Here is a 72,089-nt window from a genome sequence, read left to right on the forward strand (position 1 = left end):
TAAATCAAAAATGGCTGCCAAAAACAACACTGATAACCAGTAACTAATAGTATATTTCCAATATGCTATAAAGTATACTTTAGTAAACTAAAAAGTGGACTAGAAGTATAAAACAAGTAAACTCAGTATATTTCCAGTATACTATGAAGTATGCTTTTGTAAACTAAAGAGTGGACTACAAGTATAGAACTAGTAAACTATTAGTATAGAAGTTTACTTATAGTATACTTGCAGTACAAAATAAAAATACTAGTTGTATACTCAAAGTTTACTTCTCTTAGACTTAAAGTATACTTTTTATAAACTAAAAGTGGGCCAGTTTAGTCCCAAGAAGTATTAGATTAGTTTACTTACAAGTATACTGTAAGTATATTGATATCAGTATACTTGGTATACAAAAGTATACTTAAGGAAATATACTTTAACTTTACTTCATAAAATGAACTTGAAGTATACTTCTTTTTGATAAAGGATGGTGAAATGCACTTTTGCAGTTTTCATGTGATGACATATTACTCACATAATCACAAGTGAAAAACAATTAGATTTTTCCATAAGGGTAAACTTTGACAAGAGTATTTATTTAGAGGAGTAATTGAACCTTTGGGCACTTTGGGGTACTTTTAGCACATCTGCGCAAAGCAGAATAGAGTCATAGTTAATAGTCAAAGTTAAAAATCAGCTAAGCTGAATCATCTCTGTGGTTGTAATCCAGGCTCGGTGAGAAGGAAAATGTGAAGAATCCTGGAGTTGGATCTGAGCAGTTCAGTATAAAACCCTCGTCATTGTGTAATAGCGTTACTGTTTGTTCAGTTTGCCAGAATCATCTTGGAACCATGCAGGCTGCTTTAGTGCTTGCAGTTGTCTTGAGTGCACTGCTCGGTGCCCTCACTCAGAAACCACACCACTGCAGTAAGTCCAGCATAATGACTCTTTGGTCTTACGTTTATTTTGAATGATTGCTGTCTGGTTTAAGTTTTAGTGTTAAGAAGCGTGCACTGTATTGATGTGACAGTCCAAACGGCTAACATCTTTTGGAGGGATTTCTACACATGAATGACGACACCAAAAGTCCAGCTTTTTTTTTTTTTAATCTCGATCTCTATCTGGATCTGTAGTGTATGATATCCATGACTAATCCTTTTGAACCATGTCCATGTTTTGAAAAAACAAATGAATAATTTGTAGACTTGAAACAAGTCTAAGGGCAGCTGTTGGGACACTTGAGAACTAAAAACGCAATAAATACAAGTATTTTACTGAAATATGTAAACATGAAATTCCTTGCTTACAAAGGTCTGGATGAGCGACTAACATAATTGAATGACAACAGCAGTTCCTCTTCATTGCTTAAACATAAATAATTAGTTTACTGCTATAAATAAGACAATTTCAAGTGATTGTTTCATTTTGTTGCAGTGATTTACATTAGTATTTTTAATCATCACCACAGACTCTCTCTCTCTCTCTCTCTGTTCATCTTTCAACATTCTGTTTTCCTTATCAGTTTGCTAAGCACACCAAATGTATTTTTTTAAATCTATGAAAAGAATCATCCTTTCTCAATGAGCTGCCTTCAGCTAAATAAGTGACATACACTCACTGGACACCTTATTAAAAACACCCATATATCCACCTGCTGTTTGATGCAGTTCTCTAATCAGCCAATCACTTGACAGCAGCGCAATGCATCAAATCATGCAGATACAAATCAAGAGCTTCAGTTAATGTTCACTCTAAACATCAGAATGGGAAAAAATTGTGATCTCAAAGTGTGACTTTCTTTCACTGTGGCATGGGTGTTGGTTTGAGCCAGATGGACTGGTTTGAGTATTTCAGAAACTGCTGGGGTATCTCCTCGTTTTTTCACACACAACAGTCTCTAGAGTTTACACAGAGAGAATGGTGCGAAAAACAAAAAACACTGTGAGTGACAGTTCTCAATGTGGGTGGAAATAAACACCTTGATAAGAGAGGGTCAGAGGAAAATGGCCAGATTGGTTCGAGCTGTCAGGAAGGATATAGTAACTCATAGCAACTCTTTACAACCGTGGTGAGCAGAAAAGCATCTCAGCATGCAACAGCAGGTCATCACATTGGGTTCCACTCCTGCAGCGAAGAACAGGAATCTTAGAATCAAGAACAAGTTCGTATTAAAGTGGCCGGTGAGTGTAAATGCATGTGATTGGCTGTAAAAAGCTACAGAAGTATGAAAAAAACCCAAGTACTGTAATTGAACTAAAACCAGGTTTTCGTTCATTGTTCAGCTCTGGTGCCGTACTGGTTCAACAGTAGACGATGTTATAACAGGGACGTAGCTAGGATTTTTCAAAGGGGGTGTCACACACTGACTGGCAACCTGAGTACATTATGTAGCAAAAAATAATTACCATTGCTAGTTTTAGGTAGCTTAGAAACTGGTGTTCTGATAAACTGTCCTACACGTCATTGCGTCCTACAAAGCCCCACTGCGCATGCGCAGAGCACAAAACGTCATTTCTTGGCATTTGAACAGATTTTTGTCCTACATCAGCTGTGCTATAAACAGTGCAGAATAAACGGTGCAGATTAACAGCGTGCATTCAATCTTTACTACTTAATCTAACATAATGCTGATTTCTAACCATTGAATACATTGAATGTATTGAGTCTTGCAATACATCTGAAATATCTCATTTATTCATTTACTAACGTAGAAGCATATTCTGACGGGGTCATATGAGTTGTGAGAACGTCCTGCGGCGTCATTTGAATTGTAATAACGTCCTACACTCATTTTAATAGAGCAAATGGTACTTGTGAATAGTGACAAAAAAACCTATTAATTCTACACTGACAGGGTCAATTGAAGAGTCAGAGCATCCTAGATTCATATGAATGTAAAAGCATATTCTGACAGAGTCGTTTGAATTGTCAGAACGTCCTACATTCATATGAATTCTGACAGGGTTGGTGGTATCAGTGTAGAAGCATGTTCTTTGCAGAGGGAAAAACCGCGAACTATGACTAAAAGTTAAAGTTGAATCACACTGTAGGATTTCCTGCAATGTAGGACTGCTCGACAGACATGTCTGACATCCCCTCCTACCGTAGGACGCTTCGCGGATGTAGGATCGTTTATCAGAACACCAGCTCTTCCATTATTGCTGTTTCTTCCACGTTTTCTTGATGTTGTGTTCTAGAAACGGCACACTAAAACGTAGCTTCAAAGCCACAAAATGCAACTTTGATGGAAAAAAATATATAATAAATTGTTTACCTCTCTTCACGTCGAAAGAAAGTTTCGCTTGTTTTGACATGGCGAATTATTAACACAAGAGGAAATACTCATAATTTGCAACTAAAAAGACTGTAGCTACACTGGCAGCTTGACCATGCTTTCTAGTTCAATCGTGCTGCGCTTGCGCACAACTTTGTCAGTTTTGCGCGCCTTGGCTCGTGCACCTTAAGGCACGCCTCCTGCGCGCACGCCTAACTAGCTCCGGCACATGCGCCGTTAACAAAGAACACCTGTCTTTAATTAATGAACTATGTTTGGGCTATTTAAGGACTGCGCCCATGCAAGGATGATGCAAAGTATTACGCCACGTCTAGTGTGCCTTACTGAGCCTTGTTTCCTGTCCCTGTTCTTGTTGACCTCCTGGTTTTTCGACTCCTGTTTCTCGTCCCTTGAGCTTGCATAGTTTTGCCGCTGATATTCTGTCCGTGCCTTGATTGACCTCCTGCCCGTTTCCTTGATTACGACTTTACCTGCTGTTTTGGACTGTTTGCCTGTTGTGTACATTTCACGCACTTTATGCTCATATCACTCTGTGTATTATTTAACATATCTGCACTTACATCTGCCTCTCCCGCATACACTCTGACAAACTGGGTTTTTGTGCCCAAACCACAGGAAGTCCATACAAGGTTATAGAAACCCTAATGAGGCTGAGGTGACAATCTAGTTTTAAAAAAAATGTTAGAAAAATTACAGTGGGTGCTTTTCTAATATTCTTATGCGGCTATTCCAAAAATGTATGGTCCGACAAGGGGGGAGGGGTCACGCCCCCCCCAGCTATGCCCCTGTATAATATTGATTGGGGGATTTCTTACTACACCTTACAGGAAGAAGTTACATTATATTCCAGGCATTTAGCAGACACTCTTATCCAGAGCGACGTACAACATACTGTACCCAGAGCAGCCTTGGGAGCAGTTGGAGGTTAGGTGCCTTGCTCAAGGATACTTCAGCTATTCCTACTGGTCCAGGGAATCAAACCGGTGACCTTTTGGTCCCAAAGCTGTTTCGCTAACCATTAGGTCATGGCTTCCCCTGAAGAAGTCCAGCTAAAAAAAACAAAAACAAAACACCTTTATCCACTGTAGCTTTTGCAAATGAATGTGAGAGCCAGTAATTGAAACATCTCTCTGTTTTGTGAAACAAATAGAAAACCTGTTTATTTAAAATACACTAATAATGGAAGTCTAAGGGCAGTTGTTGGGGCAGTTGATAATTTCCCCAACTCCTTTCTGTCCTTTTTCCAGTTCAGGGAAGTTCTTATTTGCAGTAATTACACACATTTTAAAACCTAAAAGTTCATCAAAGCCATTAGAACCCTTTCTTTTTTTAATCTATACATATTTTGGCTGAATTTTTAAAACAGAAATGTTTTAAATACTATTCCACCAACCCTTTGTTGTTCCTCTTCCCATTCTGCAGAGTCACCACCATACCTCCAGGGGAAGATAGCTGTAGTAAGTTTGACTAATGTGTATGAATTGTTTTATGAGCGGCATTCCAGGTTAATTCTGTGTCATCTCTGGGTGAGACGTTTTGTCCTGAACATCATGTCTTCCACAGTACTTTCCTGAGGGGAGGACAGAGGTGTATGAGCAGTTCTACTATGATGCTTTGGAAGAGAGGATTCGTGTTGTTGCAGCTGGGAAGGAAGGCAAACATGACTTGCACATGGATCGACTTATGCTTTACAGAGAAGTAAAAAAAAACCTTCTGTGGTCACAAAAAATATGAACTGCCAGTGTTATTATGGATAAATTTTATAATAAAAATGACTCAAAAGGAGCTGATAGACTATATGTTGGATGTTGTCAACTCTAACTCTTAATAGACTGGGATGTTTATCAAGGGGGCGGCACGGTGGTGTAGTGGTTAGCGCTGTCGCCTCACAGCAAGAAGGTCCGGGTTCGAGCCCCGTGGCCGGCGAGGGCCTTTCTGTGCGGAGTTTGCATGTTCTCCCCGTGTCCGTGTGGGTTTCCTCTGGGTGCTCCGGTTTCCCCCACAGTCCAAAGACATGCAGGTTAGGTTAACTGGTGACTCTAAATTGACCGTAGGTGTGAATGTGAGTGTGAATGGTTGTCTGTGTCTATGTGTCAGCCCTGTGATGACCTGGCGACTTGTCCAGGGTGTACCCCGCCTTTCGCCTGTAGTCAGCTGGGATAGGCTCCAGCTCGCCTGCAACCCTGTAGAACAGGATAAAGCGGCTAGAGATAATGAGATGAGATGAGATGTTTATCAAGGTGATACTCTAGAAATTCACTAGATAGTAGTCTATAGCATGACTCAGTGACTTTTGTCATGATGATTCATGAATTTTGTTGATAGATATATTAATGTTCTGCCTCACCAAAATCTGTCGTCACTGGCTGCTACTGCTGGCAATTACAAAATAAAGAAGTGTTGCCAGGCAAAACAAACCTCGCCCGGTAGCACTTATGATGATTATGAAGGAAGATATCGCGAAAAAAATTTTTGACCTTTTTGTTGACCTTGACCGGATGACCCTGAAAATGTTGGAGGTTCTATTTGAGACCAATGCCTTTCTATCCTGAAAGTTTCATGAAGATTGGTCCAGCCATTTTCCTGTAATATCATTAACAAACAAATAAACCCCACCAAAAACAATACCTCGCCTCCTGGTGGACTCCGTCCCGGGTGAGGTAAACATTTGATCCCGCTTTATAAATGTCGTCAAGTTTATTTCTATGGCACTTTTAACAGTAGACATTGTCGAAAAGCAGCTTAACAGAATTTGAATGACTTTAAACATGAGCTAATTTTATCCCTAGTCTATGCCCAATGAGCAAGCCTGTGGCGACGGTGGCAAGGAAAAATTCCCTCAGATGACATGGGGAAGAAACCTCGAGAGGAACCAGACTCAAAAGGGAACCCATCCTCATTTGGGTGATAACAGACAACGTGATTATAACATTAACAGTTTTAACATGAAGTCAGTTTCGGTGATGTTATAAACTCTTCATTGATGGAAAATTGAGTGCAAAACTGTTCATGACAACTGCAGTCCTAAAGTTAGCAAGTCAACTGCAGTCCTCAGCCATAAAAGCATTACTGTAAGTGTCCAGAGCATCTTCCAAGTGCGACTTTTGACTGTCCATATGGGGCCATCCCCCACAGGAGCGATGTGATGAGACTCCAGCCAGACATAGGGCATCAAGATGGATCAGGCAGGTCCAAAGAGCAGAAGAGGTCAGCAACTCGATCTCAGGATTGACATGTAACTCGGTTACATGTCAAGGTTGTTAGGTATGCCCAATGTCACCTGATGAGTAGGAACATTATACATTTTGCATTGAATGCAAGCAGGGACTCTGGCAAAACTAACTATGACAGCATAACTAAAAGGGGACAGCCAGAAGGTAATACAGGCATGAGGAAGCCCTGGGACATAAAGCAGCCAGCCACTACACCGTCAACAAACTTGAGTGAGCAAGCGAGTGGGGACTGACAGCATCCATACATCCCAGTTTACCAAGACACTATGTCTGAGGACCCTCCAGATCTACTCCTTTACCTCATAAACACTATTAACAAAAGGCTGAATGAAACTAGGATGTTTGAGATTTATATTTTCTAAACTATGGCAACTCCAAAACTCATACTCTCATGTTATACCCATTTCAGAAAGTTTACTATGACATCATTTACCACAACAAAAGCTGTACTAAGGTGTCTCTCGATGCTGCCTTCATTCCCATTGCGATTCCCCTTGATGCCAAGCACAGGGCCCAGATTGTCCTGGGAAGCCTGTCTGCTCCCGCACAGGGCCTGCTGGTCAACAACTGGGTGGGATCAGATGCTGAAATAAAAGGTAAATTATAACCCCTTATACTGAACATAACAGTCATTCAGGACTCAAATCATCAGCACTTCAATCATTCTTTTTTGTGTACCTGTTTTTCAGCAAACTACTCCCTGACCTTTACAGAGTTCGGCTGCATTCCCGTCGTCACCATGTACCACATCAATGACATGGGTCATTTTGTGTCAAGGTTGGGATTTTAAAACAGTCATATGAAAGTGGCACACAAAACACTGGTACTCACTGAACATACGAGTGCACACACAGATTCACAGATGCCAGCTAGTTTACTCCTGAAGATCTGGGATAAAAATCTAAGCAGTAAAAGTTGAGCACTGGCGAAAATACAGCCAGTACAGAAACACAAATGGGACGGATTTCCAACTTGATCTGAGAGCTTGATGTGACTGATGCACAAACACCACAAATTCACAAACACTCAGAGCTTCTGAGTTTAAGTAAATTTCCATACAGTATAAGGAGACTCCCTAATGTCAACGGATCAGAGTCCAATCATGTAACTGGTGAGGAGTTACTGCAAATTTATATACTGCAAAACATGGTCTTTAATGTGAAAGAAAGCAGGCCAAAAACAAATACATAAATGAAGACAAATAACATCAGCTATTCAACTAGGACAAAAGTAATGGCACACTACATATAAAGGGAGTAAAAATTAATGTTTATCTATGATAGTCAATGTTCTGTAATGGCTGACTTGGATTACCAGTATAGTTAGTGCACACTATTCCAAGGAAGCACTTTTTCACCACTTAGTCATTATGTTGTCATTTTTAGCTCTCTGGGCTTTGCCTTTTATGGTGTTTTGTGGGTGTCAGCCAATGATCATTTAATGGTGATTGGTCATTTATAGGTGATTGACATTTATCAACATGCACATGAGTATGAAGAAAATCATTGTTGTGGAAATGTTTGTAAATATGACAGGCATTTTTTGGTTTGGCCTGTGAAACCATTTACGGTACACACAAATTTACAAAAAGACTGATAAATAAGGTCCACTGTGTGAATGTAATCAACAGTCCCAGTCAAAATTGACTATAGGTATGAATGTGAGTGTAAGCTGGAGCCTATCCCAGCTGACTATGGGCGAGAGGTGGGGTACACCCTGGACAAGTCGGCAGGTCATCACAGGGCTGACACATATGGCCCTTTTCCACTACCCTTTTTCAGCTCACTTCAGCTCGCTTCAGCTCACTTCAGCCCGACACGGCTTGTGTTTCGACTACCTCAGAGCAGCACGACTTAGCTCGCTTCAGCCCTGCTTAGCACCCAAAACTCGCACGGTTTTGGAGTAGGACTGAAGCGAGCCAAACCAAGCCGAGTGGGGCTAGGGGCGTGAGGAGACACTCCCCTGTGCACTGATTGGTGAGGAGGAGTGTCCTCACACGCCCACACACGCCCCGCGAGCACGCTGGGATCTGTAAACACCGTAAACCCGGAAGAATTACGAATTACGAGAATTTCTGAAGCCTTATGCGCCTCACCTCATCTATACGCTCTTGCCAGTATCTGCTGGCGTTGTCGGTGACAACAAGCCACAGCACCAAGACCAACAACACTAACGACTCCATGTCCTCCATGTTTATTGTTTACTATCCGGGTCGTGAGACTACCGCTTAAAAGGTCACTGATGTCACTGTTTGCGCTGCCTAACGACATCACGTGACGTCCACCCACTTTCGCTAACTCCACCCAATGTGTCCACCCACTTCCAGCCAGCACGGTTCAGCGCGGTTGTAGTCGAAATGCAACTCCAACAGCCCCACTCAGCTCGACTCAGCACGGCACGGCTCAGCCCAACTCAGCCACGTTTGTAGTGGAAAAGTGGCAATAGACACAGACAACCATTCACACTCACATTCACACCTACGGTCAATTTAGAGTCACCAGTTAACCTAACCTGCATGTCTTTGGACTGTGGGGTAAACCGGAGCACCCGGAGGAAACCCACACGGACACGGGGAGAACATGCAAACTCCACACAGAAAGGCCCTCGCCAGGTCATCACAGGGCTGACACATAGAGACAAACAACCATTCACACTCATGGTCAATTTAGAGCCACCAATTAACCTAACCTGCATGTCTTTCAACTGTGGGGGAAACCCACGCAGACAACATGCAAACTCCACACAGAAAGGCCCCTGTCGGCCACTGGGCTCAAACCCAGGACCTTCTTGCTGTGAGGCGACAGTGCTAACCACTACACCACCGTGCCACCCTGGGTTTGGTTTATTAAAAGTATAAAGCTGATAGCGGGGTGGCACGGTGGTGTAGTGGTTAGCGCTGTCGCCTCACAGCAAGAAGGTCCTGGGTTCGAGCCCCGGGGCCGGCGAGGGCCTTTCTGTGTGGAGTTTGCATGTTCTCCCCGTGTCCGCGTGGGTTTCCTCCGGGTGCTCCGGTTTCCCCCACAGTCCAAAGACATGCAGGTTAGGTTAACTGGTGACTCTAAATTGACCGTAGGTGTGAATGTGAGTGTGAATGGTTGTCTGTGTCTATGTGTCAGCCCTGTGATGACCTGGCGACTTGTCCAGGGTGTACCCCGCCTTTCGCCCGTAGTCAGCTGGGATAGGCTCCAGCTTGCCTGCGACCCTGTAGAAGGATAAAGCGGCTAGAGATGATGAGATGAGATGAGATAAAGCTGATAGCATATAATGTTTGAGTACAAATCAATTCAAAATGTAAAGCAAATCAAAGAAATAAAATGTAGTTACAATGAGCAATTCTATCAAAAGTAAGCCCGTGCTATACTAAACAAAATCTACAACCCCGATTCCAAAAAAGCTGGGACAAAGAACAAATTGTAAATAAAAACGGAATGCAATAATTTACAAATCTCAAAAACTGATATTGTATTCACAATAGAACATAGACAACATATCAAATGTCGAAAGTGAGACATTTTGAAATTTCATGCCAAATATTGGCTCATTTGAAATTTCATGACAGCAACACATCTCAAAAAAGTTGGGACAGGGGCAATAAGAGGCTGGAAATGTTAAAGGTACAAAAAAGGAACAGCTGGAGGACCAAATTGCAACTCAATAGGTCAATTGGCAATAGGTCATTAACATGACTGGGTATAAAAAGAGCATCTTGGAGTGGCAGCGGCTCTCAGAAGTAAAGATGGGAAGAGGATCACCAATCCCCCTAATTCTGCGCCGACAAATAGTGGAGCAATATCAGAAAGGAGTTCGACAGTGTAAAATTGCAGAGAGTTTGAACATATCATCATCTACAGTGCATAATATCATCAAAAGATTCAGAGAATCTGGAAGAATCTCTGTGCATAAAGGTCAAGGCCGGAAAACCAAACTGGGTGCCCGTGATCTTCGGGTCCTTAGACGGCACTGCATCACATACAGGCATGCTTCTGTATTGGAAATCACAAAATGGGCTCAGGAATATTTCCAGAGAACATTATCTGTGAACACAATTCACCGTGCCATCCACCGTTGCCAGCTAAAACTCTATAGTTCAAAGAAGAAGCCGTATCTAAACATGATCCAGAAGCGCAGACGTCTTCTCTGGGCCAAGGCTCATTTAAAATGGACTGTGGCAAAGTGGAAAACTGTTCTGTGGTCAGACGAATCAAAATTTGAAGTTCTTTATGGAAATCAGGGACGCCGTGTCATTCGGACTAAAGAAGAGAAGGACAACCCAAGTTGTTATCAGCGCTCAGTTCAGAAGCCTGCATCTCTGATGGTATGGGGTTGCATTAGTGCATGTGGCATGGGCAGCTTACACATCTGGAAAGACACCATCAATGCGGAAAGGTATATCCAGGTTCTAGAGCAACATATGCTCCCATCTAGACGACGTCTCTTTCAGGGAAGACCTTGCATTTTCCAACATGACAAGGCCAAACCACATACTGCATCAATTACAGTATCATGGCTGCATAGAAGAAGGGTCCGAGTACTGAACTGGCCAGCCTGCAGTCCAGATCTTTCACCCATAGAAAACATTTGGCGCATCATAAAACGGAAGATATGACAAAAAAGACCTAAGACAGTTGAGCAACTAGAATCCTACATTAGACAAGAATGGGTTAACATTCCTATCCCTAAACTTGAGCAACTTGTCTCCTCAGTCCCCAGACGTTTACAGACTGTTGTAAAGAGAAAAGGGGATGTCTCACAGTGGTAAACATGGCCTTGTCCCAACTTTTTTGAGATGTGGTGTTGTCATGAAATTTAAACTCACCTAATTTTTCTCTTTAAATGATACATTTTCTCAGTTTAAACATTTGATATGTCATCTATGTTCTATTCTGAATAAAATATGGAATTCTGAAACTTCCACATCATTGCATTCCATTTTTATTTACAATTTGTACTTTGTCCCAACTTTTTTGGAATCAGGGTTGTACTGTATAAGAGCAACTAAATGTTTGAGAGATAAACTGTCAGCAAAAGGCTTCTATATAATGAGAACCTTGGTTCTCAGCATCCTAACCAACCACATACTTTGTGTATTTTATAGTTAAAAAGCCAAGCATGATTAAATCAGGGGTGGTGTAGTGGTTAGCACTGTTGCCTCACAGCAAGAAGGTTCTGAGTTTGAGCCCAGTGGCTGACGGGGGCCTTCTGTGTGGAGTTTGCATGTTCTCCCGGTGTCTGCATGGGCTTCTTCCAGGTGCTCCGGTTTCCCCTGCAGTCCAAGACATTCAGGTTAGGCTAACTGGTGGCTCTAAATTGACCGTAGGTGTGAATGGTTGGTTGTCTCATGTGTCAGCCCTGCGATGATCTGACAACTAAAGTGTAGACACTTTCTTCGAATCAACAGAAGTTGCAGGTGGAGGAGAATTTCCACCTCCTACACAAGTTTCCCTGTGACCCACAAAGTTCATTACTCGAAATCAGGAGGTCAGATCATCAATCTCTCTCTTTAGTCAATCTCAGGAGCTACTAGCGATGGGCTGGTATCTTCAGTTGTTTTCTAATCTCCATCATCTTCCTCTGGTTTTCTTCACAAATCTGTCTGAGAGCCCTTACTCTCCTGGTTTCTCCTTGTATCTGTCTTTTTACTTGCTTTTGGGTCTAAATGCACACAATCCATCAGCTTCCTGAGGTAGTCACCTGGAATGCTTTTCAACGAACAGGTGTGTCTCGTCAAAAGTTAATTAGCCGCCTTAATGTATTTAAGATCAAACAGTAAACAATAAAAATACAGTAAATAGCCCTATTCCACAACTGTAGTAATCTATATGATGTCAAGAACCGCTCAGCTAAGTCAAGAGAAACGACATCCATCATTACTTTCAGACACGAAGTGACTTTTAATCAAGAAAAATAAAGAAAAAACATTGAATTAGAAGGTGTGTCCAAAATTTTGACTGGGACTGTATGTAGTAAGTAGGTAGTTAGCAATTTCTGAAGTCTCTCTCGCCCAAAATCATAAATACGAAGTTCAATAACTGAATGGTAGCTGGATGCTGTGGTGTCTTCTCAGAGAATCAGAATCCCTTTTTTTCTGCAATTTGATATCAATCCTGACATTTTCCAACATTCCCTCTGGACCCTGCTGCCAAAGCTTTGGAGAAATTGTACCAGAAAGCTGTAAATTATGCAGAAAATAATATAATTCCAAAAAAGTTAAAAAAAAAAAAAAAGTCTTGTGCTAAAAAGATGTTTGGTTGATCAGAGGTTAAGGTGACCTGTGCACATGCAGTTTTGGTTGTTTTATTTCAAGTTGAGACATTCTGTTCTCAGAATGCTATGAATACAATTTTCTTTTATGTTTCCAAAGAACCATCAAATAATTAGTTGCAGCTTATCTGAATTTGATCTGGTTGTGCTCATTAAAAAAAATAAAAATAAAAAAAGCTTAATTGCTTGATTCAATTAGGCTAAATGTATGAGCTGGGTCATTGGAGGTGGTGTGGTAATAAATCGTTTTAACAATGGACTGAGTCATTCAAACACATTGTGAGGATCTGGGTTAAAAGTCTGACCAGTGCTGCACTTATTCACTTTCTATTTATCATATTAGTTTATCATCAGTAGATGACCTAGTTGGGTGGCATGGTGGTGTAGTGGTTAGCACTGTCGCCTCACAGCAAGAGGGTTCTGGGTTTGACCCCAGTGGCCGATGGAGGCTTTTCTGTGTGGAGTTTGCATGTTCTCCCCATGTATGCGTGGGTTTCCTCCACAGTCCAAAGACATGCAGGTTAGGTTAACTGGTAGCTCTAAATTGACCGTAGGTGTGAATGGTTGTTTATGTGTCAGCCCTGCGATGACCTGGCGACTTGTCCAGGGTGTACCCTGCCTCTCACCCATAGTCAGCTGGGATAGGTTCTAGTTTGCCTGCAACCCTGCACAGGATAAGCGGTTATGGATAATGGATGGATGACAGTTGTGGAAAATGGAGCCATGATGGTTCATTTGAATCTGATTTAATGTACATATAAACTTGTAATATATCATGTTTGAACCGTTATTGCAATATTGGTATTAGTAATGCTGTCAGTGCAGAAACCTTAATGAGCACCGTGACAAAAACTGCAATTGTGGCTTTAGGTCAACCCAAATTTGATTTCATTAATGGTTTTGTGTATTATTAGTATCACAATATATTCCAAATTAATATACGACTGGTGAAATAGTCACTTGTCTGTCAGTCACTCCACAGCAGTTCAGGAAGGAAAACTGGTCAGAATCTGATACCTGGCCAACCCAACCACATCATTTTACTGTGAACACAAAGCAATGGCATGCAGTCAAACAAAAATTTACAAAATATTTTAATAAAACTAAACTATACAGCGCATCTTTTTCCATTATGCAAAAATTTATTACTAGTGGCTGTGATGAAATCGGACACAGAATTAGCGGTGTCCCATCTGGACATGCATGCTAAAGCAATTACACAGACCACCCCTGGGTTCCCAACCCTGGTCCTGGAGTACCAGCTGTCCACCATCTTCCTGAGTTAAAGTGGGAATGTTGGGAATGCAGAAAAGACTAAAATATTTAGGTTACTCCAGGATAAAGCATCAAACTCCTGTACAGCCGATATCAGTCGTAACGGTCAGCTGAAAAACTCATGAGACTTCATTCCATAGGGGAAAAAAAAAAAAAAACAGTAAAGGAAGGCACTCTTGAACATTCCCACCGAAAGCTAAATTGAGAGGAATTTATATGTTTAGAGTGCTATCGCTTGGCTCTTAGAATAACCAAATGGGAAAATCCAATCCTTAGTAATGCTAAATCCACTGGCCACTGTAAATTTGAGGGAATTCTTTATGGACTAATGTGGGAATGGGTGTTGGGATGGAGTTTAATGTTGCCATACTTCACCCATTTAACCACCAGAGTTCCATTTTTGCCTAATATACCTTTTAATAGTATAACATTTTATTTGTGTCTATATTATGCTCAGACTAATGGGACGTCGTGTTAAATCTCATCTCATTATCTCTAGCCGCTTTATCCTTCTACAGGGTCGCAGGCAAACTGGAGCCTATCCCAGCTGACTACGGGCGAAAGGCGGGGTACACCCTGGACAAGTCGCCAGGTCATCACAGGGCTGACACATAGACACAGACAACCATTCACACCTACGGTCAATTTAGAGTCTCCAGTTAACCTAACCTGCATGTCTTTGGACTGTGGGGGAAACCGGAGCACCCGGAGGAAACCCACGCAGACACGGGGAGAACATGCAAACTCCGCACAGAAAGGCCCTCATCGGCCTCTGGGCTCGAACCCAGGACCTTCTTGCTGTGAGGCGACAGCGCTAACCACTACACCACCGTCGTGTTAAATATATGATGGTAATCATACAATATTTATATCTATAAAGACTCTGGCGCTAATATGCTTCTAGCATTCACGACTCCACTCTGATTTCTCTCTTCAGCTTCTTCGATACGGTCGTTGGCATCGAGGATCCCACAGTCTTCATTCCTCCAGCATTCTGTTCATCTGAAAACCTGGTGGAGCGGAAAGATGGCAAAGCAGAAAACTTCTTTACTGCTCTTCTGTAAGCAATTTGGCAAATCATACTCGTATGTGTGATTTCATTCACTTCCTTGACTAAGTGAATCTGCTGTCATTTTAATTCTTATTCAAATAAAATGAGAAAAAACAAAACAACGCCTATTGCAAAATGTTTATTCTCACACTCAAACACAAAGAACACAAGCTGTATAATAAAATACAGAGGTTTAACCAAAAAGAAAATACTCCAGCGATAAGCACGGGATATGTGAAGAAGAGTAGGGTTTGGGGTTATACAAAAAAAGGGAGCTGTACAATGTCCAGTGTCTGAAGTCACAGAAATCTGACTGTCTTTGGGGCGCTGAGAAAGAGATGGTGAGATTGAGCGCTGGACTCCTATACAGTGGTGCTTGAAAATTTGTGAACCCTTTAGAATTTTCTATATTTCTGCATAAAGATGATCTAAAACGTCATCAGATTTTCACACAAGTCCTAAAAGTAGATAAAGAGAACCCCGTTAAACAAATGAGATAAAAATATTATACTCGGTCATTTATTTATTGAGGAAAATGATCCAATATTACATATCTGTGAGTGGCAAAAGTATGTGAACCTCTAGGATTAGCACTTAATTTGAAGGTGAAATTAGAGTCAGGTGTTTTCAATCAATAGGATGACAATCAGGTGTGAGTGGGCACCCTGTTTTATTTAAAGAACAGGGATCTATCAAAGTCTGATCTTCACAACACATGTTTGTGGAAGTGGATCATGGCACGAACAAAGGAGATTTCTGAGGACCTCAGAAAAAGCATTGTTGATGCTCATCAGGCTGGAAAAGGTTACAAAACCATCTCTAAAGAGTTTGGACTCCACCAATCCACAGTCAGACAGGTTGTGTACAAATGGAGGAAATTCAAGACCATTGTTACCCTCCCCAGGAGTGGTTGACCAACAAATATAACTCCAAGAACAAGGCGTGTAATAGACGGCGAGGTCACAAAGGACCCCAGGGAAACTTCTAAGCAACTGAAGGCCTCTCTCACATTGGCTAATGTTAATGTTCATGAGTCCACCATCAGGAGAACACTGAACAACAATGGTGTGCATGGCAGGGTTGCAAGGAGAAAGCCACTGCTCTCCAAAAAGAACATTGCTGCTCATCTGCAATTTGCTAAAGATCACGTGGACAAGTCAGAAGGCTATTAGAAAAATGTTTTGTGGATGGATGAGACCAAAATAGAACTTTTTGGTTTAAATGAGAAGCGTTATGTTTGGAGAAAGGAAAACACTGCATTCCAGCATAAGAACCTTATCCCATCTGTGAAACATGGTGATGGTAGTATCATGGTTTGGGCCTGTTTTGCTGCATTTGGGCCAGGACGGCTTGCCATCATCAATGGAACAATGAATTCTGAATTATACCAGCGAATTCTAAAGGAAAATGTCAGGACATCTGTCCATGAACTGAATCTCAAGAGAAGGTGGGTCATGCAGCAAGGCAACGACCCTAAGCACACAAGTCGTTCTACCAAAGAATGGTTAAAGAAGAATAAAGTTAATGTTTTGGAATGGCCAAGTCAAAGTCCTGACCTTAATCCAATCGAAATGTTGTGGAAGGACCTGAAGCGAGCAGTTCATGTGAGGAAACCCACCAACATCCCAGAGTTGAAGCTGTTCTGTACGGAGGAATGGGCTAAAATTCCTCCAAGCCGGTGTGCAGGACTGATCAACAGTTACTGGAAATGTTTAGTTGCACTTATTGCTGCACAAGGGGGTCACACCAGATACTGAAAGCAAAGATTCACATACTTTTGCCACTCACAGATATGTAATATTGGATAATTTTTCTCAATAAATAAATGAGCAAGTATAATATTTTTGTCTCATTTGTTTAACTGGGTTCTCTTTATCTACTTTTAGGACTTGTGTGAAAATCTGATGATGTTTTCGGTCATATTTATGCAGAAATATAGAAAATTCTAAAGGGTTCACAAACTTTCAAGCACCACTGTATTCATGTTTCACAGCTTTGAAGTCGATGTTGGGAACTGCTCCTGAGCAGCTATTTGTACAATATGTCGTAGTGACCCGGCCTGTACAGGAGGAAGACTTTGGGTTCTCCATCCTCAGGGAAGATGTGGTGGTTCACTGTGCCTCCCTCCCCTCGGTCCATGTACTCCACCAAGATACACACGCTCAGGGCCTGCGCTAGAGCAATGATGTGGATGTGGTCACTCTCTTTGGACATGGGCTCCACCTCCTGGTCAACAGAAAGGAAAACACTTTGATTTGAATCCCAATGTAGCTTTCTCGAGATGGTTACAGATGTCGCATTTTGACGCAAACCAATACAATTCCAATTCTTGATCATATAAACAATTTTTACAAAACAAACCTCATTACTGACCTAAACAAAGCATAACTGTCGATTACTGATTCACATTACAAACAGTGGTTTGAAACCTGAAATATTTCAATATTTAAATCTTGAATTGTAAAAATTCTTGATGTGGCGGGTCTACAAGACAAAAGTGTACAGAATCAAATATACTTTTACCTCCATACAAATGAAAATGCCCCCAGTGATACACATCCCTCTAACTCTATGTTCCATGAGCTGCATTTACATTTTGGAACATAACTGGCTTTAATTTTCTAAGGAATAAAACATGTTATTCCATCCACATTCACTGGATATGAGCAATTGTGTGCTCTGATTGGCTACTCTACTACAAGGATATCCGCTTATATACCGTGAGTAGAGAAAAACAAAATGGCGGAGCGTTTTGCTGAACCAAGCGAGGACGAAATAAAAACTACTCGAAAACAAAGCTCCAAAAAAAAAAAATCAACAAAATATGGAATGAAGGTAGTTGATGGTAAGAACTTTTTTTTTTCAATAATTATCATCGTCGCAATTTTTCACAAATTGCTCCTGTCGTTTCGCTGGTTTGTTTCCATTCTAAGCGGAAATTATTTTGTCGGACGCTTTGCATAAAGTTATTATTTATTTATTTATTTACTGGATTTGCAAAAAATAAAAATTCTCCATTTCTCAAAATCCAGTGAAAGTGGATAGAATAAAACAGTTATTCCATTCAATCTCGTCGTACACGGCTTATAGCCCTATCAGCTCATGTATGACTCGATTTTGTGGAATAACTGTTAAATATATTTTCCATACAGCACATCTGGAAGCATTGTGACTCACTTATAACAGCAATTTCCTATTGCTAACAATTTTTCGTTTATTAAAGAACAGCATATCGTATGTCTTATCTCTTTATAGTTTCATTCAGTGTTGTGAAAGGCTCTTGTCCCTGTTAGCACTTATGTTATAGCAGCTGTAAACAGCTGCGTTACTGTTACAAAGCACTGACACTGGAGACTCCTTCCATAACGCAAAATATAAGTCTCAATCGAATTTTTCTGCTATACAAGTCGCTGTACGAGGTGTTACTATTGGATTTGATATAAACCTTGCAGCTGGAACTATTGTCAGAGCTGCTGTTATAGAAAATTAATCAACACCTTCTGACAAATCAGAATGGTTGTATAAGACACAATAAGACTTGCCTGTCAGGAATTCAACAGTAACTCAGCTATTTATAGTCCCAAAGCATTTAATAATCATAAATAAAAATAGGCCATCTTTCATTCGTTAAATCTGCAGGCAGATGATGATGATGATGATGTTAGCTCAGTCACCTGCTGGCAGAATTCTCGTACGGTGCGTCCGCCCTCTATAAAGTACTGGAAGAACTCGTTCTGTCTCTGCAGGTAGCCTGAAGTCACAAGGCGCAGATATACCACCAGGTAGTCAGACATGCTCTGCTCGTTGAAGGAGTTGAGCAGCTCTGCCACGGACGGCTGCTTATCGCACACCTCGATCAGGTCCATGAACTGGAAGCAGCAAAGGAGATTTATAAATAATAATAAAAAAAAAAAACCACATACACACTTTCTGTATGACACATGAGACAGTATCACATTCCAAATGATTTCCTCAGAGTATCAGGGAAACGACCCAGGATCGAAAACAAGCTGCCACGTGTGGTCTCTCCAGACCACGTCTGAACATGCTCTGAGAACATCAGTACTCATGATCAGCACGTAAGTTAAAACAAACCTGGAGTCAATTTACAGAGAATCATTAATACACATATTAAACAGCAAGACAGCTGAGCAGAAAAGCTCAACATGCCAAAGCTTGAGGCAGATGTCCTACAACAGCAGAAGACCACACCAGACTTCATTCCTTAAAGGAATTCGAAGCTACATTTGGCACAGAACTGAGGAGTTCAAGATCAAAAGCAAAAGATCATGCAATGTTTTTCCTTCGGGACTATCCAGTGTAGCCTCAGATTCCTGTTCTTGGCTGACAAGTGGAGAGCGGTGGACAAGTGGTCGGTGAGTGTACATATAACCCAAAACTCAAAGTAGTAATTATATACCATGTACAATACATCTGAATGGAAGTGTTTACTTGGTAACAGGCTACAAGACAGAGTTTTATTATTTATAAGGCTGCTGCTAGCCCGAAGCTAATGTATTAAATGAACCCTGTTTACGTTAACAACATTCATAATCATGTCTGAGACATTTATAAGCTGTGTTTATCCATCTGCTTTGAAGCATGTTTATGGATGTGTCTCACAACACAGAGAGGGGGTTTGTGGATAAGCGTGGGACACAGACAGGTACACCACAGGAAAACTGCTCATCCTTCAAGGTCTCTTTCAGCAAGTAATTATTTTATTAATATTATCCAACTATTCAAATATTAGGCTGGTTATTCCGACGTCCAATATCCAATTTAGATATTTATCTGTTTCTGAATTGTTGAGGTTTGTATTAAACCCATTCAAGTAACTTGTTAAACAGCCTATGACAACACAATAATAAATATAACGAGACCATCAATGACGGCGTAGCTCACTCCGGCCCTGTTTAATCCAGAAGGAACGATCTAAAGTGGGCCACCTTGCGCAATAAATGTTGAGCTATATACAAGCTATATACTGTACATCCTAGGAATACCGACCTATTTGCCAGAAAGAATCCAAAACGGCGAGGAATTGACGGAGAAGAAGTGATTTTTGTTGAACTGCTCATTAAAGCTTAATTAGTCCATAACTTCATTAGTAATTGTAATTAAGCAAATCTGAGTAGGTACCCCTACCTTCATGCCAGAAAGAATCAAAATCGGTGAAGATTTGAGGGAGAAGAAGCGGTTTGTGTGGAAACTGCTCGTTAGGGCTTAATTACTCCATATCTTCATTATTAATTGCGATTATGCAAGTTTGGGGAGAAGTCATATGCAGCCCAGGCAGACCTACCTTCCTGCCAAAAAAGAATAAAAATCGGTGAAGAATTGAAAGAGAAGAAGCGATTTTCATGAAATGTGGACGACGGCAGAAGGTTGATGGACAACACATGATGGCATAAACTCATCGCCTGTCGGCCGGATGGGCTAATAACTTTAACAGACATGGGTTATGAGTTCCATCACTGTAAATTTTTTTTTCTTTTTTTTTTTTAAAAGCAGACCCCACTTTGAGAAGCACTGGTGTAAAGGTTACGTAAAAGCTTCGCACCTCACTACTGATCTGAACTTATCTGAACATGGTTTCTACCCACCTCGCAAAAACATGCCATTAAGTATTCAGTCAGCACTCGTGTTGCGAGTGAGTGAGAATGGTGTGCAGTGGACTGGCGTCCCAAGCAACGTGAATTCCCACCTCACATCTCGCATTCCTGGGAAAGGCTGTGGATCCTTCTTGACCTGCAGTGCTTTAAGTGAGACGGTATGCACCGGTACACAGTCCCGCCACTTCTAGATTTTAACATCTGGCATACCGGGACTTTTTACGGCGTACCAGGACTTCTCATAGGCTCACAGTACCCTTTCCTGTCCTCTCCATATCAGAGTGTTTCTTGGTGATTCATTATGACATTTAAAGGGGAACTGAAGGCAAATTTTTTTGAATCAAAATTCTATTTCTCATTTTATAAAATGTAGGAATGCGTTTCTGATAGCTATTTTGTCACTGCTGTAGCAAGTTATGAGTGTTTGAAATATGCTCTGTAATATATCAGTCCATATATCAAAGCAATGGCCCTAAACGAGATTCACTGAGACCTGTGCGAGACATCGTAAGACGGAAGTAAAACGTACAGCGGAAATCAAAGTGACCGACATCTACCAACGTTGTCAAAAGACGCCTGCGCCCTCCTTCGAATGCTGACGTAATCAAGCCAGAAGTTTTCCCTGTGTCCGAAATCACTCCCTACTCACTATACAGGGCATTATATAGTGGGGACGCCATTTTGTAGTGCTGTCTGAAACCTTAGTGAGGATTATGTGGGAAATGCGCTCAGTATAATATGGATTTATCACAAAAATACATGCATGTATTTATTATTTTGAAAACCCACCAGCTGCCTGATCTGGCACGTTTTAATTGTGCGACAGTAATGACGTAAATACCAGCGTGACCAGTCCTTATCCTGTCATCTTTCCAACTCTTCTCTACTCCACGTTGGTTCGAAGTCGTATGGAATAATCTCCATCACTGATGAAGCTGGCAAATCTCGAAATTAATCTAAATTGGAATGATATGGCGATCTGGCCGCTGTGTAAACAGTTTTCAAAATGGCGGCGCTGACACTTCACATTTAAAGTCTCGCACAAGTCTCGTGAAGATCACGCAGATAAGCGATGCCTGCTGTGGACCAAACGAACTACATTCAACATGGCTAAAAACCGAAAAGGCTGATAAGTGTAATATAATACGCCAATACGAGTCACGATATAAGGTTAATAAAAACCAAAAACGTAATTGAATAACACGTTAAGAAATAAAGCAAGTTTAAAAATGACTTCAGTTCCCCTTTAAACTACATTACGCAGGGTGCACTATGCGACGCTTGCCTCTCGAAAAACAGGACAGTCATGTTGGCACGGCCACAAAAGGGCACAAAGAGAATGAGAGTCGAAACGGAGTGGGATGATGACGCAGCTCTTCGACAGTCAAATTCTACTGCAGCAGAAAATGTAGGTGGGGAGCGGCAAGCTAACACTAGCACGTCTGCTAACAGCGAAGAGCCTGATATGATAGCAAAACCTGTTGCTACTGATACTCCAGCCAACTGCAACATTAACAATAACCTCCTTCAAAATTCAGAATGTATTACTGATGATCGGCTGATACCGATCACCCAACTCATATGCCAACAGGTGAATATGGGGAGTACTGGCACTTAGTTTTTTTCCCCACATAAAGCACTGCTGACCTGACCAGGATAAATGCTAACTAAACATAAATGAATGAATGTCCCATTTTACAATACTGCAGAACAGCGTGTCCTCAAATACTTAAAAAAAAAAAAAAAAGAAAGTCTTTTACAAATTACACAGCACCTCTTGTAACCCCATCCACCAATAATGCTCTCATAGAGAGTACAGACTCTGAGAAAGTGCTGAGGAAAGAAGAAAACCCATTAAACTCCTGCAGCAAGGACAGAGAAGGTTCTAGAAGCAGCTCTACGCATCAGTGTGGACATAACACGCATGCTTACATTTCGCATTTCACACCCTAACTATATCTGAACAAAATACTGTTGTTTTTTCCCCCCACAAACCGAAGTTCAGCAGGGTTCATTTATTTAATTAATTATGATCTGAAATATTCCAAAGTGTACTCTATCAAGTCGGATTTCAAACCGAACTGCGCGATATCTGCTATTTAAAGCCCAGCCAGCAGCAGTGATTCTCAGCATCTCTCATCCACTACATTGTTTCTCCTCTCATTTTTTTCTGCAGTGCATGCAGACTTTCATTCACTTTTTCCATCACGCCCTCTGGTGGACACAAACGTGCACAATACAGTATGAAGGCAGAGCTACAGTATAGTGGTGCTTGAAAGTTTGTGAACCCTTTAGAATTTTCCAGATTTCTGCATAAATATGACCTAAACCATCATCGGATTAGTAGATAAGGAGAACCCAGTTAAACTAATGAGATAAAAATATTATACTTGGTCATTTATTTATTGAGGAAAATGATCTCACATTGAGAGTGGCAAAAGTATGTGAAGCTCTAGGATTAGCAGTTAATTTGAAGGTGAAATTAGAGTCAGGGGTTTTCATTCAATGGGATGACAATCAGGTGTGAGTGGGCACCCTGTTTTATTTAAAGAACAGGGATCTATCAAAGTCTGATCTTCACAACACGTTTGTGGAAGTGGATCATGGCACGAACAAAGGAGATTTCTGAGGACCTCAGAAAAAACGTTGTTGATGCTCATCAGGCTGGAAAAGGTTACAAAACCATCTCTAAAGAGTTTGGACTCCACCAATCCACAGACAGACAGATTGTGTACAAATGGAAGAAATTCAAGACCATTGTTACCCTCCTCAGGAGTGGTCGACCAACAAAGATCACTCCAAGAGAAAGGTGTGTAATGGCGAGGTCACAAAGGACCCCAGGGTAACTTCTAAGCAACTGAAGGCCTCTCTCATATTGGCTAATGTTAATGTTCATGAGTCCACCACCAGGAGAACACTGAACAACAATGGTGTGCATGGCAGGGTTGCAAGGAGAAAGCTACTGCTCTCCAAAAAGAACATTGCTGCTCGTCTGCAGTTTGCTAAAGATCACGTGGACAAGCCAGAAAGCTATTGGAAAAATGTTTTGTGGGCGGATGAGACCAAAATAGAACTTTTTAGTTTAAATAACAAGTGTTATGTTTGGAGAAAGGAAAACACTGCATTCCAGCGTAAGAACCTTATCCCATCTGTGAAACATGGTGGTGGTAGTATCATGGTTTGGGCCTGTTTTGCTGCATCTGGGCCAGGACGGCTTGCTGTCATTGATGGAGCAATGAATTCTGAATTATACCAGCGAATTCTGAAGGAAAATGTCAGGACATCTGTCCATGAACTGAATCTCAAGAGAAGGTGGGTCATGCAGCAAGACAACGACCCTAAGCGCACAAGTCGTTCTACCAAAGAATGGTTAAAGAAGAATAAAGTTACTGTTTCGGAATGGCCAAGTCAAAGTCCTGACCTTAATTCAATCGAAATGTTGTGGAAGGACCTGAAGCGAGCAGTTCATGTGAGGAAACCCACCAACATCCCAGAGTTGAAGCTGTTCTGTACGGAGGAATGGGCTAAAATTCCTCCAAGCCGGTGTGCAGGACTGATCAACAGTTACTGCTGCACAAGCGGGTCACACCAGATACTGAAAGCAAAGGTCCACATACTTTTGCCACTCACAGATATGTAATATTGGATCATTTTCCTCAATAAATAAATGACCAAGTATAATATTTTTGCCTCATTTGTTTAACTGGGCTCTCTTTATCTACTTTTAGGACTTGTGTGAAAATCTGATGTTGTTTTAGGTCATATTTATGCAGAAATATAGAAAATTCTAAAGGGTTCACTTTCAAGCACCACTGTACGTGGCGCACAATGCTTAACCTTCAGGTGTTCACAAATAAGTGGATGTAGAAGTAGCCATGGTTTAGTAAGACAAACAGACAGACAGGACACAAATTCCTCAAATATATATATATATATGTTATTTACCAGCTGGGAGGTCCGTATCATGAAATACCGTGACCGAGGTCTTGAAAGTACTGACCGAGGCCCTCTGGGCCAAAGTCAGCATTCAAGGCCGAGGTCACGGTATTTCACCACACGGACCGACCTTAAGCTGGTTTCTTTCCCAAATTCTAACAGAAAACAAGAGCGCCCAAAAGGGAAAACCGAGGCGAGCCGCCATTTTGAATCCTCATTCACAGCTGTAATGCAAATTGCTTCCTCTTCAGTATACAAGTGCACTTCCATGGCAGGCAAAAAACTACATTTTGCCACCTATGTAGTCCCCTATTTATACAAAATTGAGTCATTCAGGATTCAGCCATGTTTTTGCTCGGCGTTAGCAAGTTACAGGTTCTTAGCTTTCTTCTGAAATGTTTTCTTTTATTTCTTCTTCCTCAGGGTAGTAAAACTCGCTTTCGCTGTGAACACTGTCGTTATCGCTATCCATGCTGTAAAATTAATGCTATTCTCCTTAGAAATGCGAAAATAAACGTTGACAAAAATTGCTACTATGTTTTTTTGTTGTTGTGAACGAGTGAATCGCCAGAGGTCCATAACCGGGGTCCGTACCATAGGATACAGACCCGCTCGCCAGCCAATCAGAGCGCAGGATTTGATGGAACCCAGACCGCGAAAAAAATAACGTGAATTCGTATCTAAAATAACCCCGGTCCAATTATTCACCTAACAAAGGTGTCATACTCACTAAAGCCAGGAACCTCACTGCCGCATGCCTGATACGTGGTCCGTTCTCTATGTTGTATTTATCCGATCTACACATTTGTCGTTACTACATCTCTGTATCAGACTGATTCACGTACTGTGTTGTGAAAATCTTCGATGGTGAACTCTGTGAAACCTTGACTCACAAGGTCCAGTTTGCTCTTGGCAGCAATGGCTTTGAACCTGCAAATGCAAAGATTTTCCATTTTACTAAGTGTATCTACGCTCATACATTCACACACAGATGTACACACTCTTTCAGGGAGATTCCTAGTCTGAGTGAAGAATTACCTGTGTAGTTCTTTACTATCATCCAGCAATGACTCCAAGTAGGCAAAACCGAAGGCTCTGTAGAAGCAGTTTCCGTCGGGCCGCGTCTTCCGTATGAACGAGTATTTCTTCTGTAAGTCCTGTTGTTAAAACAGATGAGTCGCTTTACACCAGGGAGCGAATATTATCATAAATTCTCACATCCCAGTATCGGGTCTTTCATCACAATATCTGGGTGCAGCTTCACGTTTTCAAACAGGACGATATTAAACATATACAGTGAAACCTCATGTTACGACCACTTCAAAATTACAACCACCTCAAAATTACGAACAGTTTTTCACGGTCCCGATTGCTTGCTTATATATTTCATTGGTCGCGGCCTTCAATAATGCGACCACCTCAATATTGCGTATTACGACCATTAATTTCAGTTCCACCCATCAAAAATCAATGTAATTAAACCTCGAAAATACGGGCGCCCCCGTCGTGTCAAAACACGGGGCACAAGAGCTTTCACGACATCCGGTTTACATCCTGCCGCAAAATTTTTTTACGTCATGCAGCAAAATTAAGATCAACTTGTACGACAATGAGTAGAAAACGTAATGAGTTGTCTTTGAAAGAAAAAATTGATCCGATTAACGAAAATGCAGGTAAAAGTCAGCGTCAGCTAGCAGAAAAGTTTGGAATTGGCAAAATGCAGGTAATCTATGCAACGAGGTGTGAAGTGAGCTTTAGTAGATCGATTTAAATAGAAAAAGTTCAAGTTGTTAAAAGTGTCATAAGGCCACACCAATTTAATTAGTTGGTTCTCGGATTTTTTCAGGAAAAATATGAAGCGAGCGGGCGAAATAAAAATAAAAAAAAATACTGATGGTAAAATTAGCGGTGGAAATAGACCAAACAATACAGGCAAACCAGTAAACAGAATTTCAACATACCTGTCAAAGATTTTACGCTTCTGTTCGCTGAATATCCTAACAATCATAAACACAGGCTTTGTAGGATTCCCCTCCACAGGCATGTTTCTTCCACAAGTCTTTATCTAAAGTGAAAGGGGCGATTTGATTGGTTTTCGGCGTCATGTGCCATCACGTCACGTGACCTTTTCTGTTGGCGGGAATTTGATTTCGATTTTTTTTTTTTATTTTGCATTTTTTCAAGCAGCGATTCCGAGAACCAATTAAATTGGTGTGGCCTAATTATGAAAGAGTATTCAGAACGAGATTTCAATTTCTTGTTTCAATGACTTGTGTAAGTTTGCTGTATGGTTTACATTTAAAAATGGTATGGTTTTAATTATGATTAATTCTATTACAAGTTGATTAAAAGTTTAAATGAAAACTTAGTTATATTGTTTTTTACATGTTGTATTACATGTACATTTGTACTTGCTCGACACACAAACCACACACGTTATACTTTTGTTTAAATTTAGCTTGTTGATTTCATCATTTATCAATGAAATACAATAAACTAGTTCATAAATTTATTACATGTAATACAACAGTATCAAGAACATTATGCATGCATGTTGCTATGCAACAGCTCAGCAACTGTCAGTATGTCTTGCCAACTCAATATTAAGACCACCTCAATATTAAGACCTGGTCCCAATGGTGGTCTTAATATCAAGGTTTCACTGTAATTCTGTCATCATCACGATTAATATTATTAGGTTGGTGGGAAATACATATTAAACAGATTTTGAGGAGGACTGTTTCGAATTACTGATCATTAATCAAATTTTAACAGCATTTTCAAATGTGTTTGCTGATACAGCAGCATAATACAGCATAATTCACTGTCCTGTTCAGGAATTACTCTTTAATAAAGGGAAGACTACAAGCAGGTATATAACATCTTACCCTTATTTTTTGCTGGTAAATTGAGTCATCTTCAGCATATTCATTTTTAAGTACTGCTAGATCCTGTCGTTCTGATACGAGTGGAATGCTGGTGGCAATCTGGAATTAAGCAATAACCAGGTTAACAGCACATCAGGCAGCCAGTGTTGTAGTTGAGTCATGAAACCTCGAGTCCAAGTCCAGTCTCAAGTCACCAGTGTTCAAGTCCAAGTCATTAAAAAAAAAATTTGAGTCGAGTTTGAGTCGAGTCCAAGAACAAGACTCCAACCGCACCATGTGACGGTGGCTGTTTTAGCCCCATTAACGTTAGTTTGTTCCTGAACATGACATATGAACAGGTGAATGTGCTTCTCTTTGTCAGGGAGTGTGAAGTATTCTGTCAGAGATGGTTAGGAGACGGATGTAAGTTCAGAAGGTGTGTTTATTAATACAAGTGAAGACATGTAAACAATCCAAAACAGTGGACAAAATCATAAAACAGTGAAACAGGTAATAGGTCGAGCGAGGCACAAACAGGCTATCGGAGACTCGGCAGAATCAAAGACGAGAAACAGGAAATCAGGGATCAGGAACCCAAACAAGGAAATAAGGCTTGGTAATGTGTCAGCAACACAACTCAATACTTCGCAAAGTCCACAGTTTTTATATCAGCGAACTGATTGCACCTTAATCCTGTGCAAGTGCGAGTCGTTTCCGGCACACGTGAGAGTCCGCTTGGTGCGCGCGCTGTCCGGAGCGCGCCCGAGAGTCTATCTGATGCAGGTGTGACACTCTTACATGAAATTATTACAAAAATTTATGTAGATATAAATATCTTATGCCAAATTATTATGGCATGTTACAAAAAATAAAGAAAAAATCAGAGTCCTCGTCTCCGAAATACGAGTCCGAATGCAGTTAATGCACGAGTTTGAGTCCAAGTCAAGTCATGAGTCCTTAAATCCGAATCCTGGACTCGAGTACTACAAGCCTGCAAGGCAGCCCAGACTTACACCATGTGTTCACATCAGAAGTCACAAGACGTGTCTTGTGGATGTATCACAACCATCAGTGTATTATTTAAATATCCCTTTGGTACTTTTATTTAAAATAGGCCTAGGTATGATGACCTGAGGAAACCCATCAGACCTCACCATGGCTGAATTCTGGTAGATGAAAAACCAAGCGTCAGCCAAAATTGGAGTTTTCTACTTATACTTTGGCACCTCAAATTTATGAAAGCAAGCATATATTTTACCAAAATATGAAAATTATTTACTTTCGAATCTTAATGAGGGTACTGTCTTGCAAAGACCATGTTTAACAAACATCATGATGGTAAAAACAGTCAGCCTGTCTTAAGACTGTCTAAAACCTTGCTAGCTTTTTTTTAACCATGATTCTCTTACACGGTTAATGTCAGCCTTTGAGTAAGTAGTTTGATAGCTACTACGGCATAGCAATAATCCTCATGAATTCAGTTTATAATCAGACACCATGTGTTAAAATATCTGTGATGCTCTGACACCAAAATCAGAATGAATCTTTAAATACAGTTTCTCTGTTTTCACCTTTGAGGATCATCAGAACTTCAAATGCTAGAATTTTTTGATATACATGCAAAAAAAAAAAAAAGTGTGTTAAATATTTAATTTCAGGAAAGTACGGCGCCCCGCTGATGACACGAAAAGAAAAACACATGCATACACTCACCAGCCACTTTATTCGGAACACACATACACTTGCAGTTTGATGCAGTTCTCTACTCAGCTGATCCCATGAAAGCAGCATAATGTATAAAATCATGCAGATACAAATCAAGAGCTTCAGTTAATGTTCACTCCAAACATCAGAATGAGAAAAATTGTGATCTCAAAAAGTGTGACTTTCTTTCACTGTGGCACGGATATTGGTTTGAGCCAGATGGACTGGTTTGTGTATTTCAGAAACTGCTGGGGTTTCTCCTGGAGTTTTCACACACAACAGTCTCTAGAGTTTACACAGATAGAATGGTGTGAAAAACAAAAAACATTGAATTGACTGAGTGACAGTTCTCAATGTGGGTGGAAACAAACACCTTGTTGATAAGAGAGGGTCAGAGGAAAATGGCCAGATTGGTTCGAGTTGCTAAAAGGATATAGTAACTCATAGCAACTCTTTACAACCGTGGTGAGCAGAAAAGCATCTCAGCAGAAGACCACATTGGGTTCCGGTCCTGCAGCCAAGAACAGGAATCTTAGAATCAAGAACAAGTTCCTCTTAAAGTGGCTGGTGAGTGTATACTGTTACCACATTTTACTAATGCATTCCCACGATATCTATTTGTTCCTTCGTTTTAATAATTTGTGGCCATGTTTTACTAATTTGTTCATAGTCTGCTCTTTATTAATGCATCACTCTCATTTTGGCCACTGAAAACATTGGTTGGTCTGGACAATATGGAGCCTGAGTGGCCACAATTTAACTAAAACTAGGGAACGAGGACAACATGGCCACCAATTAGTTAAACACTACTAATACAGTATTCTTGCATCAAAACCGGTTTGGTAAATCTGATTTTTTTTTTTTTTTGCAAAAATGAGAATGAGCGCTGCTTTCGACTATCATGGTGCTTCGTCTGCAGGGGCGCCGCTAGGGGGGGAAAGTTAGGACGATTCTAAGGGCCTGGCACTGACAGGGGGGCCTGTGAGGGATATTAATATTATTTTAATAGCATTGCCTTGTGTAAGTTTTTGAAATAAAATATTTCATTTCATCTGTTAAAATATGCAAATTATACATGGTTATGATTTGCTATCACATTTTCCTTGAATTAAGGGCGGCACGGTGGTGTAGTGGTTAGCACTGTCGCCTCACAGCAAGAAGGTCCGGGTTCGAGCCCCGTGGCCGGCGAGGGCCTTTCTGTGTAGAGCTTGCATGTTCTCCCCGTGTCCGCGTGGGTTTCCTCCGGGTGCTCCGGTTTCCCCCACAGTCCAAAGACATGCAGGTTAGGTTAACTGGTGACTCTAAATTGACCGTAGGTGTGAATGTGAGTGTGAATGGTTGTCTGTGTCTATGTGTCAGCCCTGTGATGACCTGGCGACTTGTCCAGGGTGTACCCCGCCTTTCGCCCGTAGTCAGCTGGGATAGGCTCCAGCTTGCCTGCGACCCTGTAGAACAGGATAAAGCGGCTACAGATAATGAGATGAGATGAGATTTTCCTTGAATTATTTATGATATTGTCATTTCACCCCTCCTCCCTTTTTAGTAATGGTACAGTCTGATTGTGGGCGGGGACAGTGAAATGTGTAGCTCCGTGTGTGCACAGCGCCGCTATTAACGCAGCTGGCAGTTTCTCTCCGTGCCTAACAGAGCTGTACATTCTAGAAGTTGCTAAGCAGGAGCAGGTGTGATGGTGGTGAGATAAATTAATGAATAAATAAATAAATAATAATAAATGAAGTCCAGATATCAAAAACGGAAGGAGAAGCAGCAGAAAGCTGAAAGGGAGAAAAAGGGCCGACAATTGGTGACTCAGTTTTTCCCAGAGAAAGCTCGCCTATTATTCACTGACACTCGATGCTATTACAGCATACTAGCTAATAATAGACTAGTAGATTTCATTTTAACCGAGTTGGAATATCAAGACAACACTTTTCAATCAGCAGTGCAGTGTCATTTTATTGAAATACTTCACGTTTATTGCCATGGAAGATCAGATGACTGTAATGTAGAAGGTCTGCACAGAACTAGCTAAATTTGTGCAGTAAACTAGCCTACTGGGCTAATATGTGAGATAAAATATTAGGCTAGCCTACATGATACTGGTGCTAATAACTGGTTTCAAAACTAATGAGGTGCCCTCAACATCCACAGATTCAGCCTCAGGAATTGAGGTTTTTCACCCACGTGACCAAGTCATGTTAGGCTGCCATTTTGGACGTCATGGCTCGAATCAGTTTGAATGCGAGGAAGGCGACAAACGAAAAACATAAAAGAAAAAGGAGCGAGATGCAGAAAACACCTTCACTATCCAGCGACGTAGGGCATTTACAGGGCGAGCAGAGGGAGAGGTATTTGCAAAAACTGAGGTTAGCAGGCTTAGAGAACGACGTTTACCTGCTTCCACCAGGATTGTTCACTGACAGCTAAGGTTTGTTCACATTTTCATTTACTTTCGGTCCTCAGGATAAACAAAATGTTATTAAATGTCATTGAAATAACTTCAGGGCGGCACGGTGGTGTAGTGGTTAGCGCTGTCGCTTCACAGCAAGAAGGTCCTGGGTTCGAGCCCCATGGCCGGCGAGGGCCTTTCTGTGCGGAGTTTGCATGTTCTCCCCGTGTCCGCGTGGGTTTCCTCCGGGTGCTCCGGTTTCCCCCACAGTCCAAAGACATGCAGGTTAGGTTAACTGGTGACTCTAAATTGACCGTAGGTGTGAATGTGAGTGTGAATGGTTGTCTGTGTCTATGTGTCGGCCCTGTGATGACCTGGCGACTTGTCCAGGGTGTAACCCGCCTTTCGCCCGTAGTCAGCTGGGATAGGCTCCAGCTTGCCTGCGACCCTGTAGAACAGGACAAAGCGGCTACAGATAATGAGATGAGATGAAATAACTTCTTAGTCTGTTGAGACATGGCCCGTTATAAGTTTTTCCTTTACTGTATTTACTAGTTTACTGAGCTAGCGCGCTCCGGGGCAGGCTGGCACTAGCTAGCGTGCTCCGGGGCACGCTAACTAGCGCCAGCCGGCGCCGGAGCACGCTAGCTAGCGCCAGCCGGCCCCGGAGCGCGCTAGCTAGCGCCAGCCGGCCCCAGCACACGCTAGCTAGCGCCAGCCGGCCCCGGAGCGCGCTAGCTAGCGCCAGCCGGCGCCGGAGCGCGCTAGCTAGCGCCAGCCTGCGCTGGAGCGCGCTAGCTAGCGCCAGCCTGCCCCGGAGCGCGCTAGCTCAGTAAACTAGTAAATACAGTAAAGGAAAAACTTGAGACTGAAAGGTTTTAACAGTCATCCAAATGACTGAACGTAAACGTTGCTACAGTAACATACTAGGTACTATGTTGACATTAGCTAGCTTGATGTTCAAAATGGCGGGCGTCACGTGACCCTGTGACGTCAGGTGAAAAACCTCAGTAGGCCCTCAACCCAAATCCTAGGAGAAGGAGGTGAGCAATACAATCCATGAATAAAGGATTTAGGGTTAAAAACTATTTTAATTGCTAGGCTACAGTAAACAGCTTTAGGCTATTAAGACTTGCATTAAAATGAAAAGATATTTCTTTTTTTATGAGCAACTATTCTTAGGTAACTTAGTATGGAGTTCATTCAATCAAAATGTTCATGTGTTAAATCTTGCTGGGGTACACGCTGCAGGATCAAGTGAGGAAGTGTCAGCTTTTTTTGGCTTCATCAATTGTCTTTACAAATTTGTAAGTGCCAGTCCAGAACGATGGGCCATATACAAAGAAACTACCGGCTGCTCTCTCCACAGCTTGTCTGACACTCGCTGGAGTGCAAGAATTGATGCTGTTAAACCGGCAACAGTCTATTCAGTCTAATTCTGACAGTTCTGCATTTAAAATGTTCATATACCAAATAATTGTATCACCTAAACTTGCTCGGCAGCTGATCACATGCATAGTAAAGTAGAAGTGCCAGCCAAAAACAGACTTCAAATTCAGTTGCTTGTGCATGAAAATTTTACCGGGGGGGGGGGGGAGGGGGGGCTAAATTGTAATCTTCCATAGGGCCCAAGATTTCTAGCGGCGCCCCTGTTCGTCTGCACTAGAAACTACAAGCATAACTTTATCTTGTATTTTTCTGCAGTTAGAACCAACTCTGCTGAAAGCGAGGCACAAAAAAAAAAATTAAAACTCATGAAGCTTCTAAAAGTTCAGGGGGAGAAGAGAACTGTGGACATCAGATACCATGTGCACAAAATGACTGGATTTAATAATTTGGATTTTTGTCCTTAACACATCATCTAATTTGTGCAAAATTGAGAAAATCTTCACCTCAATGATCCTTTGTTACTGTTGCTCAAAGTGCAGCTCATTTTTTTTATTTCCTGGAATAAACAATGTCTGCTTGTTGCTTTGTTACCGGATGAGTCAAACCAAACATTTTACACAATACCATGATTTAAAAAAAAAGAAAAAAAGATGGCAGTCAGAGAGCAGGTATTACCTCTTGCTGAATCCTGTCCTGTTGCGCAATAATAGCTTCATCATATGCGAGACAATTCAAACCTGCCAGAACACAAAAGAGTGACACTGACTATAGGTCACTTGTACGCCATTCTTACTCGCTCACAGCGAAAACCGTACATTTTCCGTTATTATGCGGTCATGGTGCCCTGTGGGAATGGGAAGAAAACAGAAAAGTCGAAACATTTATCTTTGCCGTCAACCTAGTAACACCGTGAATGCGCTCTCTCTCTGGATTCTCATATTTCCATTTAATATTTTTTATCCTGGTTGCGACGGAGACATGCAAGCACAGAAACCTTTTATTTACACAGGACTGTCAAAGAACGAACAATAAATAAATAAATAAATAAATAACACCAGGCATGAAAACACGACAGTAGAAGTACCTCCTATTACAGAACATTTAGACCTGAACAAACAGGTAAGGAGTCATATATTTAAGTATTCACATTTATTTTAGAACAATTTTTACAATAGAACTTTTTTTTTTAATCCAAATTGGATCAAAACCACTGATCATGCGCTGCAGTTTCAGCAGGAGAGCTGGTCGCGTTCTATTCGAGCAGAATTTTGATTTCAAAGGTGGTGGGGGACAAAGTACAGGCACAAATTCTCAAAAGGGGCTTAAGTTTTTCAGATACCCCTACCTGAGGTCTGTCTGCTTTACTCAGGTGTCTCTTGCAAAAGAAATCTTGATCTGATTAAATAAAGGTTGTATATAAATGAGGGAATATCTTGGAGGAACGTTCATCCCTCCAACACAATTCCACAGACTTGGCAAGGAGCACTGAAGATATTGTGGAGACTCATGGTGACCTCGCTACAAAGACGCTTCATTTTGGTTTTGTCACCCATCTGTACCACAGCCACTCATACTTATTGCTCGATTCTGTAATTTGCTCACCTCGCCACTTTCTACATTACGTTATATTAATGGTATTTAACAGACGCTCTTATCCAGAGCGATGTACAACATACCCACAGCAGCCCAGGGAGCAGTCGTGGGTTAGGTGCCTTGTTCAAGGGCACTTCAGCCGTTCCTGCTGGCCCAGGGAATTGAACCACTGACCTTTTGATCCCAAAGCTGCTTCTCTAACCATTAGGTCATGGCTTCCCCCAATCTATTAACATCACTTCTACATGCTGTTCCTGCTCCCTGCCCCTCACCTGGGACAGCTATTCGTGAAGTGATGTTTCATTTAATTTATTAGTTCCTGGTGTGAGCAGCCATGATGGTTTGATGTCATTTGCTTCATAAAAACACCCCCGTGGCGGCACGGTGGTGTAGTGGTTAGCACTGTTGCCTCACAGCAAGAAGGTTCCGGGTTCGAACCCAGCAGCCAGCGAGGGCCTTTCTGTGTGGAGTTTGCATGTTCTCCCCATGTCTGCATGGGTTTCCTCCGGGTGCTCCGGTTTCCTCCACAGTCCAAAGACATGCAGTCAGGTTAACATGGGGCGGCCTTGGGCTGAGGTACCCTTGAGCAAGGTACCTAACCCCTGACTGCTCCCCAGGCGCTCTAGTGTGGCTGCCCACTGCTCTGGGTGTGCGCGCGTGCACGGGTGTTCACTGTTTCAGATGGGTTAAATGCAGAGGATGAATTTCACTGTGCTTGAAGTGTGCATGTGACAAATAAAGGTTTCTTCTTCTTCTAAGATCTCAGGGTTGAGGACATCTTCCTGACTATCCTGGTAGGAATTTCAAGCTGATGGGATGTTCCTTTTGGATTCTCCAATTCAGAATGTTGAAATACCAAGTTACAAGCTTGAAGTGAATGAGGCATTTTGACACTAAAGCTCATCTTTTTGAGTACACCGTGTGAGATTTGGATTGTCATCCCAGAAGCACTGCTCCATTTAAAGCATGTGCATCAGCATAAACACACACACACACAATTACTAATATGAAAGAACAACAAATGGACTAGTCAGTAATTACAGACCTATATAAAAGTGACCTATATTGCTAGTTTCACTCCCAAAATTGTTGGGTTGCAAAGCATCCTGCCACTACAGGGGAAAGGTGCAGAGCCAAACCCTTGTATGCAAGGCAAACTCCATACAGGCTCCTCCACGAGGAATCGACTGGGCTTCACTCTGTGGAGCTGGAGCAACCTGGGCAACAGCATGGAGCTGGACGACGCCTGACTGTAAACTGTGGCTGGCGGTTACATCAATCCCACACAGTCCTGGCTTGCCAGTGCCTAGCAACTGGGCAGTCCACTTCCCTCTTTTTGGGAAACCATCATACGGGATGCAACCTGCAGAGGGTCCAGTGGCCTCAGTGCATGCATCACTTCCTCGTTTGGTGTAAGAATGGTACGATATTTCCAGTCAGTATGCGGAAGTGCCGGTGTTATGGCTGAGTCCATGAAGTTCACAAGGTGCCTCTTGGAGTTACCGAAGTTTACTGTTAACGATGTGCGTCGTATCGTCAGAGCATCAAGTACAACGCTGCAGAGTAAACTTGAAAAGGGTTTCAAGTTCTACGTTTCGTCCTACCTCTGCAATTTTGAAGGCAAGTCGCTGACGCTAGCGTTAATTCCAGCTAGCCTGAGATGGCAGCCTAGTGATGTGACTGTTGTCTTTTGGTCACGAACCAAACCGTCCTGGTTTAGTTTAACCATGTTACTAGAAATGCCTTTTTTTTTTTTTTAAACATGTTTGTATTTCTGATGGAAGTATCAGGCAAAAATAAGGCTAACGAGATAACAGTGAGGGCCCACTGCTACAGATCTATGAAGAAAACAGATACGCCACACCAGCTGAGAGTAGGACTGGTTAAACCGACACGTTTAAAGTTCTGTTGAACATATTCAAAAGTTAGTTCAACACAAGTTCTCCCCTTTTTACCCTTGCTTTTACTTTGATAACCATAAGCAAAGACATTGGTAGCCAAATGCAGCTGAGTAGCTAAGTGGGAATCATTAGCAGGCTATTTGGTTTATAGTAAACAAATGGGAGTTTGTCTTACAGTTCGAGCTATTATCATGTACCTCTATGGCTTAAAAGCAGAAAATAGTCCACCTCAGCTATTCTTCAAACTTCATGTTCTAACTTAAATCTGTCCTGTCATCTTAACTTCTTTATTAATATATGGCTCCAACTCTTATACGTATTAACATATTCTGATGACACTCTTGTTTAAAGGATAATTTTGTCCGTCTACATGTCATGTTTAGTACGTGTAGAGATGGGTCTGAAATACGGGAGAAACCCTGAAAAAATGGGAGTGTTGGCAGCTATGGACAGCACAGTGTGCGCGTTCAATGGCTACCGGATGTTTACAACCATCCTGACATTTTAGCGGAAATTACGTCACACTCTGGCGTGCACATAGGGTATTGTCTCCACTCTCTTGTATTGCCATGGAGCAAGATCCTCCCAGGCCAAGCAGTGTGGATCAGAACTGATCACCACTCGAAACAAATTCTTAGCAAAAGGCTCCAAGATTATGGACCACATGCTTCTTCAAGCACCCTGAAAGGATACTCGATCTCTACCAACGATGACACTTCCAAGATGGTGTCTCCCATAACCCGGTATGGAAAGTATGAACCGGAATGGGACAGTACATTACATTAACGTTACATTTTCTAAATATTCAGCGGTTTCATACTTAACATCTTGTACTCACATGCATCACTGTCAAGTATTCTTCGATTATCCAGTATTACTGTATCCCATCACATTGTATTAACGTTATATTCACAATATTTTCAATCGAAATTGATCTAAAAGCCCAGAACTCCAATTAAGGAATATACCTTGGCATGACATCACAAAGAAATCCCGTGTGGCGGAACGAGTGCCATCTCGAGTAAAATGTGGTTTCACACCGATTGTGAAAACATGGGTCATAAAACAGAAGCAGATGAATAAATAGTAGTTAAGTTATATGTTTTGACAATAAAACAACCAAACAATATATTTTGTTTTTCTTCTAACTTTATCATACGTGATGGGTTCATCTATAAAGGCGGGATGACTAATGTAAGTACCGATTAATAAAATGGTGGCTGTGAGAGATGTCTCTGTGAAACTGGAACAAAAAAGGTAAGAAAGCAAGCACAACTTTATTCATCACACACTTGTGAAATTCCTCTCTGAATTTAATCCATCTGAAGCAGTGAACACACACGAGCAATGACCGCGCACACATACCCAGAGCAGTGGGCAGCCATGCTAACAGCGCCCGGGGAGCAGTTGGGAGTTAGGTGCCTCGCTCAAGGATATCCCATATTAACCTAACCGCATGTCTTTGGACTGTGGAGGAAACCGGAGCACCCGGAGAAAACCCACACAGACATGGGGAGAACATGCAAACTCCACACAGAAAGGCCCTCACTGGCTGCTGGGCTCGAACCCAGAACCTTCTTGCTGTGAGGCAACCGTGCTAACTACTTACACCACCATACGTAAATAAATGTCATTGTAGGATGGAACAGCATATAAAAACCCAGAAGGCAAATATAAGAAAATACGTGACACCACGTTAAAATACATGATGGTACCGTTCCATCCCGGGTTATAGGAGATGCGCCCAGGATCCCAACCCGGTCATATTTTAGGGGTTGTTTTACAATCAGGGTACAAAGTTTGGTCACAGGGGTCCAAAATTCAAATTGATTCAAACTGGTTCTTGTACCAGTTTTTAAGTGAAGGACAAGTTAAAGAACAGATTTCAGGTAATTTTTTTACGTGTGTGTATGGTAGTTTTGTGTAATCTGCTATAAGATGATAAAAACAAATGAAGTGATTCTCGGAGAGGACATTTTTTTGACAAATCAGAATCCACTACTTCCATAGTGCTTTTAAATATAAGGCTGCAAGCTTTGTGTTAGTTGTCTAATATTTATGTCCCAATATCTTGACCACATTTTAGGATGAAAATAATCATTTTAGATATGTTATTTTATATCGAAAAAATTAGCTGTCTCGGAGAGGACATTTTTTTGACACAGTTACATACTAATTTGATCAAAATAGTCTGAAAACTTACTGGCATTCAACATTACAACTTAACTATGTTTCCAATGATATGGAACCAAATATGTGTTTTATGGTATAAAGAATGATTTAAGTGCATCCCTTTTGGAGCTACCTGTGGTCAAAAAAGCACTTTTTCTAAATATGACACGAGTAATTTTGCTAAATATGACATATTGCCATACACTCATCAAAAATAACGTTATCACCACATTTTTTTTGCATGGTAAATAGAGCTATCACAGGGCTACAATAAACAACCAAGTTTATTTAGTCAAGCCTTTTGATATTGAAGATGTGTTAAATGTGATTTTTAGCTTGCGTACCCTGATTGTAAAACAACCCCTAGTGGTTTCCCTGCTCTTACACACCTATTTCAACACTGAAATAGCTGTTATTTGTTTTATAAATGAATGATTCATTGAAAATGGTGTATTGGATGCAGGGAAACATTAAAATATGAAGAGCAGGAGGTTCTCCAGGACCAAGGTTTCAAACCAGTGTGATGTTCTCAACTACAAGAAGTGCTATTAAATGATTTTAGATGAAATGAAGCGTGTTAAAACAGGGAAGACAAGAAAACATCCAGGTCAGAGAGGAATTTTATTTGTACGTTTTAGATTCTTTGTAAATTTGTATAGATTCTTTAAGAAATTGTAGGTTTTAGATCATGCTCATCTTTATTCTATTTATGTAACTACTTTGGTCCATTTTTAAATTATTTTATCTTAAATGTTCAAGCCTCAGCCACTTGTATGAGAGAGTGGACCTGGCAATAAACTCAGTTCTGATTCAGATTCTGATTCACTGCGCAAAGAAACAGGAGTAAACAAACTAGACTCAGGGGTAAACAATAAAGCAGACATTTCATTACATCGGTGTCGGTTATAAAATTTAGAAGGGTACGTGTAGACAGAACTCCAATTTTCTAAAAATAATAATAATAAATCATAGCTTGACATTCACATTATTGTTGTCCAAGGACCTTAATTTGGCAGCTACGTTACTATCGTTTTAGCCAGTTAGCACCTAATGAGCGAGTTCTCCTCAGCATCGCCTCTAATTAATTCAGCATAAAATAATAATTTACATAAACAAAAAACACAGTCTATAAAACCTAATTTCAAGACCACATACTGCTCAAGCTCGGTGAAACCTCTCACCATCGAGCTCCTTTTGGGACATCCCTTCCTCTTGTTGTTGTTCATCCGCCATGTTGCCTGGAAATGCTTCCGGTCAGGTGATGAGTACGCAGACTTCCGGTTCCGCCCATTTAATACAGTATTAAATGTGTCTAGACCTGCAATTCCTAACTCTCAAACCCAAACCACATTTATTTACAGTCTCGAGCAGCGTGATCACAATCCTGAGTTTAAATTAATTTGCATTTCTGCACCAACCCAAGACACGACACACCAACAACTTAAGAGTTAAATAACATTTTTATTTTTAAGACAGAAGAGTGTAACATCATCCATAAGAAGACCCGCAAGACCAATTATTACAAGTCATTTTGCAGACATCGTTCATTTGTTTTAGAGATTGATGCGAATGAGAAGGTAAACTGCCTTGTGAAGGAGAGGTGCTCAGTGGTCCCAGTATGGGTTTGAAGGAAATGATCCTAGACTTCTTTTTCAGGCCCCTTTATTTTTGTAGCTCTCAAGGTTAGCCAGGACCCAACCGGATGGAACCAGGATGGTCATGGCAAACACCCCAAGACCAATTGCTGTCTCCTGCATGAAGGACAAACATAGGACGAGTTTATGAACAGTAAGATGAACAGAGATTCAAAACATCTAAATCAGGAAATGGACACAAACAGGCTAAGAACATAAAATGTGTGTTCTCGAGTTTTCTACAACTGCCTCATCACAGTACAAATTAGAGGACACCCACAGTGCTGCTGAATTCTGGAATCCCTGTCAGATTTTAGAAATCAGGTTTAACAAAACTCCAAGTTGATGAATACTGAGAAGGCAAACTCCATATTTGTGGCACAAGAACAGATGATCTGGGTTAGTTCAAATCAACTGAGCTCACTTACGCTACGTTCACACTGCAAGGCTTAATGCTCAATTCCGATTTTTTTGTGAAATCCGATTTTTTTGTGAGGTCGTTCACATTAACAAATATATGCGACTTGTATGTGATCCTCAGTATGAACGAAAAGCGACCTAAAAAAGTGTTCTGCATGCGCATTGCAGGATACGACGACGTCACACGCAGTGAGCATGGCCAGTGTTTACGGAAGTAAAACCGCCCGGTTGCGGTATGACTCATCCAATCTAGCTTGAATAGCTGTATCCCCCCAAATGGAAATCAGCTCCCTAACCTCTGCGTCCTTCCATTGAGAAGATTCAGAACCTTCACAGCCCGAAGCGTCCCTCGCATTGATGTCATGCGCATGGGCGCAGATACGTTTTTTGAACTGGGAGGGACAAAAAACTGGGGGGGGGGGGGGGGGGGGAGACAAAGCTGCCAGCAAACCAACCCCAACATGCCTGTCAAACTTGTTAGTAACCATAGCAACCAAGCTCGAGCTCACAACCTGTGCAGTCTGCGCAGCTCAACCAACCGAATATCAGTCTTTGTTTTATGTGAGTTGTTGCAACTATGTATACACTGCTGTGCACCTCAATAAACCGAATGGTAATTAGTCTTTTGATTTTTCCGTGAGGTTTGCCTTATGCAAAGAAAGACAGCATAGACATTTTTTCCTCCCTATAAGTGGGGGGGACCGAACGAGGTGAATTTAAATCTGACTCGTCCCACCCTCTATCTGCGCCCGTGATTATGCGCCATGTTGTTGTAACTTTGAGAGACCCGCCGCCTACTTCAGCGCAGAATAGTGACGTTTGTGGCTTGTTGATGACGTGTAAGTCGGATGAATGCGACCTGGCGGTTCAGACTGAAGTTGCATATGAAAAGAGCGGATAGGAATCGGAATTAGGACCACATATCCAAACGGCCTGGGTCGGATTTGAAAAAAATCGGATCCGTGTCGTTCATATTGTCAATAAAAGATCAGATACAGGTCACATATGGGCGAAAAGATCGGATTTGAGTCACTTCAGCCTGCAGTGTGAACGTAGCCTTAGACTTAAGCCAAGCATGATGAATCATCAATGGAGATAGGACACTACGATTCACCATGGCAACCGGCGAAGAGAAGAGAGAAAAAAAAAAAAAAAAGTCGTCACCCTGCTTCTGGGTTTCCCCACATTGTGGTGCACCCCTGAAAACGCACACTGCACCTAGGAGGTGACAGGCCTCCCCAAAAAAGTGGACTTTATAATTTTTTTTTTTTTTTAAATCTAAAATAAATTGCTTGAAATACAAGTTTACATGCATTTAAAAATATCAAGGTGCTCCAATCTAATCATTAGAATGTTTAAGATTTTAGGCTCTAATGATTATTCAGGGTGTTTCAAAAAAATTTGATATTATTTGAGATGTAAATATCCCAGAAACTACATAGTCCAGGCCAGAGGTTGACAACCCGCAGCTCCGGAGCCGCATGCGGCTCTTTCATCCCTCTGCTGTGGCTCCCGTGGCTTTGAGAAGGCGAGCTCATTTTGGAAAAAAAAAAATAATGTGAATAAATTATTTCTTTATCTTTTTTCATTGCAATAGTTATATCTTTGGAGATTGAGGTGTTCTTGTGACATTAAAATAAAACTTGTTTTAATATTTTGTCGATCAAAATATGCGTCACGTCCTGTATGCAACACCTGTTGCCGCCAGACAAGTTGTTACGAAATGCCGTTTGAATCGGCCGCGTGGTGGCCCAAGACCTGCATGCCGCCAGTGTGGTGTGAGGAGGGAGTGGCATGGTGGTCGCCCCGCGGTCCCTTAATCTGCCACCTACCCCTCAGTTGTACAGACGTGCTACATGGCGGGGGTTAGCAAGACACACCCCTGGGTTATTAGAACTCGTTTGAGTCTGCTGTTACGAGCCGGTGAAGGTTCCCAGCGAGTTCAGGCGTAGCTGAGGCGACCGTCAGCTTCGAGGCGGGGTGACGTGTCCTAACAAAGTGATTTATTTTGACCCCAGTAAGCTAGCAATGAATAAATCTAAGATAAGTTTCTGACACAAATAGAACATTTAGTGCATCAAGGACAGATTCATTTGCTTTCACTACTTGAGCCTCACAGATGAGAGCTTGCAATCCTGCATGAAAAATCAAAGTGATGTCTTGCAACCCTGATATGGATACGCTGTGCAGTGAAGTTCAGGCGCAGAAATCACATTAACCACGTGTACACCACGTGAAGAAAATAAGGAACTGAAATAAACATTAATCAATATAACAAACTGGACCACTTTATAAATGCCAGTGTCTTTTTTTCTCTCTTTCAGAGTTCAAAAGAATTTGGTGTTTTGCATTGTTAAAAATGGAAAATAAAAGTCAGTTTTCTGTTTGTAGTTTATCAATTTCATAAAAGCAACACACTTCATATATGAAGCATAACTTTTTTTTAAAGATTTTTTCACCTTTATTATTGGATAGGACAGTGTAGAGACAGGAAATGAGCGGGAGAGAGAGAGAGACGGGGAGGGATCGGGAAATGTCCTCGGGCCGGAATCGAACCCGGGTCCCCGGATTTATGGTATGGCGCCTTATCCACCTGAGCCACGACGCCCCATATGAAGCATAACTTTAAGGAAATATGGAGTGTTACCTTCAATTTAGTGGTCAAATAGGTTTTGTGGCTCAGAGTGGCTTTTAATTTGGTGGGAAACAGGCCCAAATGGCTCTTTTAATGCTAAAGGTTGCCGACCCCTGGTCTAGGCAAAAGAACCTGAACAGGCTTAAAGTGCATATTCTGGACCAATTTCGTTTTGTTTTTTTATATGAAAGTATGTCCCTTTACACACTCATCCAGAAAGGTAATTTTGCACAAGGCCATCTGTCTACAGCAGGAAAAAAAAAAAAACAACACGTCTGGAAAAATCCCAAGGGAGTCTGGAGCCAGAATCGTGACGTTCTCTGCGGAAGCACCAGCAGGCTGCGCGAGCTTGCGCAGTTTACGTGCACAGCCTGTGTAGACGAAGCGCTACCATTTCTCTCTCATTGTCCGGTCTTTTGGAAAACGATGAGTACTAATCCCATCATGATTGGTGTTGCTACAACCTCCTACGATGAATCTGTTAACCATTTTAATAATTATGTGATAACGTTGAAGAAATTTGTAGAAAACCACCAGGTCGTTTTCTCAAACAAACCAGCGCTGGCGTAGGATTCAGAGGGAGGCGTCCCGCATGTGACATCACGAAAATCAAGGTTCCCGGGAAATCCAAATGCCAAGTTTTTTCAGAGGTGGACCAAGTCGCCTCAAATGGCTTGGTTTCAACTGAATTTTTCTGGTATTGCGCAAGGTAAAAAAAAAAAAAATTTGCAGAGAATACAGAAATGTGACAGATATTTGACCAAAGTTTAATATAAAATAGAATTACAGTGATCTTGCTCCTGAATTTACCCATGATATGCACTTTAATGTTGAACAATATAAGATTTATTCCTCAAAATTTGAATAAGAAATTAAAAAAAAAAAAAAATGTTGACTCCATGAACTATTTCACAAATTTTCAATACTCGCGCTGCCTGAGACACGGCCTTCCTCTGAACTTTTTGTGCCGTGTCCAAATCTGCATTGCAGTTGGTGAATTTTTACAGAATTCTCTCATAAATGCACGCTGCACAGTCTTGTTCAACTGCGTTCAAGCGTACTCTAAAGGCCTCTGCATGCTCTTGTGACAAGGCTTTCGCAGATAGCTTTTCGCAGAAAGTTGTAATTTATTGTTGAGCGGGGAGTAATAGGCGTGCGCGATGTTATTCACCGCCACAATGCAAGGGGGCGCGAAGTCGCTAGGAGTAGTTGGTGGGTGTGGTTAGTGGAGTGTTTATCCTCCGGTTACTTATAATGACTAGAACTGGAGTCGTATAGATGTCCGTACTTCCTCGATCAACCGCTCTTCGTGCTGCTCCATCTTCGCTCGTGTTTTTAAAAATGGCGGTCATGAAAACAAAACAAACCGGGAAAGTAGGGAAGCGGAAGTGCGTGTACAGCAGATGTAGAGTGGACCAATCAGAGCCCTCTTGTCTGCGAGGCTTCTGCGGTGGTCACAATTTTTGGGAGGTGAGCGCAGAGCGTCTGCGAAGGGGGGGGGGGGGGGGGGGGGCTACGCAGACGCTGTCTGTGACGCCATCTGCGAGGATTGCGTTGTCAGCATAAATTGGCCTTAACGCACAAAATGCCTTTTCTTTTCCAGTGAATGGCATTTCTATACCTAAGACTAAAACAAAAAAAGTTGACCCGTTTCCATACATGCTGTTAAAATTTGAGGTCAATTGAGCTAGAACTGGTAAAGTTTGATATTTCACAATCTAATAATTTGACACACCCTGTATATAAAAAAAAATAAAAAATAAAAAAATATCAGGGTCTCAAAATTATCTCCCAATGCAAGGCTATGAGAATTAATTCAGCTTCAACATTAATTGGGTTATGAGGAAAAGGACACCCCGTGTTCAACAACAGCTTCAGGCTCAGCAGGAGACGGCAAGAAACTGTCCGTTTTTTGTTTTTTTTTATTTTTATCATTTTGGTTTTTTTTTTTTGGGGGGGGGGGGGGGCAGGTTTGGTTCACACGGGGTGGGGGCAAAAACAGTCTGAGGTAGAAAGGCACACAGACCTTAAACGCTGTAGATAGAGATGTTTGAATTTGCACTGGTCTCAGAGAGATGTCAAAAGCTTCACCTGTCCCTTTTAAAAGGGAACTGAAGTCATTTTTCAACTTGCTTTATTTCTTAATGTGTTATTCAATTACTTTCAGTTTTATTAACCTTATATCGTGACTCGTATTGGCATATTATATTACAACCCCGATTCCAAAAAATTTGGGACAAAGTACAAGTTGTAAATAAAAACAGAATGCAATGATATGGAAGTTTCAAAATTCCATATTTTATTCAGAATAGAACATAGATGACATATCAAATGTTTAAACTGAGAAAATGTATCATTTAAAGAGAAAAATTAGGTGAGTTTAAATTTCATGACAACACCACATCTCAAAAAAGTTGAGACAAGGCCATGTTTCCCACTGTGAGACATCCCCTTTTCTCTTTACAACAGTCTGTAAACGTCTGGGGACTGAGGAGACAAGTTGCTCAAGTTTAGGGATAGGAATGTTAACCCATTCTTGTCTAATGTAGGATTCTAGTTGTTCAACTGTCTTAGGTCCTTTTTGTCATATCTTCCATTTTATGATGCGCCAAATGTTTTCTATGGGTGAAAGATCTGGACTGCAGGCTGGCCAGTTCAGTACCCGGACCCTTCTTCTACGCAGCCATGATGCTGTAATTGATGCAGTATGTGGTTTGGCATTGTCATGTTGGAAAACGCAAGGTCTTTCCTGAAAGAGACGTCATCTGGATGGGAGCATATGTTGCTCTAGAACCGGGATATACCTTTCAGCATTGATTGTGTCTTTTCAGATGTGTAAGCTGCCCATGCCACACACACTAATGCAACCCCATACCATCAGAGATGCAGGCTTCTGAACTGAGCGCTGATAGCAACTTGGGTCGTCCTTCTCCTCTTTAGTCCGAATGACACGGCGTCCCTGATTTCCATAAAGAACTTCAAATTTTGATTTGTCTGACCACAGAACAGTTTTCCACTTTGCCACAGGCCATTTTAAATGAGCCTTGGCCCAGAGAAGACGTCTGCGCTTCTGGATCATGTTTAGATACGGCTTCTTCTTTGAACTATAGAGTTTAAGCTGGCAACGGCGGATGGCACGGTGAATTGTGTTCACAGATAATGTTCTCTGGAAATATTCCTGAGCCCATTTTGTGATTTCCAATACAGAAGCATGCCCGTATGTGATGCAGTGCCGTCTAAGGGCCCAAAGATCACGGGCACCCAGTATGGTTTTCCGGCCTTGACCCTTACGCACAGAGATTCTTCCAGATTCTCTGAATCTTTTGATATTATACACTGTAGATGATATGTCCAAACTCTTTGCAATTTTACACTGTCGAACTCCTTTCTGATATTGTTCCACTATTTGTCGGCGCAGAATTAGGGGGATTGGTGATCCTCTTCCCATCTTTACTTCTGAGAGCCGCTGCCACTCCAACATGCTCTTTTTATACCCAGTCATGTTAATGACCTATTGCCAATTGGCCTAATGAGTTTCAATTTGGTCCTCCAGCCAGTCCTTTTTTTGTACCTTTAACTTTTCCAGCCTCTTATTGCCCCCTCCCAACTTTTTTCAGGATGTGTTGTCATGAAACTTCAAATGAGCCAATATTTGGCATGAAATTTCAAAATGTCTCACTTTCAACATTTGATATTGTCTATGTTCTATTGTGAATACAATATCAGTTTGAGATTTGTCAATTGTTGCATTCCATTTTTATTTACAATTTGTACTTTATCCCAACTTTTTTGGAATCGGGGTTGTACATTACACTTATTGGCCTTTTCGGTTTCTAGCCATGGTGAATGTAGTTTGTTTGGCCCACGGCAGGTGTCGCTTATCTGCATGATCTTCACGAGACTTGTGCGAGAATTCAAACGTAAAGTGTCAGTGCCACCATTTTGACAACTTAACACAGCAGCCAGATCACCACATCACTCCAATTTAGATTAATTTAAAGATTTGCCAGCTTCATCAGTGATGGAGATTATTCCATACAACTTTGAACCAACATGGAGTAGAGAAGAGTTGGAAAGACAATGGGATAAGGACTAGTCCGTCGTGATGGTATTTACGTCATTACTGTCGCACAATTAAAATGTGCAGATTAGGCAGTTGGTGGGTTTCCAAAATGCATGTATTTTTGTGATAAACACATTATACTGAGGACATTTCCCACATAATCCTCACTAAGGTTTCAGACAGCACTACAAAATGGCATCCCCACTATATAGTGAGTAAGGAGCGATTTCAGACACACGGAAAACTTCTGGCTTGATTACATCAGCATTCAAAAGAGGGCGCGTGCGCGTCTTTTGACAACGTCGGCAGATGTTGGTCACTTGGATTTCCGCTGTACGTTTTACTTCCATCCTACGATGTCTCGCACAGGTCTCAGCGAATCTCGTTTACGGCCACTGCTTTAACGTATGGGCTGATATTACATAGCATATTTCAAAACACTCATAACTTGCTATAGCAGTGATAAAATAGCAATCAAAAACGTATTCCTACAGTTCATAAAATGAGAAATAGAATTTTGATAAAAATTGCCTTCAGTTCCCCTTTAAACAGAAGTAAATTCCTGCTCTGTTACAACCAACTGCTCTGTCTCAGAGGTGAAACAGACCCCCACCCCCCTCCGGTCCGCATTCAGACCTTTCATATAGAACGCAAGACGGAATAAAGGCGCAAGATTTCCACCTTGAACGAGCTGTGTAAAAGGGGTTAGAGTCTGTTACCACGGTAATTGACCCAGAGTTTGAGTTGCCTCTCTTTCTGGAACAGAAAACCCAGAGTTTCCCCTCATCTTAGGGCTAACAAACTCCAGTTTAACTAAACCCGACATCCGGAACCCCCCCAAAAAAGAAAGAAAAAAAAAAAACTTCCACTGTAATGTGACATGCTCCCCCTCAATATCGATTCAGAGAGCGAGCAACAGACAGACGCAGGTAAGGGATGACTGTTTATAGCTGCTTTAAAATGTGTTAACAGAAAAATAGTTTGCTTTATGAACGTTCCAAAACACTGAATCTGACTAAATGTAGTTTGTATGAGGTGCTGGCCATTTACAAATAATTGTTGGGTGGTCACAGTTTTGCGTCATGTTGGGCTGCATCACAGCACCCTGTTGTGGATTATTTTCCTGTTACAGCATGCCTTATTTTCTTATACAAAAAATTGTAACTACTCATGTTATACCTATTACACATTCATAGTATACATATTAATATGCAGTTCTAATGTTTCTATAGCAACAGCTCATTCAAAGGACTTCTATGGCAGACAAGCTACAACAAAGTCTAAACAGTTTTTTTTTCAAAGTGTGAGACAGGAGTCTAATCACTGACATGGTGAAGATTTCTGGAGAGACATTTACTTAAAACATATACACAGAGCCATGGCCTCACTTTCGTTTATAAATGCCTTCAGACCTCAAGAAATGGCATAGGAATAGTTTTAAGCGTTAACAATACATCTAATATCGTAATTTTTACGATTAAAGTGATTCATATAGGTAGCGGTCTAAGTGAATGACCCTGACATCCGTAACGTCACAGCAAGAAGTCTATCGGTCTCATCGCCATTTCCGCTATACTATAACACAGAGCTGACTGCAACTCCGATCCTCCATTTTGAGGTAATTTATCGCCATGTCACGTAGATGTGTTGCTGGCGGGTGCAGCAACACGACAGGAGGTGGATTTACATTGCATCCATGGCCCAAGAATATTCAAACTGCAAAGATGTGGACACGTTTTGCGAGTAGTTCACGGACACATTGGGCAGCTATGAAGTGGCTTCTCCTCTGCTCTGCACATGTTACTGAAGATTCGTATGAAACCTCTGATCTGTTGAGCGTTGGCTATAAGCCCGTATTGAAAAAAAGTGTGCAGTACCAACAATTAAAGAAAAAAAAACCAAGTGTGTGTAATATGTAAAAATTTTATTTATATATATATATATATATATATATATATATATATATATATATATATTTTTTTTTTTTTTTTTTTTTAAAGTGAGTTCAGTTGCACCAGTTCTCCGGGAGCATGAGCAGAGGGTTGTTGGTAAAACCCGGGACGGAACGGGACATATTGCTCGGGCAGTGACCTCCCCGCGGTTGTTGCTAAAACCGGTGACATCCCGCTCCATCCTGGGTTTTAGTAATTGCCTGAGCCGAGCAGTAATGGCAGAGTACTCCGTATGGAGAGAACGAGTGACGCAGTCGTCTGATTTTCTCCACTGGATATTGCTGCCATCTCACCCTTACGTGGAAGACGTGAATGAATGGAGAAGTGAACGAACAACTGTAGAGCCAATGATTTTCCGTTTCAAAATCTGGCTTTTTCCGTTTCGGACAATGAACAATTCCATTTCAAAATTGTTCCGTTTGGCTCCAATTTAGTAATTCTGGCTGGCATGATTTTACTTGGGTTTCAAAGTATTGCATCTCTAGACACAAATGGCCCTTTGCATGATGAAGTCATTCATTAAAATAAATAACAATTACACTGACAGTAGGCTGATAAATTGCATTAATAAAAAATTAAAGTGGGATCACAGATTATGAGACAACTCAAAATACTTTACTTGACATACTGATAAATCAAGAAACTTGGATCACAGTTAATGAAAACCCATCTCATATTGAGTACTGATAAATTAATAGGGATAAATTAATATTCAGTAATACTGAGCCTGTAATAATACTCATAACTGACTGTTTAAAAAAAATAAGATCCCATATTACTCTATACCCATCATTTTTAGTACACCACAGTACTCATGAAACAATGTTTCCTAACAAAACACAGAACACACACTCAGACTAGAATAGTTTAACTTTGATTGTAATGACTGATCTGCAAGGAATATTCAGGACTGTCATTGAGCGCTCTCAGAGTACCTAGAAATGCTGCTCGATATCGCCATTATGATAGAGCATCATAAGTTGTTTAGTGTTGGTTTCCGTGAGACTGAATCTTCTGTCATTTAGAAGATGTTTATACATGGAGAAGGAGCGCGTGGAAAAGGGACACTTGCTTGAATGCCGCATCGGCGTGCGAATTCTTCCAAAGCGCGTTTTTTGGATTTCAGGTGGTCCTTGCACGTGCCAACCCTGACGAAATCAATACTAAGGTCACAAAACTTACAAAAAATGTCATTGTCAGCGTAGAAATCGTCTGAAAATTGCTTCGCACGCTCAGAAGCCGTAGCTCTACTGATAGGATGCATTCGTTTCCTTTTCGCGGTCGCCATTCTGGTTGCATGGGACGCGGGGAGCGAATCTGTAAATGAGCAGCTCATTGGCTGGCTAGGTGTGCCACAAGCCAATCACAATCACCGACAAAGCTGCCTTGACCGGAAAGGCATGTCTGCTTGGGCGTTAGCGGCAGTTACGCAGAAGCCTTCTGCAGCAGTTACACTTTGACACGCGAGCAATGTTGAAAAAATGAATACAAGCGCAGATGTACTAAAAAAAAAAACATTATTTCCAAACATTTCGTTTGGCAGTCAAAAATCCGTTTCACTATAAAAATTCCGTAATTTCCGTCCATTTTCTGCGATCACAGAAAATCATTGGCCCTACAACTGAAAGATCATTTCAAAACAAATCGGCCACAAGCTCAGCCTTCAAGAAGCGAGAACACAGACGGGTAAGCTCCGACTCTCATTTGGATTATATTTAAAAAAAAAAAAAAAAAACTCGTCGTTTACCTGCATTTAAATTAATACATGTAACATGTATTGTGCATTTAAGTTACCAGTATAAGATTTAATTTGCTTCAGAATGTGATCGTCTCAGCTCATCTGATTATTTAATTAGCCTTTTACATTTTAATCAGTGAAAATGCATGCATGTACATTGCATAAGTTATAACACCCATCCTGTTTTAATGAGAGTCAATCCACAATCAATGATGTCAAATCAGTCTTAGTTGAGCAAGTCGGTAATGGTATTTCTTACTTTCACCATAAATTTTTATTTATAATGACTTGTCTATAGCTGTCAAAGGTCTTGGCCTTTGAACCGGTTACCGCAGTGACATCACACACTCAGGGCTGGCTGGCTCAGCGGGGCAGCTCAAATGCCAACTTTGTGGTCGATTTTAACTCTCAAAAATATATAAATTTTTTTAATTCCCATTTATGCAGCATACAAGAGTCAAGGATGGAGATACTATCCACTCAGAAATTAATTTAAAAATAAAGGTTCTGCATATTTCTTTGATGTTAAAGCAGATGTCTCGGGTGTTAGCGCTTTGTAAGTCAGTAAACTTTGACATGTCGAGAGTCTTCAGGACAGAGGACTTCACGCTTTCTTGGTAACACGACAAGCTGTGTTTTTTTTTTTTTAAAGATTAACTTCAGAGATGAGAAGAGATACTGGTGAGGGAAAACTACCCTCACCCAGATGCTATAACAAGTGATATCAGGACCTAACATCTTGCAGAGATTCCACAACTTTAAAGTAGCTACAAACAGACAAAAAAAAAAAAAAAAAAAAAAAGTACAATCATTAGCAAATTGGTGTGGTATAAGAGGAATAAAGCACTGCGCAGTAGGTTGTGGGGTTAACAGTAACTCTGCTTCAAGTTGGGCAGAATCACAGTATCTCATGCATGGTTGATTATTTTCCAAGAAGCACATGACCCCATCATGTTTTATTCCTTACGCTCCAAAAACAAATATACCATGACTAGAATCAAGTTCAACTCACATTTCTTGTTTTTAACCAGCTATTTAAGTTATTTCTAAATATTTTTCTTACCAACATCAAGCTTGAACTTCTTTAATTTACAGATAATTTATTTCAAGAGTGCTTCTATACGGAAGGAAGCAAACATTAGCCAATCGAATAAGACCATTTTAAACTTCAAATGAGTAAATAACGAGAAATAGGCTAATATTTGTTCTACGAAACTTGACCGTGAGAAATATTAAACAACGTCCTTTATTAAGGATGCACGGCTCGAAATTCGCGGTGGTCCGGTCGCCCGAGGCGACTTAATTTGTCATTTGGCGGGTAATTCCTGTCACTAGCCAGCCCGTCTGGCTAGTTGAAAATAAAAAGAAATATATATGAAGCGAAGATTCAGACACACCAACTAAAGCCGCAACGTATTAAGCGTGTGCCATGTCCGTGTTAATCGATGTGTTTATCGGCAGGACGGAAAATACCGAAGAACTCCGAATCATATCGTGTACGAGTCAGGCTGTCGGTTTTTTCACTACTGCGCATGCATATAACGCATCTCGTTGAATATCGCGGTAATCACGTTACCAAATTCAATAGATGTGGCCACATCACCCATTTAAACACGCATTTTTGTTGTTTACATCTACATCTGCCAAAGCTACGTTGCAATGTGGAATTTTCTGAAAGGTGTACAGAAACCGCCAGAGACGGGGACAAAGCGACCTCGGTCTGAAGAGGAGAAAAAGGCCGCCGATAAAGCGTACGAGAAGGAGAAACGACAAAGGACTTAAGTAAACGTGGGAGCAGGGTAGGCCTTGGCTGCGATACGGTTTTTATGGCACAATTAATTTTTTTTCAAGTTGATTCCTAGTCAATATGAAGCTCCTAATGCTTTCTCTCTCATAAATGGTTAAATACAGAAAGCATGTTGGACATATTTTGGGTGCTATAGTCATGATAGTAAGTATATTTGTTTTCAATACTCATGCACCAAGTAGCTAAGTTTTCCAATATATTATTTGTTATTACTAGTGCATCTCAAAAAATTAGAATACCATGAAAGTGTTCCTTTTTTCATAATTTAATTCAAAAAGGTAAATTCATATATTCTATAGTATTCATTACACGTAAAGTGAAATATTTAAAGCCTTTTTTGTTTTAATGATTATGGCTTATAGCTCATGAAAATCAGAAATCTAGTATCTCAAACAGTGGCGGCTGGTAGTCTTTCAAACAGGGGAGGCTGGTCGGTTACGATATTTCCAGATTTTAAAAGAAAAAAGAAAAAAACACATCAATTTTGCCCATACTCTTGCCTCTGATCTGGCTGATTGTTGGCAGGGTCACAAACTGTGAAATAACAGGTTCTTTTGGCCCATTAGCCTACTGTCATGATGGTGGTGTTGGGGGGGGGGGGGGGGGGGTATATTTTAACATTTTATATTTTAAAATTGTGGCATGTTGTTTAAAAATTGATCATTATTGAAAGCAGCTCTTTGTCAGGAACCTCAGCAGTAACAGCAGAGTGTTCTGGAATAGGCACAAGCACTGACCTTGGGGAGCCAAACATGGAGCTGGGTGCCACACATTTCATTCAATGACACTTTCCCTATATTTTACTTATTTTGACTGAGAAATGTTTTATTGACAATTTTGATAACCCTTCACTTTTAATCCAGGTCTGTAGTGTGAAATGTTCTCGGCTGCGTTTTTGTTTAAAAATGTTTTCCAAATTGTAGCTGTGTTTAATTCATATCCAGAAAAATATATATTCCAATATAATATACTCAGCATAAACATTTTAAATAGATTCTATATTTTGGTCCATCCATGACATATTACTAAAGTAGCCTATTTACTGTTGTTGATGTGGGTCACTTGCTGTTAGCCAATTCACTTTCTCGTACCAGGAGAGCTGAAAGGAACGAGTATTATTCCCTACCTTTTTCACCAAGTCAATGTGAGGCGTTGGTCTACCCTGCTCTTTAATTTTTTCCTCGAAAGGAAGACTGGCAAATGGCTTCGCCAAAATTAAATCAACAATGCTTGGCATCCGTGCGCAGCTTTCTTGCTAGCTGACTAGCCCCCTCAAGTTCAAGTTCAGTCACTCAAATAAACGAAATTTCTGGAACTAAGATAGCAAACTTGACAACACTATATTTACACTTTATTTACAATGAAAATATATACAAACTAAAAAAGGTGGTAGAAACCGTATGTAATGAATGAAATCGAAATGTAAGCTGATCTCTTACAATACACCACAGCACTTGCGAATCCGCATGGGACTGAACTGAAACTCACCGCTGCCTGTCTATATTTGAAACGAGCTGTCAAAGAAAATATCCGGCCACTTTCACCAATCACCAGTCTCCTCGCGGAAAGCTTTGCCATGTCCCGCCCACTGTGAGGCTGGGAGTCCGTGGGCGGGCATTTTCGCAGTATTTGTCCAATAATCGTCTTGCATTTTGAGATTGAAAAGCGCATAGCTCCCAAATGCCATTGAAGTGCACTGAGGCTGGGCTGCATCGCACTGTCATGAGGGGGGGGAAAAAAAAAAAAACCTCACGCACACATTAGGCAAACTGGGGAAAGTTATAACGGAATGATTTTGCACTGTAGTTGGGTTGAGCACATTTCTATGATTCTGGATCTGAAATAGCAATGTTATAAGGTCGGCTATAACATAAGCCTAGCGCAATTCATCCTACACGATGTTCGTCATTTTTAGAGGAGGCTGAGCCTCCCTCGTTGTCTTAGAGCAATCGCCCGTGATCTCAAATATTATTAGAATATTCCCTAAAATCAATAAAAAAAAAAAGGATTTACAATACAGAAATGACCAACTTCTGAAAAGTATATTCATTTATACACTCAGTACTTGGTTGGGGCTCCTTTCCCATGAATTACTGTATCAATGCGGTGTGGTATGGAGGTGATCAGTCTGTGGCACTGCTGAGGTGTTACTGAAGCCCAGGTTGCTTTGGTCATGGCCTTCAGCGTATCTGTATTTTTGGGTCACGTGTTTCTCATCTTCCTCTTGACAATACCCCATAGATTCTCTATGGGGTTCAGGTCAGGCAAGTTGGCTGGCCAATCAAACACAGTAATATCATGGTCAGCAAACCATTTGGTAGTAGTTTTGGCACTGTGGGTAGGTGCTAAGTCCTGCTGGAAAAGGAAATCAGTATCTCCAAAAAGCTCCTCAGCAGATGGAAGCATTAAGTGCTCCAAAATCTCCTGGTACAGTAGATGGCTGTGTTGACTTTGGACTTGATAAAATACAGTGGACCAACACCAGCAGATGACATGGCACCCCAAATCATCACAGATTGTGGAAACTTCACACTGGGCTTCAAATACCTTGGATTCTGTGCCTCTCCACTCTTCCTCCAGACTCTAGAACCGTGATTTCCAAATTAAATGCAAAATGTACTTTCATCTGAAAAGAGGACTTTGGACCACTGAGCAACAGTCCATTTCTTTCTCTCCTTAGCCCAGATAAGACACTTCTGGCATTGTCTCTGGCTCAGGAGTAGCTTGATATTAGGAATGCGAAAGTTGTATGCCCTTTCTTGAAGATGTCTGTTCGTGATGGGTCTTGATACACTGACACCAGCCTCAGTCCACTCCTTGTGAAGCTCTCCCAAGTTCTTGAATCAACTTTTCTTGACAATCCTCTCAAGACTGCGGCCATCCCTGTTGTTTGTGCACCTTTTCCACCAATGACCTTTTGTGGCTTACCCTCCTTGTGGAGGGCATCAGTGATCATCTTCCGGACAACAGTCAAGTCAGCAGTCTTCCCCATGATTGTGGTTGGGTGTACTGAACTAGACCGAGAGATACACTGTGTTCATACTGTTTTACTCAAACTTGAAATGAAATATTCTAATATTTTGAGATTTTTTTTAATGTTTTTGTACTGTATGCCATACTGATTAAAATTAAAATAGAAAAATGCCTGAAACATTTTAGTTTGTGTGTAATGAGTCTATAATATGTAACATTTTCACTTTCTTAAATAACTGACGGAAAATATTGAACTTTTTCACAATATTCTAATTTTTTGAGATGCATTAGTATATTATGGTGCTCCGTGTTGTTCTCATTTATGTATTTAACAGGATCAAAATACTCGGGTCTTGAAATAAATGCACATTAGTCATGAACAATGGTAACTACTCTCTTGTGTTATTTTTGACAGAAGTAAAATTCATACATGAACAAATTTTGGCTAGTTGATTTTCTGTTTGGCGAGTTACTTTGGAAGGGAACTAGTCCGGCTGGCTGGTGAAAAAAAAAAAAAAAGAGAGAATTTCTAGGCCTGGGATGTATTAATATAAAAAGCATAACTGCCGAGAAAAAGAGTTTTTAAAAAAGTATAAAAAGGTCAACTAAAACTAGCTATGTTTTAAATAAAACTTTAAAAAAAACTCTTATTAAACCCGACAAGTTATTGTAATTGTTAGAGCGTGACCTTTTCGGTGTGATTTGCTACCTATGCTAGGCTAGGCTAATTAGCCGTCTAACTAGCCTAGCTTTCCAGAAAACAAAACACTTAAATTTTCTATTTAAAATACAACCCGTTTTTCCTGCAAATCTAACAGACTCCTAATATAATTACTACCATCATAATTTCCCGTACAATTATTCCCCCTCACACGTTAGCTAGTCAGTTAGCTTCACCCTGCTATGTGAAGGTTAACCTAGCATACACTGCGCTAACAGTGAAGGTCCGGCGCCCAGAGAAAAGCGCGCCATTAACAAGTAAAAACCCTACGAAAGACTTACAGCTGGTCCCAGAACATCTTTTGCGGGTTTTGTTGTGATGTTCGCCCGCTGGGTGATGCCTGTCCCCCGCAGAGCCGGAGCTGAGCGGATTCGGGCGAATCCTCTGAGCAGTGTAGACATGATGCAGCGTCTAAAGCAGGTCGAGTGCTAATGCTAACGCTTCAGCTGAGGAGATTTGACGGAAGGGAAAAGAGAAATGGCTTCTGGGAGTTTTCTTCTTCTTCGTCTTCTTTTGCGTTGAATGGCGGTTGGCATGCCAGCTTAAAGGTGCATTACCGCCACCTACTGGATTGGAGGGTGGAACAGAAGATTGGCAGGGAAGAAATAAAAGAAAGAGAAAAAAAAGAAAGAACCACCTAATTTTTCTCTATGACACCTGTTTCTTTTTAAAATGTTATTAGTTGGCCATATATGCGTCCTAATGCCTTACCTAAGATGTTCTCGAGTGTGAAGTTAAAGCATATACACAGAGCCATGGCCTCACTTTCATTTATAAATGCCTTGAGACCTCAAGAACGGCATAGGAATAGTTTTAAGCATTAACAATAAATCTAATATAGTAATTTTTACGATTAAAGTGATTGATATAGGTAGCGGTCTGAGTGAATGACCTTGACGTCCATAACGTCACAGCAGGAAGTCTATCGGTCCCATCGCCATTTCCGCTATACTAAAACACAGAGCTGACTGCAACTCCGATCCTCCATTTTGAGCTAATTTATCGCCATGCCACGTAGATGTGTTGCTGGCGGGTGTAGCAACATGACAGGAGGTAGATTTACATTGCATTCATGGCCCAAGAATGTTCAAACTGCAAAGATGTGGACGCGTTTTGCGAGACGTTCACGGGCACATTGGGCAGCTATGAAGTGGTCTCTCCTCTGCTCTGCACATTTTACTGAGGACTTATATGAAACCTCTGATCTGTTGAGGAGCGTTGGCTGTAAGCCCATACTGAAAGAGGGTGCAGTACTAACAATTAAAGAAAAATAAAACAAGAAAAGGAAAGTCTCATCTCATCTCATTATTTCTAGCCGCTTTAGCTTGTTCTACAGGGTCGCAGGCAAGCTGGAGCCTATCCTAGCTGACTACGGGCGAAGGGCGGGGTACACCCTGGACAAGTCACCAGGTCATCACAGGGCTGACACATAGACACAGACAACCATTCACACTCACATTCACACCTACGGTCAATTTAGAGTCACCAGTTAACCTAACCTGCATGTCTTTGGACTGTGGAGGAAACCGGAGCACCCGGAGGAAACCCACGCGGACACAGGAAGAACATGCAAACTCCGCACAGAAAGGCCTTCGCAGGCCACGGGGCTCAAACCCGGACCTTCTTGCTGTGAGGCGACAGCACTAACCATTACACCACCGTGCCGCCCAAAAAGGAAAGTATTTCTCTCTCATCTCATTATCTCTAGCTGCTTTATCCTGTTCTACAGGGTCGCAGGCAAGCTGGAGCCTATCCCAGCTGACTACGGGCGAAAGGCGGGGTACACCCTGGACAAGTTGCCAGATCATCACAGGGCTGACACATAGACACACACAACCATTCACACTCACATTCACACCTACGGTCAATTTAGAGTCACCAGTTAACCTAACCTGCATGTCTTTGGACTGTGGGGGAAACCGGAGCACCCGGAGGAAACCCACGCGGACACGGGGAGAACATGCAAACTCCGCACAGAAAGGCCCTCGCCGGCCATGGGGCTCGAACCCGGACCTTCTTGCTGTGAGGCGACAGCGCTAACCACCACACCACCGTGCCGCCCAGGAAAGTATTTATTTTATTTTATTTTTTTAAAGTGAGTTCAGTTGCACCAGTCCTCCTGAAGCATAAACCGAGAGTTGTTGGTAAAGCCCGGGACGGAACAGGACGGGACATATCGCTCGGGCAGTGACTTCCCCGCAGTTGTTGCTAAAACCGGTGACATCCCATTCTGTCCCCGGTTTTAGTAATTGCCTGAGCCGAGCAGTAATGGTGGAGTACTCGGTATGGAGAATGAGTGGAGCAGTCATCTTATTTCTAAACTGGATATTGCTGCCAACGTGCCCTTACGTGGAAGAAGTGAATGAATGGAGAACTGAACAAACAACTGAAAGTCAGATTGTTTCAAAACAATCGGCCACAAGATCAGCCTTCAAGAAGCGAGAACACAGACGGGTAAGCTCCAACTCTCATTTGGATAAAAAAAAAAAAATGTTTACCTGCTGCCTTGTGTGCTGACGCAGAGCGGTGGCCTCTCCAGTAGCTCTGTCCATATCGTCTTTCTTTGACTTTAGCGCTTTCTTTTAGCATTTTTCTTTTAGTCTTTTTACAACTACACATGTCTGGTGTGTATTATTATTATATCTTATGGATATTTCTGGTGTCAACATGTGGTGCAGCAGAGATTTTCGTGGTTATACTCGGGAACAACTGCTCACCCTACGACCAAGGGAATGTGAGGGCATTGTCCCCTCAATACCTGCGGAACTGAGGAGGATGTACTGGGCTGCAGAGCCAGAGCCAAGCGCGAGGCTAAGAAGATGGAGGGGCGGTGGAGGTACAAACCTTCGGTTCCGTCAGTGCTTATGGGAAATGTGAACTCGTTAACCAACAAAACTGATGAGCTGGCAGGACTGGTGAAAACCCAGAGGCTCTACAGGGAGTGTAGTTTGTTGTGTTTCACGGTGACGTGGCTTAACAGTGACACACCGGATTTTAATGTGGAGCTGCCTGGATTCACTACAGTGAGAGCGGACAGGGATGCGAAGCTGAGCAGCAAGCGCAAAGGTGGGGAACTCGCACTGTTTATTAACACCAGCTGGTGCAACTCGGGACACGTAAACATTAAGGTGATCATCTGCTGCCGGGACATTGAACTGTTAGAGGTGAGTCTCCAACCGTATTACATGCCTCAGGAGTTTACACACGCCATTTTCACCTGTGTTTACATTCCTCCGCGTGCGGACGCGCAGGCGGCATGTGACGCCATTCACTCCACCATAGCAGCGCTGCAGACACAACACCCCGAGGCTTTCTTCACAATCTCTGGGGATTTTAACCATGTCACTCTGGACTCCACTCTCCCTGCCTTTCATCAGTTTGTGGACTGTCCCACTAGGAAAGACAGAACCATAGACCTATTGTATGCCAATGTAAGGGACGCATACGGGGCAATCCCACTACCACCGCTGGGAAGATCTGACCATAATCTGGTTCTCCTACAGCACAAACCAATGGTTCTGAGGCAGCCCACCACCATGCGTTCATTCAGGGCCTGGTCTCCCGAGGCAGAGGAAACTCTTAAGGACTGCTTCGAGACGACCGACTGGAATGTACTGTTAGACCTGCATGGGGAGGACATTGAGGAGGTGACACACTGCATAGCGGACTACTTGAACTTTTGCAGGGACGTTGCTATTCCCACAAAAACTGTACGCTGCTTTCCAAACAACAAGCCCTGGATTACCAGTGAAGTCAAAGGCCTCCTCAACCAAAAGAAGAGGGTGTTCAAAGATGGAGACAGGTCAAAGCTGAAGCGTGTACAGGGGGAACTCAAAGTCCAGCTAAAAGAGGCCAAGGAGTCAAACAGGAAAAAGGTGGAACAGAAGCTGCAAGAAAACAACATGAAGGAGGTCTGGGATGGGATGAAAACCATCACAGGCTGCAAGAAGAACAGCGGCAGCTCAGCAGATGGGGGCATGGACAGGGCAAACCTGTTTAACCACTTCTTCAACAGGTTTGATTGTCCTGCTCCTGCTGCCCCCTCCTCCCCTGCTCCTGCAGCAGTTGTCACCTCGTCACCATCACTGGCAGATCAGCCCTCACCCCCACCATCAACATCATCAGAGCCATCAACACCTCCTGCAGTTGGAATACACATCCACTCCCTCAGTCCCCCCATCTTCACCGCAGACCAAGTCAGGAGAGAGCTGAGGAGACTCCACCCCAGGAAGGCAGCAGGCCCGGACAAGGTGTGTTCCAGGATGCTGAGGGCCTGCGCTGCCCAACTGGGGGATCCCCTCCAACAGGTCTTTAACCTGAGTCTTTGCCTCGGGAGGGTTCCTGTCATGTAGAAGACGTCATGCCTCATTCCAGTTCCCAAGAAAATACATCCAAAGGAACTGAATGACTACAGGCCGGTCGCCTTGACATCACACGTGATGAAGACCATGGCGCGACTGCTGCTGAACCTCCTCAGACTCCAGGCCCACCATGCTGAGGACCCACTGCAGTTTGCGTACCAGGAGAAAGTGGGAGTGGATGACGCCATCCTCTATCTTCTGCACAGGATTCACTCTCATCTGGACAAGGGGAGCAGCGCAGTGAGGATCATGTTTTTTGACTTCTCCAGTGCCCTTAACACCATCCAGCCCCTTCTACTGAGAGATAAGCTGCAGGAGATGGAGATGGATACACATCTGGTCTCCTGGATCACAGAATACCTCACCGGGAGACCACAACACATCAGGATCAGCATTTCTGACATGGTGATCAGCAGCACAGGAGCACCACAGGGGACTGTGCTCTCTCCAGTTCTGTTCACTCTCTACACATCAGACTTCAAATACAACTCGGAGTCTTGCCACATGCAGAAGTTCTCGGACGATACTGTGATTGTGTGATGTGTTCATGATGGACAGGAGGAGGAGTGCAGGAGCCTGATACAGGACTTTGTGTTGTGGTGTAAATCCAACCACCTACAGCTGAACATTGGCAAAACAAAAGAAATGCTTGTGGACTTTAGAAGGTCCAAGCCGACTCTACAGCCGATCTCTATTGAGGGGGTCGATGTGGAGATGGTCAGGACCTACAAATACCTGGGTGTATATCTGGACGACAAGCTGGACTGGACAGTGAACACTGATATCCTCTACAGGAAGGGTCAGAGCAGACTCTACTTCCTGAGGAGGCTCGGGTCCTTCAGGATCTGCTGAAAACTGCTGCTGATGTTCTACCAGTCTGTGGTAGCCAGTGTCCTCTTCTGTGCTGTAGTGTGTTGGGGAGACAGCATTAAGAAGAGAGACACTGGATGGCTCGACAGGCTGGTGAGGAAAGCTGGATCTGTGCTGGGAACTGAGCTGGAGTCCCTTACATCAGTGACAGAGTGAAGGGCCCTGAGCAAAATGCTCTCAATCATGGACAATGTTCACCACCCTCTGCACAGCGCCATCTTCAGGCAGAGGAGCTCGTTCAGTGGCAGACTGTTGTCCCTACCCTGCACCACGGACAGATTCAGGAAGTCTTTTGTCCTTCAGGCCATTAGACTGTTCAACTCCTCCCAGCTCAGCAAAAATAAGACTCTGTGACTCTGCTGTAGGGCGGCACGGTGGTGTAGTGGTTAGCGCTGTCGCCTCACAGCAAGAAGGTCCGGGTTCAAGCCCCGTGGCCAGCGAGGGCCTTTCTGTGCGGAGTTTGCATGTTCTCCCCGTGTCCGCATGGGTTTCCTCCGGGTGCTCCGGTTTCCCTCACAGTCCAAAGACATGCAGGTTAGGTTAACTGGTGACTCTAAATTGACTGTAGGTGTGAATGTGAGTGTGAATGGTTGTCTGTGTCTATGTGTCAGCCCTGTGATGACCTGGCGACTTGTCCAGGGTGTACCCCGCCTTTTGCCCGTAGTCAGCTGGGATAGGCTCCAGCTTGCCTGCGACCCTGTAGAACAGGATAAAGCGGCTAGAGATAATGAGATGAGACTCTGCTGTACTCAGGACTATTTACACTGCTCATTTCATGTCCATTGCACTTTTCTGCTGCTTACATTAGGTGTACATTATGTGCATAGATGGGTATATACAGATATTTGTTGATAAGCCAGTATGTTGTACTTTACCTTATTATATACTTTATTATATACTGTTATAATGTACCTATTTACTTATATATTATACATACTGCTATATATACTAACTTAATATTTATATATTAATTTAATATTATATATCGTATTCTAAAACACTATTCCATATACTATATGTACTGATATATACTTTAACTATGCCTATCATGTAATATACTATGCTTTTTATCTATCATATACCACTAAACACACTGCACATGTATGTAACTGTCCACAAAGTATTTACACTGCTCATTACACTCTTATTTGCACTGTGACTGGTTACTGCCAACTGCACTACCTCACTACCTCCCACACTGAGAGCTGTATATTCTATTACTTGCTCTTATTGGTAATGTTTTATTTCTTGGGTATTTTATATTTTAGTTTTTTATACGATTTCCTTGTATAATGCAATTTAGTTTTGTATTGATCTTGTGCAATGTGGAAATGTTACTGGATACCTTGAATTTCCCTCTGGGATTAATAAAGCATCTAATCTAATCTAATCTAATCTAATCTAATCTAATCTAATCTAATCTAATCATTTAGATTAATACATGTAACTTGTATTGTGTATTTAAGTTACCAGTATAATAATATTAAATTTGCTTCAGAATGTGATTCTCAGTTAATCTGATTATTTCATTAGCCTTTTACGTTTTATCAGTGAAAGTGCATGTATGTACATGTATGTTGCATAAGTTATAACACCTATCCTGTTTTAATGAAAGTCAACCCACAATCAATGAAGTCAAATCAGTCTCAATTGAGCAAGTCGATCACAGTATTTCTTACTTTCACCATAAATTTTTATTTATATGACTTTGGTCTAAAGCTGTCAAAGGCCTCGGCCTTAAAACCGGTTACTGTTGTGACGTCATGCACTCAGGGCTGGCTGGCTCAGCGGGGCAGCTCGAATGCCAACTTTACGGTCGATTTTAACTCTCAAAAATATATTTTTTAATTCCCATTTATGCAGCATACAAGAGTCAAGGTTGGAGATACTATCCACTCAGAAATTTATTTAAAAATAAAGGTTCTGCGTATCTCCTTTAAGCTTTATTTCTTTAAGTGCTTCACTTAGTTTATTTCTCTCTTCCTTATAGAAGTCACATTCCACTACCACATGCTGCACTGATTCTGGCTGATTGCAATGTCTGCATAACCCAGTCGGATGTTTTCCTAGTACATGAAGTGTCTTGTTGAGTGCTGTATGGCCTATTCTTAGACAGGTGATGGTTTCCTCTCTTCGGTTTCTTCCCACTGTAGGTGCAATAGGCTTATCGAATCAGTCTCAAGTAAAAAGGGATCAGTCTCATAAATTCATTAATCAGGCTCCAGCTTGCCTGCGACCCTGTAGAACAGGATAAAGTGGCTAGAGATAATGAGATGAGATTAATTCAAGCGTCTAATAGTTTATAGCTAAACTATTCATATCAATGGAATAACTTAGTGGTGATGCTGCTATAGTTTTAGTGAGTATTGTAGCTCTAATGTAATACATTTACTCTAGATCTATAACATTCATATAACAACCAAATGGGCGAAGGCAATTAGAATACTTGCTGGCAGAGGTTGGCACTCAGTGAATGTTGTAGCAATAGACAGGACACAGTTTACTCCAAAGGTACCATTTATTGAAATAGCTGACATGAATTAGCAAACTAATACTGATCAGATATAGCAACAATAGCAGCCAAGGAATAATTCAATATAAATGGTGATACAATGTATACAAGTAGTAATCAGTAGTGTATAAAGCAATAGTCAGTAGTAAGTAGAATAATAACCAGCAGTAAACAGAGTAAGAAATCAGCAGTGAATATGATGATAACCAAGGCACTAATGGTGATCAGAAGTAATGGGCTATATGCAAGTGTTACAGTGTAGGGAACCAATGAGTGTAGGGGCGAGTGAATGTTAAAATGTGAGAGGGAAATCACGTGTTTATGTGTGTCTGTGTGAGAGTGTGTGTGAGTGTAGGCATGTGCGCAGCTGCGCACTAACGAGATGAGGAGGAGCTAGGGAGAGAAAACGTGAGCAGGCACACGACAAGGAGGAGGGGAGTGAGGGAACGAGGCTGTGTGCAGCGCACAGGCGAGAGATAGGTGTGATATGTGAATGTAGTGCGCAAGCCTTTGTGCTAGGCACCACCTAAAGGGGGGAATGGGCAACAAAGAGAGCGCACGAGGGAGAGTAACAAAGGATCTGTAACTTAAGAGCTAGTCTCAATTAGGCTTTAAACCCAAACTTTTACCCAACCCTTAGCTACTCCTGAAATCCCAATGTTGAGGGGTGTAGTGCGACAGAGGGAGTTAAAAAGAGAGAGAGAGAGAGAGAGAGAGAGAACGCATGCATGATCTATTGCCGCTTTTCCACTACAAACGCGGCTGAGCCGTGCCGTGCCGAGTCGAGCTGAGTCGGGCTGAGCGGGGCTGTTGGAGTTGCATTTCGACTACAACCGCGCTGAACCGTGCTGGCTGGAAGTGGGTGGACACATTGGGTGGAGTTAGCGAAAGTGGGTGGATGTCACGTGATGTCGTTAAGCAGCGCAAACAGTGACATCAGTGACAGTGGCGGAACAAGTCAGAGCCGGGCCGGGGGCGGGGCAAATGACCGGACCCTTTATTAAAGCTGATCATAACATCATTTTAGGCTACAAAATGTCCGCAACTGCGGTGTTTACCAATTTCAACACTACCGGGTGCAACTATGTTATTTAGTACATCAAGTCCTTCAAACGAACATGTAACTCAGAAACAAAAAACATTAGGATACTGTACATGGCTCATAATAAAACATCAATAGCCTATACTGCGCACATTATTTGAAGGGCATACGAATGAGCGCTCAGAGGTTGCAGCAGTGACAGGAAGAGTCAGAAATAAAAGGAGGGCGGTGCAAACCTCACTGAATGCACTGTGTTTACCAATTTCAACACTCCGGGGTGCAACTATGTTATTTTGTACATTAAGTCCTTCAAACGAACATGTAACTCAGAAACAAAAAAACATTAGGCGACATACTGTACATGGCTCATAATAAAACATCAATAGCCTACTGCGCGCATTATTTGAAGGGCATACGGCGAGCCTTGCGCTCCGCGAACTCGTCCACGATGCTCTGTATGTCACTGATTCAGTGAGCTTTTAAGCGGTAGTCTCACGACCCGAATAGTAAACAATAAACATGGAGGACATGGAGTCGTTAGTGTTGCTGGTCTTGGTGCTGTGGCTTGACAACGCCAACAGATACTGGCAAGAGCGTATAGATGAGGCGAGGCGCATAAGGCTTCAGAAATTCTCGTAATTCGTAATTCTTCTTCTTCCGGGTTTGCGGTGTTTACAGATCCCAGCGCGCTCGCGGGGCGTGTGTGGGCATGTGAGGACACGCCTCCTCACCAATCAGTGCACAGGGGAGTGTCTGCTCACGCCCCCAGCCTCAGTCAGCACGGTTTGGCTCGCTTCAGCCCTACCCCAAAACGGTGCGAGTTTTAGGGGCTAAGCAGGGCTGAAACGAGCTGAGTCGTGCTGGTTTTTGGTAGTCGAAACGCGAGCCGTGTCGGGCTGAAGTGAGCTGAAGCGAGCTGAAGTGAGCTGAAAAAGGGTAGTGGAAAAGGGCCATAACTAATACGAATAGTAAACAAAGAAAATCAAACAACACGCGGTCTAAGACTGACTTTCATGTGAATCAAAATGCATACATTTAAACCATGAATGAATTAAAATAACACTCTTTGCATTAACTAGCCACAGCTAAGACTAACAATTGCCCAGATGCCAGCCTTACTTGAGATCACTCTTGCTTGGTGACCGAAGATGCGTTGTCTGTTATCCAAAGACAGCACGGAACGCAGGTCCAGGGAGAAAACAGTTCTGTTCCTTTTGCTTTTACAGCTCGTCAGCTGAAGATCTTCGGTGTCCCGTCGGTTGTCCGATAATCTGGAAGGAATCTTGCTTGTACCGTAGTTCGTCGACGTTGCGAAAGGGAAAAGGGATCCGGTCGCCTTTTCTCTTTTAAAATACTGCGTGGGCTGCAGTAACTAACTGGTTCAGTTATTATTACAACTATGCGAAGATCATATACATTGAACTTTGGCTAAAGGTCCGGTATCAATAGGTCGTTCTTTGTTCTTCTTTAGCACAGATGCAACAACGTCTCTTTCCCACGTGGAGATCCACCACCAGAGAGAAAGAACTTCGATTCCACCACGGGTTTTAAAGCACAGTCGTGTTGTCACTGTATTTGGTATCCGGTATCATCTCTGTATCTAATACCATTACAGTGAGTGTGAGAAGAATGGGCAGAGATCGAACATGGCATCAAGTACAGGGATTGTTGTGTTCAATGCTGTAACAGTGAAAGGGAAGAAGATGGGCCATAAAGTGAAGCAGGGAATTGTGGGTACTACTGTATGGCTATGGCATGGCAGCCCCCTACATTCCCCCCTTTGGTCTCAAGACTGGGGTTCTTCCATAGTCTTTGAGAGCAACAGAAGGCTGTATAGTCCATGTCCGTAGTCCACTCACGCTCTTTCAGTCCTGAAAACATTAGCAGTTTATAAAGGCTTTGGCATCTGGGCAAATGATATGTCTACTGTTTGTGTAACTAAGCAACACTAAGTAACTATGAGATATTCCACACTTTAAAAGGTCTCATCTCATTCTCATCTCATTATCTCTAGCTGCTTTATCCTGTTCTACAGGGTCGCAGGCAAGCTGGAGCTTATCCCAGCTGACTACGGGCGAAAGGCAGGGTACACCCTGGACAAGTTGCCAGGTCATCACAGGGCTGACACATAGACACAGACAACCATTCACACCTACGGTCAATTTAGAGTCACCAGTTAACCTAACCCGCATGTCTTTGGACTGTGGGGGAAACCGGAGCACCCGGAGGAAACCCACGTGGACATGGGGAGAACATGCAAACTCCGCACAGAAAGGCCCTCGCCGGCCACGGGGCTCGAACCCGGACCTTCTTGCTGTGAGGCGACAGCGCTAACCACTACACCACCATGCCGCCCACTTTAAAAGGTTACATTTCAAATACATTTTCAAACACATTCAACACATCTCAAGTATATTTTCAAGTATACCTGGAAAGAGAAACAAAGAGGTGTTAGTTATAGGAGTTAGCAAGCCTACTCTTTGGGAAGGTTAGTGGCGGCCTGCGATTAGGGGGTGTACCGGACACTGCAGCGCTTCCAGCTGTCGGGTACATTGACTATGGAGTCAAGTTTGGTTTGTAGTGTTTGTATAGCATGTACGCAATTCCTGCCATGATGACCCAGCCACTGAGGAGGAGTCCCAGGACAACCAGACTGACAGGGTGTCCTAGATTAGATGACCGTCTGACTAATTGGTTAGAGAATATGGTTTTAAAGCACAATCGTGTCGTCACTGTATTTGGTATCCAGTATCATCTCTGTATCCAATACCATTACAGTGAATGAGAGAAGAATGGGCAGAGATAGAACATGGCATCGAGTACAGGGATTGTTGTGTTCAGTGCTGTAACAGTGAAAGGGGAGAAGATGGGCCATAAAGTGAAACAGGGAATTGTGGGTACTATGGCTACAGGATGGCAGCCCTCTACACCACCTTTCTCCCACATGCTTTTGTACATTGTAGAGATGTCTTCCTGTATCACTGATGTCCCAGTACTCCTGCCATACTTTTTCTGTTTGACTTTTAATGATGGTTTTAGCCTCAGTTTTACGTAATGGAATTTGCAGATTAATTGTTTGTGATTTCACTGATTGTTTTGCCAATATGTCTACTAGGGTGCATCAGTTGCCCCCTAAAAATGAAAAGTTCCTCCGATCATGGTGCATTTTTGTTTTTATGTTCCTTTTGGTAAGAAAACACACTGGGTGAAATATTTTGACAAAATTCAAAAGTTTAATGGTGGCACCAGGAGCTCAAAGTTATGGAAAAAGCTGCTATTTTATTACTTTTATGACAAAATTTCGATCACTTTTCATGAAACATTATGGCACCTTATAGAGTATACCAAATATCTTAGATACACATTTTTAGTACATATTCTAAATATATTATCAAGCACAGTTTGAGTTTTAGCTGTTCATTGAATCATTGTTCAACTACTTTTAAACAATACAAATGTATTATGAATCACATTAATGCTTCTCAATCCCTTGCAAAAGTTCTTAACATGATCTCTGGGTCACAAGAAATCAATAAATGGAGTCCAACATTGTGATTCAAACATTATAAACTTTAGGAAGTTTATAATCCACTGACAGGTGGAGGAGGGCACAGTGAGCTGGGTGGGCTTGGTGTGGAGGATGTCTGGAACGATGGTGTTGAACGCTGAACTGAAGTCTACGAACAGGATCCTGGCGTACGTCCCTGCAGTGTCAAGGTGTTGCAGGATGTAGTGCAGTCCCATATTGATTGCATCATCCGCTGACCTGTTTGCCCGGTAGGCAAACTGCAAGGGGTTCAGCAGGGGGTCTGTGATGTCCTTCAGGTGTGACAACGCCAGTCGCTCGAAGGACTTCATGACTACAGATGTGAGGGCTACAGGCCTGTAGTCATTCAGTCCTGTGATGGTAGTTTTCTTGGGAACCGGGATTATTGTGGAGCGTTTGAAGCATGAGGGGACTTCACACAGCTCCAGGGATCTATTGAAGATCTGGGTGAAGATGGGGGCCAGCTGATCAGCACAGACCTTCAGACAGGAGGGTGACACACCATCTGGGCCAGGTGCCTTCCTGATCTTCTGTCTGCAAAAAAGCTGACAAACATCCTCTTCACAGATCTTGAGTGCTGGTGTGGGGTCAGAGGTGAGAGGAGGCAGAACAGCAGGGGGTGTTAATGGGTCTTTAATGTCTGGGGGGGGGGGGGGGAGGTGTGAATGTGTCAAATCTGCAGTAGACCACATTCAACTCGTCAGCCAGTTGATGGTTCATTGCAGTGTTGGGGGATGGTCTCCTGTAGCTGGTGATATTCTTCAGGCCTATCCACCAGGTTTTGTTGTTGTATGTGCCGAAGGTCTCGGTGGGCAAACACATATCCTCACAAAAACTGATGCAAGATGTCATGGTATCAGTCAATTCATGCAGGTCTGAAGCTGCAGCCTCAAAAACACTCCAATCAGTGCAGTCAAAGCAGGCTTGTAGTTCCACTGTTAAATATGATTTTGTGACACTTATTCTGGTGATGTGTTTACCTAAGTGTATATGGTTCAGCCAATCAGCACATCTAATGTGATGTAACGTGTGACGTAGTCACGCATCTTGTTCAGTCGAGTCCAGCATGTCCTGAGGTACGTTCATGCTCAAGTTCAATAAAGAAGAAAAGAAATGAAAAACTCCACTCCGCTTATTATTCACCACGTTAGTTAAGCCTGCGCCAGTCAAATATCTTAACAGGTTATGGGCCCAGGGCAGAAGATAAGCGAGTGTGAGTAAATTAGAAGTTAAGTGCGATGTATTACATGATAAAGTTTGGAGCTGAGGAGGAGAAGTCTAGGCGGGATGAAAGATGGTTAGCCGAGCGACTGGAGTTCCAGCACCGCAGCTGCTGTTCGACGGGTCTGAGGAGAAATACGACCTGTGGGAAACACGGTTTTTAGGTTGCCTACACATCCTGAAGCTAAAAGAGACTATTTTACAAGCACCAGCTCAGCCAAACGATGATGACCGGCGAAAGAATGCCGACTGCTACGCCGAACTGGTAAAGCTAATTGATGACAAAAGCCTTTCGCTAATCAGACATGAGGCTGCTGATGATGGCAGAGAAGCACTAAAGATATTGAGAGAACATTATGCTGGGAAAAGCAAACCGAGAATCATAAACATGTACACAAAGCTACGCATGGAAGAAAAAGAGACTGTGTGAGACTATTTGATAAGGGCAGAGAACATCATTACAGTGTTAAGAGAAGCAGGGGAAACCCTGAGTGATGGACTGATTGTGGCCATGGTGCTAGGCGGTCTACCAGACTCGTTCAAGCCGCTAGCCGTGCATGTGACATAGAATGAAGATAATGTCATGTTTGCTGACTTCAAGAGAAGGCTGCGAGTTTATGAAGAGTCCGAGAAAATGAAAATGACAGAAGCGAGAACAGATAATGTGATGAAGACGCATGCAAGACAGGGAAAAGGCCAAAGCAAACCAGAAAGTAACAGAAAAGATGAAGATGCAGACATTACGTGCTACAAGTGTGGAACAAAGGGACACAGGGCGCGAAAGTGCTACAGAAGAGTGTGGTGCAGTTACTGTAAGAACGCCACGCATGCAGAGTCACTGTGCAAGAAAAAGAATGGACAAGATGGCGCCAGGAAATTTGCGGAGAAGCAAGACAGGGACTACGATTTCCTCTTCATGGCCAAGTACGTCCAGATAGAAAGACCACCGGGCAACGTCAAGATGAAAGGGATTATGGTGGACGCGGGAGCAACTTTCCACATTGTGAACGACATCAACAAGTTCGAGAGCTTCGACCACTCATTCCAGCCAGGCACCCACTCCATGGAGTTAGCGGATGGAAGCAAGTGCAACGGAATGGCGCAACAGAGAGGAACCGCGGTGATCCACCTGCTAGACAGCGCTGGAAAGCAACGCAGAGTGCAGCTACGGGATGCACTCTACATACCTTCATACCCACACAACATCTCCGTGTCAAGAGCAACCAAAGGAGGTACGACGGTGATCTTCGAGAAAGGGGACAGTCGCATACTTACCAAAGACGGTTGCAGGTTTGATATACATGAGTGGTAACTTGTATTACTTACCAACAGTTGAGAAAGATGCTGATCATTGTAAAGTGTGCCATGATGTACAGACCTGGCATCAGATATTGGGTCATTGTAATTATGAGGATGTGAAGAATTTACAAGGTGTGGTGAAGGGCATGGAGATTAAGGGAGGTTCACCTGGGTTGAATCAGTCATGCATGTGAGGTGTGCACACAAGGAAAATTCACAGACACGAAATAGGGAGCCAGATAGGGAAGCAAAGAAGCCCCTAGAGCTAGTACACACTGATTTAGCAGGCCCCATGCGTACTCCAAGCATGGAAGGGCACCGATATGTGCAGTCCTTTACAGATGATTATTCAGGCACTATGTTTGTGTACTTTCTCAGGTCCAAGAGTGACACAGTCCAGGCCACAGAAAGATTTTTGGCAGACGTAGCCCCCTACGGGCAAGTCAAGTGTATCTGTTCAGATAACGGCACTGAATTTACATGTCAAGGCTTTCAGACAGTGTCAACTAAAAACAGGATTAGACACGAGACGTCTGCGCCTTACTCGCCCCACCAAAATGGCACTGCAGAAAGAGGTTGGAGAACACTATGAAATGAGCAGATGTCTACTGATAGAAAGCGGGTTACC

General features: G+C 42.2%; 3 protein-coding genes across 3 annotated transcripts; 1 reads left to right on the forward strand and 2 right to left on the reverse strand.

The window, feature by feature from the left end:
• Positions 1 to 817: 817 nt before the first annotated feature.
• On the forward strand, positions 818 to 15,207 carry epdl2 (ependymin-like 2). Its single transcript, XM_060935192.1, has 6 exons — positions 818 to 912; positions 4,703 to 4,737; positions 4,844 to 4,978; positions 6,923 to 7,109; positions 7,203 to 7,290; positions 14,987 to 15,207. The coding sequence occupies exons 1-6, from the start codon at positions 837 to 839 to the stop codon at positions 15,111 to 15,113; spliced, it is 648 nt and encodes a 215-aa protein (XP_060791175.1). The 5' UTR covers positions 818 to 836; the 3' UTR covers positions 15,114 to 15,207.
• A 1,815-nt stretch (positions 15,208 to 17,022) lies between these two features.
• On the reverse strand, positions 17,023 to 39,931 carry otub1a (OTU deubiquitinase, ubiquitin aldehyde binding 1a). Its single transcript, XM_060936289.1, has 7 exons — positions 39,848 to 39,931; positions 33,676 to 33,737; positions 27,540 to 27,638; positions 25,690 to 25,808; positions 25,497 to 25,581; positions 18,775 to 18,969; positions 17,023 to 17,326 (listed from the first exon to the last, which is right to left on the reverse strand). Exons 1-7 carry the CDS (start codon positions 39,897 to 39,899, stop codon positions 17,129 to 17,131), a joined length of 810 nt encoding a protein of 269 aa, XP_060792272.1. The 5' UTR covers positions 39,900 to 39,931; the 3' UTR covers positions 17,023 to 17,128.
• A 176-nt stretch (positions 39,932 to 40,107) lies between these two features.
• On the reverse strand, positions 40,108 to 57,096 carry LOC132895555 (cytochrome c oxidase subunit 8B, mitochondrial). Its single transcript, XM_060936290.1, has 2 exons — positions 56,891 to 57,096; positions 40,108 to 40,417 (listed from the first exon to the last, which is right to left on the reverse strand). Exons 1-2 carry the CDS (start codon positions 57,008 to 57,010, stop codon positions 40,319 to 40,321), a joined length of 219 nt encoding a protein of 72 aa, XP_060792273.1. The 5' UTR covers positions 57,011 to 57,096; the 3' UTR covers positions 40,108 to 40,318.
• Between the last annotated feature and the right edge of the window lie 14,993 nt (positions 57,097 to 72,089).

Source organism: Neoarius graeffei, chromosome 12, assembly GCF_027579695.1.
Source record: "Neoarius graeffei isolate fNeoGra1 chromosome 12, fNeoGra1.pri, whole genome shotgun sequence".
NCBI classification, from domain to species: domain Eukaryota; kingdom Metazoa; phylum Chordata; class Actinopteri; order Siluriformes; family Ariidae; genus Neoarius; species Neoarius graeffei.

Excerpts from the sequence above, each read along its gene's own strand:
- LOC132895555 (XM_060936290.1), bottom strand. The coding sequence starts at position 57,010 with ATGTCTACACTGCTCAGAGGATTCGCCCGAATCCGCTCAGCTCCGGCT. Across the intron at positions 40,418-56,890 it reads AAGATGTTCTGGGACCAGCT|GAGACAGCAATTGGTCTTGG; the intron begins GTAAGTCTTTCG and ends TCCTTCATGCAG.
- epdl2 (XM_060935192.1), top strand. The coding sequence starts at position 837 with ATGCAGGCTGCTTTAGTGCTTGCAGTTGTCTTGAGTGCACTGCTCGGT. Across the intron at positions 4,738-4,843 it reads TCCAGGGGAAGATAGCTGTA|TACTTTCCTGAGGGGAGGAC; the intron begins GTAAGTTTGACT and ends TGTCTTCCACAG. Across the intron at positions 7,110-7,202 it reads ATCAGATGCTGAAATAAAAG|CAAACTACTCCCTGACCTTT; the intron begins GTAAATTATAAC and ends CCTGTTTTTCAG.
- otub1a (XM_060936289.1), bottom strand. The coding sequence starts at position 39,899 with ATGGCGGATGAACAACAACAAGAGGAAGGGATGTCCCAAAAGGAGCTC. Across the intron at positions 25,582-25,689 it reads GATAGTAAAGAACTACACAG|GTTCAAAGCCATTGCTGCCA; the intron begins GTAATTCTTCAC and ends TTGCATTTGCAG. Across the intron at positions 18,970-25,496 it reads TCGAAGATTTTCACAACACA|TTCATGGACCTGATCGAGGT; the intron begins GTACGTGAATCA and ends TGCTGCTTCCAG.